General features: G+C 34.5%; 2 protein-coding genes across 4 annotated transcripts; one reads left to right on the top strand and one right to left on the bottom strand.

The window, feature by feature from the left end:
* Positions 1-1,835: 1,835 nt before the first annotated feature.
* Positions 1,836-19,962, bottom strand: LOC149804659 (radial spoke head protein 4 homolog A-like). Its single transcript, XM_089942910.1, has 10 exons — positions 19,707-19,962; positions 17,464-17,653; positions 15,874-16,152; positions 15,439-15,496; positions 11,168-11,278; positions 10,468-10,565; positions 7,367-7,508; positions 6,943-7,052; positions 5,167-5,426; positions 1,836-2,642 (listed from the first exon to the last, which is right to left on the bottom strand). The coding sequence occupies exons 1-10, from the start codon at positions 19,808-19,810 to the stop codon at positions 2,414-2,416; spliced, it is 1,581 nt and encodes a 526-aa protein (XP_089799036.1). The 5' UTR covers positions 19,811-19,962; the 3' UTR covers positions 1,836-2,413.
* A 122-nt stretch (positions 19,963-20,084) lies between these two features.
* Positions 20,085-54,765, top strand: LOC149804658 (uncharacterized). 3 transcript variants are annotated; one of them, XM_089942908.1, is made up of 10 exons: positions 20,097-20,200; positions 21,561-21,629; positions 22,090-22,240; positions 25,129-25,680; positions 29,169-29,357; positions 36,039-36,234; positions 36,991-37,163; positions 42,589-42,650; positions 44,877-45,127; positions 48,634-54,765. In XM_089942908.1, the coding sequence occupies exons 3-10, from the start codon at positions 22,156-22,158 to the stop codon at positions 49,202-49,204; spliced, it is 2,079 nt and encodes a 692-aa protein (XP_089799034.1). In that variant the 5' UTR covers positions 20,097-20,200; positions 21,561-21,629; positions 22,090-22,155; the 3' UTR covers positions 49,205-54,765. The 3 variants fall into 3 exon arrangements, with proteins under 3 accessions (XP_089799035.1, XP_089799033.1, XP_089799034.1); XM_089942909.1 differs by lacking the exon at positions 21,561-21,629 and having other exon boundaries at positions 20,085-20,200; positions 36,042-36,234; XM_089942907.1 differs by lacking the exon at positions 21,561-21,629 and having other exon boundaries at positions 20,085-20,200.
* The last annotated feature ends 2,734 nt before the right edge of the window (positions 54,766-57,499 follow it).

Genomic DNA, 57,499 nt, shown 5'->3' with positions numbered 1-57,499 from the left:
ACAAGGGAAATAACTTTGCAAAGGGAGATAGTCTGGATACTATGATATATTTAAAAGAAAGTGACACAACAATTGCTACATAAAAATAATCTTCATCTATGGCACACATTCAGGAACATTGGTAAATCCCAAATACTGATGTAGTTGAGAAGAATAAATGTTCACAGCAAAGTATAGGAAATAATACCTTTGTTGCTTTCAATAATCATTCAGCCTCTGCCTAAAAGTATGATTTAGAAAATTTCAGCAATTTGTAACAAAAATATCTTGAAGTTTCTGGAACATGCACTTTGGTTACAACTTTCAGTGAAAAGCTGAACATAAGGGACATTATAGTGAGATCCGAATTACTGGATATCAACAAACCTGGCTGCTTTTAAGTATGAATTTAATGGCTAGAAGCTGACTTTCTCATTAATTAACTTTTAAAATTAAACAATATTTTTCATTCAATATATGTGGTGTATAGTTTAAACTGTAAAAAACAACATGTAAGGGACACTGAAAGAAATGTTTGTATCATGGTTGGAATGATATTTTTGTTGACATGATTGTGGATGCAAAATAAAACATCTATCTAAACATTTTGGCATTGACTGTAGTAAAGATCATTTGAAAATGATTGGTATTCAACACAAAATCTGCAGATCAAATGCTGTTTGAAGAATTAATTATTTAGGAAATTTCAAAATATAACCTTAATTATAATCCTGTAAATTGTTATTTTTTTACATTTTTTGTCTCAAACATTGTCTTTTAAGAAAGATTGTGTGGGATCATGGAGATGTCTGTCTGTCTGTCCACCCATCCATCTTTTGAGGCCTCAAGTGGCTGAGTGGTCTAAAGTGCTCACCATTATGAATCACTGCCATCTCACCTCTGTCTGTGTGGGTTTGAATCTTGGGCTCTGCCAATGTGGATACACGAGAAAGCTTACAAGAAGCTTCCCATGAGTTGGTTATTCTTTCTGGGGTTTTCATGGGTTCTTCCTCTACTAGTATAATTGGCTACCATGTATACCCTATCTTGTCCTGAAAATTGGCATTAAACCCCATAACAACAACAACAATAACAACAAGGTATCTATCTATCTAAATCACAATTTGTAATCAAATGGAATTAAAATCATGCAATCTTAGATGACCTTCCTGTTCCATTTCCATGAGAAATCAAAAATAGTCTTTCTGTTTTATAATCCAAGACACTTTTATCAATCTTTACCAGCATTTATATATTATCCATCTATCCCTAATTTATTGGTGACTGTCATAATTTGTAATGCAGGAAAGTAAAGTCATGCAAGAAAAGAGATTTTTCATTTTCATTATCTATAAACACCAATTGATTTTAAACATTGAAAAATTAAATCCTTCACCACATACCAATTGGAATCCCTAGGATTGTACTAGTTGTATAATCCAAGGGAGATAAATCCAGACTTAGCATCTCCTTCCCAACCCTTTGTACATGTATTTATATTTTATACATGTCCATTTTTGCCAGTATCAATGCATGATTCAATTATTCCAATATTTACATCTTTGAGATTGAAATCACCTCGATACAATGGGACAAGACGAAGAAGTTTGTATATTTTGTTACCTAATGTGTACATGTGAGATCAGCCCCTGGAAAGACCTTGAGAAAAATGTCAGGTGGATTTAAAATGGTTGAGAGATTTGAGAAGAAAACAATAAACAAACTGTCAGGCACAGAACAGGATACATGTCCATATCACAGGTTCACATGGCCTTATGGCCAGGTTAAGTACAAGACCAAAAGGCATTTCAGTTACTCAGAACTTTTAAAAATGACAACTTCATAAAACTATTACAAATGTATAAGTTCTTTATTATTTGCAAAATTAATGTAGATAAATATAATACCATATAAACAGTACTTTGTAGCCCTCGAGTTGATAATGACAGAAAATTCAGGATGCTGTCCCCTTGACTGTTAAAATGGAAACACTAAAGAAATAAAATCTTCAGAAAAAAATACCGTAATGATATTGCATTTAAGAAATGAGTAGATGTGTAAAACAAACATTTTGAGACAGAAGACTAAGTGAAGTCTGGCTACCTGAATGTTTTAATTTTTTTTAAATTCTCTAATTTCCTTAATCTTTGAAATGCTAAAGAATAAGTAAAAAAATTAGGTATAAGAAGTTTTTAATGATAAATATTTAAACGCACATGCAACTGTCACTCTTCTCCAACAAGTTAGGAATGTCACTGTTGAACATTCTTTAGATATTCCCAAGAATCATTTGCTTTGATCATCTACCCTCACACAAATTCATGTCTTTACGAATTCATTCACCTATATGATTTGTTTTTTCAGAACAAAGTCCAAATTAATAATTTGTAAAATGCACAGATATGTTGATCTTAAGAAGACCTTGACCTCAAATTTAATCATCCTCATCCTCATCTTCCTCTGCCTCTTCAACTTCTTCTTGTGCTTCGGCAGCCTCCTGTTTAGCAGCACGGAGAGCAGCTTCCTCTTCAGGTGTTGGATCTTCAGCCTCAGTGATTTCAGGGCCACTTGGGAATTCTTCCTGGACTGCAGGAACAGCTGGTGGACTGTAGTTTTCTTGGTTGTACTTGTGCCCATATCCAATGTACACATTCTCAAATTTCCTGTAAAAAATGGCAGAATGTTTTTTAATGCACAAACGTTTATAAAAGAAAAAAATGTATTGTGGTGCTTCCTCCCTGTAACACTGTTTACTTAACCATTACAGTGACCCTTGCAATTTGTAATGTGTTATATTTCCTCAGTTTTAACTTTTGGTTCTATACCCGATATACATATTTTTTAAGTTCTCACCTGGTTAAAGGATAAACCTCCTCTGACAGATGACCTGTTCAAGTACTTGTTCATGCTTTTAGAGGACTTTATGGCAAACCTGTGGCCAACAATCTGTATTTCTTTATGGCTTGAAAGGTTTTTGTGCACATTGTTAAACTTAACAGACATGAGAGGTTACTATCATTTATGTAGATTTCTCATATGAATGGAGGCCTGTAATAAGACACAAGAGGTTATTATCATTTATGTAGATGTCTCAAATGCTTGGAGGCCTGAACTATGACAAAAGAGATTATTGTCATTTATGTAGATGTCTTATTTTATTGGAGGCCTGTAATAAGACATTGGAGGTTATTATTATTTATGAAGCTGTTCGATATGATTGGAAGCCTGTAATACAGCCATTTCTGTAATTGTAATATCTACTGAAATATTTTACAGGGGCTGATTTAGATGCTGACCCACTGGCCCATTGTCATGGGTTTTGAGGAGGACCATTTAATACATACAGGGAAAACTGATTATATGCAGGGCCAGCTGATTTCCATGTAAATTAGTCCTGCAGGCCAATGGAAAAGTTGACCAGTATATTAATTTTTACAATATGTACTTTATAGGTGGCCAAAGGTCTTGTAAATTTGTGCAAGTACCTGATTCAAAATAAGTCTCTGTTTGGTCAGTTTTCTAAACAGTGTTTTCAGGAAAACAGGGATGTATGGGCACAGAGGAAAAAACTGATTGTTACAAGACAGAGCTACCTCATTATAAGTCTATTTATGAAAGCCACTAAAGTAAACCTTGCTATGAATGCTGTCACCTTATACTGAGTGGTGTGTGAAAATATTGCATGCAATATACAAAATAAGGTATTTAAGTTAAACTATTATATTTAGCTCACTGCAGCTAAAAACTAAACTCGGGTTAAACAAACTGCATAGCAATCTAAAAAAACAAATTAGAACAACTAAAAGGTATCCATTATTAACTTTAAGAATGAATGAAAATAGTACACTGAAAGTGTATGGGAAAAATTTACCATAAAGTCATACAGACACAGAAAAAAATAAGACAGAAGTAAAATCAAAATTACAATTTTAGTACACAATTGTGAATATCAAACAATATCTTCCTAATATTCACAATATATTTGAATTTCCTTTATCCAATGATACACAAAATAAGGTTTCTGTGACCAGCCTGAATTACTGAATATAAACATCATTTTGGTTGAGCCACATTATAGGAAAGCAGGATAAGCAGTCCTTTTTGCTGAATGTGGCTTCACTAGTTAGTTAAAGTTGTGGTTCAAGTTCTTTATTTGCATATATTTCCTAAAACCCTTGACAGACTCTTATCACACTGGCAGGAATTATTACGAAGCAAGGACAATTAATTCCATGAGAACATTTTCCCCTTTGACCTTGTATTCAAGGTTATAGTTATAGAAAATTTGCATTTATGGTTTGGTTAAAATCTTTCCATTAGCTTACATTTCCTAAATCTTTTTATGGATTTTTGTGATACATTAGATGAATCATTATGAAATTAAGACATTTAATTCTGCAACAAGCTTGCTAACTCTTTTAGATTTGGGGTAAAGGTCACATTTTATATAGCTATTCTTTGATTATGAACTTGACATGCAGGAGCTTCTTTCCTGCTGGTTTGAAGTAAAGGAAATCACTGCAGCTATTAACACTGTCCAATTTACCACATTTACCAAACAAATCCAGACCTTCATGTGTCAGTGTCAAGCCAAATCATGAAAATGGAAGATGTGTATTATCCCAAGGATCAAGAAAATATAATAATAAACTCTGCTATGGAGATGTAGTGGATCTAAAGTATTTTTGTGGCTTAGGCTTCAAACATCATAAGTGCCACTCCTGCTTGACCTGCCACCAATACATCATGGAATGCCATCTGTAGTTGGGGCCCCAAGTGGCCGAGTGGTCTAAAGTGCTCACTGTTCTGGATCACTGCCATCTCACCTCTGTCTGCATGGGTTCGAGTCCAAGGCTCAGCTAGCGTGGGTACATGGGAAAGCCTGCCAGTAGCTTCTCATGGGTTAGTGGTTCTTCCCTGGGTTTTCCAGGATTCTTCCTCCACCAGTTATACTGGCCGCCATGTATAGCCTATCTTGTGCTGAAAAATGGCGTTAAACCCTAGAACAACAACAACCATTTGTAGTTGGGTACATGGCGTATAAAAGCAAGTACATTGTGAATAAATGGTTTTAGTATCGTATAACTTGCAAGTATATATTCATTCGTGTTATATTAAAGTAGAAAGACAGAACAGTATGATTACACTAGATATGGATACATGTAACAAAAATTCAAAGGGACTTACTTTCCTGAGGCAAAGGCATGAGCACCAGGCCACAGGTTGGAATGCATGATAGCAATAGCATACTGTGGGACAAGACTGGAGGAAAGTTTTGGAGTCCATGGTGCAATGTTTCCAATTTCTGCATCCTCAGACAATGGTGTTAGTAGTGGTGGCCCTTGTTCTGGCTCGGGTTCATCTGGTTCTTCTCGCTCCTCCTCCTCATCTTCATCTTCATAATCATCTTCATTTTTCTGAACAGGGTTCCACCACACACAACGACCCTGTTCAATACAAAGTACATGGAAGGTTTAGAAATGATACTGAGAAATAACTTTCATATTCTATATTATAGATTAGTGGTCTTTAATCCCTTTCTAAATAGACTCCACCAACACAACAACCCTGTTCAATAAAAATACAAGGCAAGTTTAGAAATAATAATAATAATAATAATAATAATAATGAGGACTTTGTATAGCGCCTAATCTTTAGAAGCTCTAAGTGCTTTACAACATTAGACAACACCTATAAGATAAAAAAAACATATAATAATATTATTGCAAAAACAAACACCATGAAATTAGAAAAACATTAAAAAATAAAAAACATGCTGAGAATATTTCAGGTAGTAAACATTATTAGGTCTTTAAGTTTGTTCTTGCAGTCGAAATAAGTGAGTTTTGAGAGCCCTCTTGAATGTGATCACTGTGTCTTTGTGTCTAAGTTCAGTGGGCAATTCATTCCACGTTGCTGGGCCCTGGTATGCAAAAGAACGCTGTCCATATGACTTTGTTTTCATAGTGGGAATAATGAGTATACGATTGTCAGAAGAGGAGCGTAAGTATCTTGCTGGTGTGTACACATGGGTGAGGTCGGACAGGTATGTTGGACTAGAGTCTGACAGTGAAATATAGCACAGAGAACAAATTTTGTGTTTGATCTGGATCGAATGGATAGCCAGTGTAGGGTACAGAGCAGCGGGGAGGTATGCTCTGATCGTGGTACTCTAAGTATGATCCGAGCAGCTGTGTTTTGAACTTTCTGAAGTTTCTGGAGTAGATATTGAGATGAACCAGCCAGAATTGAGTTACAATAGTCCAGTCTTGAAAGTACTAATGAACACACAAGTGTTTTAGTGGCATCAACTGAAAGATATTTGCAAATTGAGCTGATGCGTCTCAGCTCAAGATATGCAGCCTTGCATATGTTCATGACATGTGGGTGCAATGTGAGAGTACTGTCCAGAGTAACACCCAGGTTTCGTACTGATTGTGTGAATTTAATGTTGGCGTTGCTGATATTTATTGTTTGAGGTAAAGGATGTGAATGAGAAAGTCTTTGTGTTGTGATCAGAATGGCCTCAGTTTTATCAGAATGACATCCAGTCATAAAATTTTGTATTCTATATCACAGTTAACTGATCTTTGCATATTCTATATTTTAGTTCACTGGTCTTTGATCTCTTTTAATGCCTCTACAACGAACCAATGAAGTTCACCATCACTGTATCAAATGCAAAGTTGTAAGAGACAGAGCAGCAGACAGACTGACTGGCAGCAGCTTTGTACCTTTGTAAACTACTGGGGATAAAGTGAAACTACTTTGGTTAGTTTATTAGTTTCTTATAATGAATCAGTTCACATATTCACAATTGTTACTGTTATTGTTGTCAGAGTTGTTGTTTCTGATGTTAATGTTCATAAATCAGATTTATTTTTCTTTCTTTTGTTCTAGTATATAACAAGTGTACTCCACTGCTACTCAATCAGCAGTTTTTTGCAGTGTCGTCTCACTTACCTGAGGAAGAATATGCTGAACATGGTGGACCCAGTTAGCAAGCGACGGCTCAACAAGATCCCGGATTGGGATTCCCTCAAAATCCAGATTCTCAACAAAGTTATCACGGGCTGAAAAATAAATTTATCATTCCATGTAGATTGGCTGGTTTATATAGACTGAGACCATACTATCATGCTATATATTTACTATTATTATTACTATGATATTATCATTGCTGTTGTTGATGGTCATAATACCAGTCAGTACTGTCCTTGGAAAGAAGTTAAATTTTCAGTTGTCAGTTCATGAGCATCAAATATTAAGTTTAATTTTTTTAGTTTCTCCTGTCACAAATGCTGCTGGAGTTATTGAAAGAACTATATATTATGACATTTAAAAAAATCTTTATCAATCAAATAATTTTTAACAAATGATATGCTACCTTCAGCATCTTCTTCCTCCTCTTCTTCCTCATCAAACTGGTAGAACCCCAGCGGAGAAATGTGTGTACCAGCACTGATACGTGCTATCTGAGCTCTCAGGTAGTTGGCTTCATTGCCAGGGAAAGGGGGATAACTCACTACCTGCACAAAATAAAAAGCATTTATGAATAGTCTGTTTGATGTATGTTGAAGCCCATAAAACTTAACACATGAAAAGTAAAGGACAAATCCAAAACATTTCCTGCTTACATAAGTTGAATTATAAGGACATAATCAGACATTTACATTTTAAAAATTTTAAGTTAAAAGTTTAACAACAGGGACTTCCCAGTCTTATACAACATTTAATAGTAACCATGTGTCTCCTGTGAGTGAGCTGGTGTGGTGGCTATAGCAAGCAATACAGTCTAATGTGTGTCATTACAGATAGCAATACAATCTAATGTGCATCTTTCCAGATAGTGATAGTCTAATGTGCATCATTACAGATAGGATTACAGTCTAATGTGTGTCATTACAGATAGCAATACAGTCTAATGTGTGTCATTACAGATAGCAATACATTCAAATGTGCATCATTACAGATAGCATTGCAGTCTAATATGTGTCATTACTGATAGCAATACAGTCTAATGTGTGTCATTACTGATAGCAATAAAGTCTAATGTATCATTACTGATAGCAATACAGTCTAATTTGTGTCATTACTGATAGCAATACAGTCTAATGTGTGTCATTACAGATAGCAATACAGTTTAATGTGTCATTACTGATAGCAATAGTCTAATGTGTGTCATTACAGATAGCAATACAGTCTAATGTGTGTCATTACAGATAGCAATAGTCTAATGTGTGCCATTACAGATAGCAATACAGTCTAATGTGTCATTACAGATAGCAATAGTCTAATGTGTGCCATTACAGATAGCAATACAGTCTAATGTATGTCATTACTGATAGCAATACAGTCTAATTTGTGTCATTACAGATAGCAATACAGTCTAATGTGTGCCATTACAGATAGTAATACAGTCTAATGTGTCATTACAGATAGCAATACAGTATAATGTGTGCCATTACAGATAGCAATACAGTCTAATGTGTGCCATTACAGATAAACTTCGGAAAGCAGCCAATCACACCTTGTCATCGTGCTATCAACTCTTCTTATACCTATCTTGTAATTCTTCCAAAGTGCTTGCTTTTAAAACATTTTAATACAAACTTACCTTCATAATCAAATGGGTCCATAATTGTCAAAACGCTCAAATTTGGAGATAAATAATTATATCAGTGATGAACAGTTTACTTTCTACACTGTATTTTGTTTCATTTCATCACCATTACATAATATACATACCCTTCACTTTTTTAAACACAATACCTTTTAAATTTTAAATAATTTTAAATGATACAAAAACTACCCAGAAAGTTTCTTTTTCAAACCAATGGAAACAAAAAACAAAATCATGTTGGAACAGGAACTACTGAATGTTTTATGTGTACTTAAAAGGTGGTGTTGGAACCATCAACACTAAGGTCATGAAACTGATTTGATTACCCTAATTATCAGGTTGATTAAATGAAGGTATTGTCAGTAGGCAGCAATAAAAACAACTGACATGCACCACAAATCATGATCAAGCAGATCCCTAAACAAAGCAAGCATATTACAGGTAATGGTAAAAAGAAAACAACCTTCCGTCTTGAGACTGTTGTATAATTATTAATTAATCACTTTCATAAAAACTTATAAAAGAAAATCAATCGTCACCAGCATTACATCAAGCCTATATGTGATAGCAGGCTTCTTTTATATTTACTGCTGTAACATGTAATACAGAAAGAAAAGGCATTCATGCTCATCAATTTGTATTCTAGTTAAAGTGGAGTAACTTCTTTCTGGATTATCATCTTTGTTTCCCATTTTCCAGTAAACTAAACTGGGTTTATTTATTCCTGGTAGTCTCAGATATATTCAGGAGTATAATTAATAACCTTGTTACCCATGATCAGAGTTCAAACAATGGTACAATGCAATTAAATTCCGGTACAGTTCTAAGTGATTTGGCTCCATTACATATTTAGAGTTCAAACAATGGTACAACACAATTAAATTCCTGTACAGTCTAAGTGATTTGGCTCCATTACATATTTAGAGTTCAAACAATGGTACAACACAATTAAATTCCTGTACAGTCTAAGTGATTTGACTCCATTACATATTTAGAGCAAGACTGCTTTTTTGGGGGCTTTTAGTATCGAGATTGCTTCACGCCTTTTTGGAAGAAAAATAGGCATTATCTTTCACATTTTTGGTGAGATAATAAGAATTGGTAAATATTTTATCAGCAACACATTCTGTTGTCAAAGGCAATCTTTATGTTATGAAACAATATCAATGTGTGAACTGGGTCACATTTGTATACCAAGTTTCACATAGACTTAACTTATCACAGCAGTATATGTAGGGGATTGATGCTGTCATAGTCATGCACAAAAAAGAAAAACAAGCACCATAAATTCTTATTTGTAAAAACAAATTTAAACATTTTCATCCAGCTGTTCTTTTTGGGCAAGCAAGGATATAATGCAATTTGTTTAATTACCAAGACACTGTACTTGTCATCTCATCAATTACATAATTGTGACATTAAATTTATTTCTTTTCCAGACAGTGTTTGGGGGAAATTGATAATTTTCATTAGTACATGTACATGAATTTTTCAAAGAGAAAAGTAATTATTTTCGAAGTATATGGATATTTCGCTCAATGAGAGTAGCTGAATTTAATGGACTCATGGGACAGCAAACACATTATATGCTATTTCATACATCACTGATGAATGATTTACTTCATAAACTTTGTACTTTATTTCAAAACTTTACTTTTCATGTCATCAGATCTATCACCTTGCACAGTTATGCAAGTTTGGAGTTTATTTTTGTTTTTAAAAACGAAATAAAAACAACTAATTTTACATTTCAAAAATCATTAACCAACTGTTCAAACTTACAGATTTAGCAATAAATTTAGAAATATGAATCTTCTAATTTCAAAAAGAAAAGAATTTACAGAAAATTAAATATAAAGTCTTACTGGAGCATCCAGTCTTCCAGTGAGGAATTTCTTGAGTTGTCTTGCCAGCTGGATCTGTGCTGGAGTTACTGTTGGCAGTTTTACCCATGGTTTGCCAGCTGAAATAAATAACCAGCGTTTATGTATGTCAGACATTCATGCTTTTGTCCATTTTTCGTCTTGCCTGGGAAGACAAGAAAAATATTTATCTATACACTTTAGTTAGAGCTTCAAACTAAAAGGTTCTAGTGTTATCAACAACTTGTTTTTAAGTGGACAGGACAAGAAATTTCATGAAAAACTGTCGTGAAAATACCAATCTTTTCTCTTATTATGTAACTCATTTTTTCATTCTTGTAATACAACAGATTTTAACCATGAAACTATTTTAACTTTAAATCTCCAATTTAAAGATTATATTATCCCAAGCACTGAATAAAAAAATAGCTAGCCTTAGAGACAGAAACAAAACAAAACGTTTATCTCACACTTTTGTATTGTTAAAAACAAAAAGTAACATAAAGGTATTTTACGGTACATTACAACATATTAACAAAATTACATTGTTCAGGAATTTTGTAAATTCAGCAAATTAATGACAAATTATGGAAAAAGAATTGCCCTTAGGATGCCAATAAAATTTTCTGAATGCTATGGTCTTGTTAAATGTGAAATTCTGATTTTTGTGAAATTTTTAAAAATATACTGTAAATAAACTTACGATCATTGCATACAAAGTATGTTTTCTTGTTGGTTCCCTGCTTTGGCCCCTCCTTTGGAATGGTAGGTGGAGGTTTAAAGTCTGGCTTAGGTGTATCATCCTCCTCTTGTTCTACAACATCCATCATACAATACATACATTTGAGGAGAATTTCTCAAAAAGATGGCAACAAAATATAATTTACAAGTATACCACTCCCTCAATAACTTGGAAGCAATGGGGTCCATAAATACTGAAAGTAACATAAGCATGAGCACAGAATAACGAGACTTGAATTTTGGCTAATGCTAAGGTATCACTACAAAAGATGGGCCAATCAAATACAGGTAAAACCTGTTATAATGCAATTCGGTATAATGTGATTCTGCTTATAACACGATGGCAACATGGCTCCCATTTTTTAATTTAAGGTGACATCTCTTTTTAACATCCTAAATACGTTCTCTCAGAAAAACTGATTATTTGTATCCCTAGCAGATGATATGATCAAGAGGTTATTTAAAACTGATGACATTGAAATTTCAATGCAAATTTTCTATGGGGAAGTTTTTCAAAAACATTTTTAACACAATCCTGCTTATATCGTGAAGTTATTCTTAGGACCCCGGGCATTGTGTTATAATGGGTTTTACCTGTATTATTGCATCCTACTGTTGTATCTAAGAAAATCATTAATATTTTGTATCTTTTTTTCCCTAGAATTTAGCTAACCAGTAAAGAATGTTATTTGAATTCAATCAAAAGCAACATTAAAGGGTAAACAAAAAATATAATATTTATTGATTTCAGACTCTTGGCTTTTGTGCAGGAGGAAAAAGCAAACAGATGTGATTCAGCCAGTTCTGGCAAGGTCATTTGCAATAGAAATCCTAGTCATCTCATTCAAATGCAATCATTTCCATAAAATGCAACGTAACTTTTGTTGATTTTGCAGGTAAACTGCATAGAAGTTAGTGTCTTACATAAGTAATAATGTCTTGGTGCATCTAAATTTATAACTATGCACTGGATTTCATCCACAGTTTGAAAAATAAATAACAAATATAAGGAACTTAGTGTAGTAATATCTACAACAGTTAGTGCAAGGTTGAGGTTGTCATGTTTGTAACTTTCATTGATACATGGGAATTATAATTTCTTTTATCTTGCACAAAATGTATGTAGTCAAAATTCTATTATTATTAGATTTTATATCTTAAGAAACACATTTAAATTAATAAATACATGATAGACTTTTAATATAAATTAAGCAACATGAAATATTCACAAGTTTGTGCATTGGCTAAGTTTGAGTTGCCTCCCTTTCAGTATCAGAGCACATGTATAAGCCAACACACGAACAAAAGCTTCATAGTTAAAACTGCACACATATACAGCCACAGCCAGCCCATCAATATATTGTACTAGTTAATTCCTCAAGACAGTGATCTTAAATGTCATCATCAGAATTATTTTCATCATAGTACTTCACTTTCTTTGCTGAAAGCACATGACAATGGCTGAGTACAACTCCATGTCATTTATACATTGTACTGTAGTTGAGTTTCACTGTACTAATAAACACCTTGGCACATGACAGTTGACTTGTCCAAGAACACTACATACAGATAATAAATAAATCAACCCACATGTAAGAATAAAGATAAAAAGTATGTATATTTATGAGCACTTGTACATTATTTTTAATGGTACTACTGTACATTTGCTAAAATTGGTGTTATTAATTCTCAGTCTTGCCACTAGATGGCATTTGGAAACATTTTCATTCATCAATATTTTGTCATATATCATATTCTTAACTGCGAAAATATGTTTCTTAGAATGATTTCTTATTAATCATTGTGAATTTTATGACAATTCCAAATTTCTGCACATTAAACACCATTTTGATGATAAAACAAGTGATATATTAAGCTTTCATTGACCAAACTTTGAACATTAATTTTATTCATGTTAAACAAATAGGAGACTATTTTTTAAATCTTTTCTATAAGAAATAAATGTATTGTTTATGAAAAGAATGAAAGTCAGCATAGGTTTCATTAATTTTATCAAATGATCATAATTCAAATGATGCATGCAATGGATGTATGGCCCATGCATCAGATGCCTGGCCTGTGCATCAGATGTCTGGCCCATGTTTAATAATCCTCTATGCAGGCACTAGTAGAGCATGGTTGATTGTGATAATTACTGACCAACTGGTCTCAATAACCTGGACCTTTGGTCAAGGTATAAGATCTTGAACTAAACTTATTATGCAGAAAACATTTTCATATTAGACTCATCATGATCATTACCTTTAACCTTTAGATGCACAGATTTCTTTTTTACACTTAGTGTAAGCCATCCACACAACTACCAGAGAACTTACTCTAGAACAAAAGTTAATCAGCAAAACCCATTTTCCTTTCAGACAGAATGACTCTGACTTTTGATCTGACCCCAAATCATCAGGCCTCTTCCAGAAACCTTTATCTTGGTGAACGGTCATAAACTATGTTTATTATGCAAAAACCATGTTATTTTCTTTTAGTTACAGTGACCTTGACCTTGCATCTTTGACCCCAAAATTAATTAGCTTCTTCCTTACTCAACATGCAAGTCTTCATCAAACTTCAGTACAATACGTGGTTAAAAATTTAATTTTGTGAAGAAACCATTTTTCTTTTCAACCAGTGACTTTGACCTTCAACCTTTTCATTCTGAAACTGATAAGCTTCTTCCTTACCAACAGTGCAAACTATCAACAACATTTGGTAATGTTGAATGTGGACAACTTGAGGTATTGTGCAGAAAAGAAATAGGGAACATATTCACAAACATCATAACACAATGTGCTGCTCCACCTTATTGTTGGAGGTACCTCAGTTTTTGTTACAACTGAATAAGAGACAAGAGAAATTCTTCTTCATCACTGCTATCATCACTCCAATGACTTAAATGAAGGTTTTATTTGATATGAAATTTATGAAAAGAGTGGACTAACATTATATGTCATAAGCTGCATGAAAAGAGTGGACTAACATTATATGCCATAAGCTGCATGAAAAGAGTGGACTAACATTAAATGCCATAAGCTGCATGAAAAGAGTGGACGAACATTATATGCCATAAGCTGCATAAAAAGAGTGGACGAACATCATATGCCATCATGAAAAGAGTAGACTAACATTATATGCCATAAGCTGCATGAAAAGAGTGGACTAACATTATATGCCATAAGCTGCATGAAAAGAGTGGACTAACATTATATACCATAAGCTGCATAAAAAGAGTGGACAAACATTATATGCCATAAGCTGCATGAAAAGAGTGGACTAACATTATATGCCATAAGCTGCATAAAAAGAGTGGACGAACATTAAATGCCATAAGCTGCATAAAAAGAGTGGACTAACATTATATGTCATAAGCTGCATGAAAAGAGTGGACTAACATTATATGCCATAAGCTGCATGAAAAGAGTGGACGAACATTATATGCCATAAGCTGCATGAAAAGAGTGGACTAACATTATATGCCAAAAGCTGCATGAAAAGAGTGGACTAACATTAAATGCCATAAGCTGCATGAAAAGAGTGGACTAACATTATATGCCATAAGCTGCATGAAAAGAGTGGACTAACATTATATACCATAAGCTGCATGTAATTTCATGAAATTAATACTAAACAGAACAAAAATCTGAAGACAGTTGGCAAGATGTGGCCCTACTAAATTCCAGCATGAAAATCCAACAAAAGCCATAGTCTTCAACAATGTTCTAACTGGCTGAAAAATCTATTAATTCATGTTCATTGTTGGGTGTTTTTAGTTTGTGGCCATGTGATTAAAAAAAAATGAAACATAAAAATCTTTGTCACCAATTTGATGATTATGATGATGATGATGATGATGATGACAATGATAATTATAGTATTGGTGGTTGTGGTGATGATAGGTGCATATGTATACTACAGGAATTTAAAAAATACTAACACTAAATAAAGTAATTCTATGGTTCTTGTATGAAAATAATTGGCTTTATTTACCTTTATTATTATTATTATTATTATTATTAGTAGTAGTAGTAGTAGTAGTAGAAGTAGTCCTGTAGTTTTTGTTGTTGATAACCATGACACTGATGATGATGATGATGATGATGATCCATGAATGGAAGCTCAGCTTAAACTTGTCAGTATGTATGATAGTTTTAAATCTAAATTAAAACTGTAAGACACACTTGTGAAATAGGTGCAGAGTGAATAGAAGATTAATATTGTGCTCACCCTCCTCCTCTCCTTCTTCTCCCTCCTTCTCTGTCTCTTCTTCTTGGTGTTCCTCAGCCTATAATAATTAAATATGATAAATTTTGACAGCAGTTTCTGTACATTAAAAAAAATTCATAAACATAAACTGTTCACATTTTTAGAACCAATGCCAATTTGCATTAAGTTATTATAAATATGTTGCATTTATAAAATTTACAATTAAATTGTATCTAATATATTGTAATGTACAAATAATTTAATTCACCCACCACACCTACAAAAAAGATTCAACAAAAATATTATAATTTACAGTAAATTGCACTTTAAAAAAACTATGGGTTCTGACTAGTCTTTATTGCAGAAACTTGTACTGATATATCACTTCTTGATATGTTGTGATTAAGGATGATATTCAAAACTGTATGTTACCATATCCTCTTAGGATTCACTCACCTCTTCATCCTCCTCAGCTTCTTCTTCCTCGTTATCTCTGTACTCTACCTCAGCAACATAGTAGTTCTGATCTGTACCAAATATCTTCCCCCAGAATCTGACATGTTGAAGGGGATGAGTGTCTACGAGGTTCTTGAGTGCCAGCCATATTCGAATAATCTCCTCACGATTTAAGCCTATCCCAGCTTGTTCAAAGAAGAAACACAGTTCCATCAAATTTGGCAGTGGAGTTTCCACATCTTCATCTTGTTCAGGTTCTGCTTCCTCACCTTCACCTTTCTGAATAATTAAGATAAGTAAATTACATTTTTACCACAACAATAAATACTGCTTATATTATAAGTATCAAGGGATTTATTGTACAATAATTGTGTTTAAAATCAAAATGTGTCTGAAACAGTTTTGAGATTTGTCATTTTTCTTCTTTAAAGGACATTTGTGGAGCTTGAACATTTTTGAGTATAAAGAATTTCTGAAACACAATTGATGTCATTAAAGGTATGTTTCTGACATGTATTTACCACATTTGAACTATTAACACTATTTTTGTCAATCCTCATGTAGATTCTTTCATCTGTGTCTATCTCATGCTATCCAATACACCCTTTAAGGGAACTGTTACTCATACAAGCATCTCTACATTCTTTAGAAACAACCTAATAAAAGAACCAAAACAATAAAAATGTATTACATCCCTTTGGTATTGTATTATTCTCAAAATGTTCCAATTCTAAGTCCTCTGTATAACAAAAGCTAATGCATCTTTGACAAACAATGTGGTATACTTGACCAATGTGTCAACAACAGGGAATATCCATGGAATCTGGGAAAGCTATTGCCACAACAATATACAAAAAGTCAGAAAATGTACCCAGCATGTTTTAATTTACAAAAATGTCAGCACATCAAATATATTCTTATTATGTATAAAATAAATGTGTATGATTTTAATATTTTACAGCAATATGAGAAACAAAAGGGATTCTGACAAATAAGTCCAGTCTTTAAAAAAGGATGAACTCTTAAAATTTTATTTCCCTTTTGTAACGATTATATTATCTTTGAAAATGTTTTAGCATTTTAATAATTTACACATGATGGAAGGCTACAAAAAGTGTTTACAAAACAATCTGCATGGTACGGGCCAGCTTAAATTCTATATATATATCTGTGTTTATCACTTTATGAGCTTGAATAAAATTAAGTTATAGTGGCCTATTTTTCTGTAATTCTGTTACATATCAAGTACCTTTAAATGATAATAGTTGGTAATAAAAAAAAGAACAAAACTTAAAAAAAGAAAAAGATCAAGATTTACATTTGTTATCAGCAATAGTTATAATGTCACAAGATTACTATGGAATTACTACTTCAACGCATGCATGAAATGCTAGTATGTAATTTAAGATTTGTATTAAGTATGTTGCAAATTATTTTTGATGTGCTAAAGGGAAAAGTAATAGAACTGGTTTGGTAGAAATTTTACAGCAGACCATAACAAATGCATTAAGTATCAGATTTAATTGTCTGTTAATGTGTTCTATTTTCTTTGCACTTGATATTAGTGAATAGTAATCAATGTTTTCTTACAGAGAACAATTTCTTCTGAACTTGTGCAAGAGCTACTTCTGTGGATTGATCAATCTTATCTTGGACAGTGTCCACTTGTGATGTAAATTTGGATCTCTTTGTGTCCTTGCTGATATCCTCAAATACATCAACAACATTATTTGGCCTTTCGTCCAAGATCTTTGTCAAGACTTTAGACAGATGATCATATCTATAATAAATAAGAGGAATTCAATATTATAAAGCACAGGTTATAGTTCTCAAATTAAAAACTGCACATGATATTTACCATATTTTATGCAATACTTTCATATGACCTTATAAGTGCACATCCATCTTTCTGGTTAAAACTTTTGTAAAAAAATATATCTCTTAAAGACACATATCTCAGTCCCAACACGCCTTGTTGAAAGGAAGTGGCTGCTTAAACCAGCAAAGAATATCACAAATGTCTTGGAACTTTTTACTATGAAGATCTGATGTCTTGCTATACTTTAACTTTGCTGTTCAAATCAGCCTCAAACATGACTCTTACATCAAAACATTGCTTATGACTTCTAGATGCATAATTCTGATGAGGCATATCTTAATAAAATTTACTAAAATAATAATTCTTTCAGCACACACGTCTTATATATCAAAGATCCTCAAATACAAAATTGAATAACCAAAGTCCAAATTTACTGTCCTATCAGCAGTTTTTCAATGGTTATAGCTTTTCTTTATAAGACTTCAAACGCTACTATATTTTAAAAATAAGAATTTTACCAGGGACTATTCAAGAACTGAAAACTTAAAGGGGAAATTCCCTATTCCATTTGAGGAGGTGAGTAACTTTTTCATATAGTGGTAAGGGGGATATGATGAAAAAATAAAGACAAAACTTGAAAATATATGATGCAATTTTTGAACATTTGGTTGAATTTTCTGAATGATTTTGAGGAATTAACTTGAATCAAGCAATCATGTAATCTTGAATATACTTTGTTATACAGCAAAATCTCAAAACCATTTATATGCCCTATTCAAAAAGATTATGAATTCAAGGCTCAAATGAACTTTTAAACACAATATTTTTTGCTAAAGAATTTTATGCCTTTTCTTTTAAATATTTCTGTCACATTTTGGCAAGCTATTATGTACCATTAAATCCATATTTCATTGATGGTTAATTATCTTTAATGCATGCATTTTTTTAATTATGCCAATCTGTACCATGCTTTTTTGCAGCTTCTTCTATGGGATGATTTCTGGTTTACAAATTATTGGAATTAAAGATTCCACAAATGGATTGGGATGTCAGTGTTGTAAGTGATTTTTATTTACTAATAGCCAGTACTGGTTAGCATCCAGTTACCATTTATATTTTAACCAATAAATTACAAATTACTCAGTATACATTATGCGAAGAGTTATCTTTGTCACCAGTTTTTTAGCTCTGTCTTATATTATTTCCTTCACAAAGTTGACATAATCTGCAACATTGACCTATTTTTCTGTATCAGAAATGAAGTAATTCTACTGCTTATTGTATTCTAATAATAACTTTGATTTGTTTTCTTTAATGTATTTATGATTTGTGAGTTTGTTCATTACTTCATTAAAAAGGTTTTCTTAAACAGGTGCATGAAAATGATGAGAAAATAAACATAAATTACATAATTACTATGTAGCAACCATAAGCATACATCGAATGGAAGATCCAACAAAATGTGCACCTAGCTTAATGCAAGGGATACCAAACAATTAGGCTTAATATTCACTGTTATGTGCATGTCAGTGGGTCTTTCAAGCATTGAACATGCCAGAATTTGATTCTGCGAGGAAAAAGATAAATAAGTATACTTAGAATAAAGTAATTACACTCTAAGTTATACAGCAGTGACAGTAGGGACTTCCAAGTTAGTCCTACAATAAAAGACATCGACCCTGATATTTATGTTTTGGTTCGTCCAAAACCATAAATATCAGGGTTGATGTCTTACACTGTCGGACTACTGACAAGTATGTGCAATATTCTTTAAAATGTGGTCTGTAGTTCGTGTATAACTCAGTTCGCAACACCTTACACATCACTACTTGATCTGACGGTAAGACGTCGACCCCCCCCCCCTTTTTTTTTTTTATAATAAAGATCCGGAGTGACAGTTTACTTTTATAGCCATGGGTAGCAGCTAATCAATTATAACACAGTACAAAAAGACGATGATATTTCATAAATGACACCGGCCTAATTATAAGATAACGTTGTTAATTCTACTTACAAATTGATTCCTGTATCCAGGCTAGTAGTCAAAAGATATGATTTTGCATTGGTGAAATCTTGTTCTTTAGGATTGATGTTAATCTCTGGTCCCGGTGAACTCATTTTCAGTTTTCTGTTAACTGCAGCAGACAAATGATGAAATTCCAAATAATTATACTTAGATTTGTTTTAGTTATACCATATGAATAAAATATCCTTAGTATGATGGGATTATTCCATCAAATAGGAGACATAGTCTTATGTTTGTTGCTAGTTAGCACTACAATGCTGCTCGTGAAGTTGCTATGGAAAACATGACCAGCACTATGCGTTAAACATCACTTCCTTTGTAATTACTCATACATTGATGACGTTTCCGCGGTTCATGACCCACCAATCATTTCCTGTATGTCAAAAATCCGGTTTTATTACTCACCTGAGAATCAAACGAGCATCAAAAATGTAAAAAAGACGAAGCTTTAACATAACAGAGGGAGTATTTCAAACCTACAGGTTATATAATAACTGAAGCACCACTCTATCATTACATTAACAGTCTTTATGCTAATAATCTTTCTCTCTCTCTCAAAAAAAAAAAAAAACCACAAAAAAAATCAGGATATCTGACTATTAGGTATCTTTGTTTTTAGACAGGTAGACTGCTTGTATCTTGGGTTAAGTTGGTTTTTGGGGCACAGCAGCAGTTTGAAGGTGACATCGTGCCAAGGCACCGAAAGTGCCATGGCCAAGGACACAGTTGCTGATCTGGTCTGCTTCTGATTGACTAGTTCAACGACTTGTATATTATGAATGGTTTTGATCTTCAAGTCATTGCTGAAAGGAAAATTATATAGTATACTTTACAGTTGGGTTAAAAACTCAGTATATTTTGATGTAAACTTATATCGGTTATGATTTTTAATTTACAGAATAAGTAACTGACAAAGACCCTGGCTATACATGTAAAGATGTCTGTTCAGCAGGTTAACTCATCCATTTGTTTGATTGTACAGTGTTATGTCCAAAGTGATAGGCTTAAATTGGCATGGACTTATGAACATAATAAAATCTCATGTTTATTTCTGATAGTTCTCATGGTATTTGGGCAATCATTAGGTATGTAGTTATTCCTATTTAATGGTGGACTATCTGTGAATCATTTAACATATACCATTGAAAATTACCTTTTTTATCTGGCAGTTGAATGAATCAGATAGGATCAAATGATTATAGTCAAATTTGAAACAACACTAGAGCTTTGATAAATTGAAGATCAGTCACTACCATGTATTCCAGTTTAAACACCTGCTGCTCTAGGGGGTATATAACAAAAAATACCCAAATGAGACAATGATCAGTTCAGCTAGTGCATTAACCAGAACATTTCCCTCTGATGAGCTACAATGATAATGAAACCAGTCATGGATCTGGCATGACCAGACCACCCCAACAGATTGGAGGGAATGCTTCCACTTTCATTAGGCAGATTTTTCTTCAGGCAGATTTTTCTTCCAGTCACAAAAATGACTTGATCAGTGGTATCAAACAACTTTGAAACTTAGCAAAACTTAAAAGAACATTTGCACCTACAGGACATGAACTTATCACACTGTATATCACACTTGCATTGGAATAGGCAAGTCATAATTACATATTTCTACCAAGCCATTTTAAGTCATTTAAACTAAACTAGGAAGTTAATAGCTCATAGTACCAGAAATGAACTATTTATGTTTTAATGCACTGTTATTGTGTGTTTTGACAGGATTTGTAAACATTTGGTTAAAATTGTATTTTTTATATTCATTTTCTGAGATTTGTTACTATTTTATAATTATTTGCAATTGAAAGAATTAAATTTCATATTTTACAGGATTCGTGAAGCTTTAAGACCATTGCATGCTATGCATGAGTTGCCATTCCTTTTCTACATTTGTTTATGGTATGTGTAATTCCATTTTAAGCTTCATGAGCTCATAAATCCTGTAAAATGCTAAGTTCAGTTCCTAATTGAAACCCCTAGTTTGGTATATAAAACAAGAAAATATTTTGGTGATGTCATCATTTTTGTCCAGTATTCTAACTTGAAGTTTTACAAATTGGTCCTTCATTTTTTTTTATCCATTAATATTTTTGTACATTATTAAGCCATAAAAATGAACTTTTTTTTTTTTTCTTCTTGCCCTCTGTACAGAAAACTTTATCTTATTACTATTTGGTAATTAGTTGTTTGTAACTATCATTTGAAGATTATAATCATCAGTCTTTTGTACACACCAAAAAGAATTATTAAATTTAAATATGTACAAAAGTTAAGACAGTCCGCTAGTTTTGGACTTAGTCAAATAAAAGAATGAAATCTTTTTACTCATCAAATTATTTAATGTTCTCTTTATTTACAGTCAGCAGTTGTAGCCAAGATGTTATTGATTGGTTCCATGAAGCTATGTTAAGCAATCCAATTTATCATGTTATCGAAGAAGAAAGATTCTGGTCTTAATGATGGAATTGCTGGAAAGTATGTCAAAAGAGACACACCACCAATTTTGCGGCGTAAGTTATACATGTTTAAAGTGTTTAAGATTTGCTTCATTTATTAGAACTTTACAGTTGATAAGTATGTATGTTTTGATATAACTGATTTTAGTTTTAGGTTTTATAAGGGTCCACAGTGGATTAAAATATTTCAGCAAATTGACTTCTTTTACCAACTAGAAGTAGCTGAAGTTACGGAAAATCAGGAGAAGCAGGGATCGAAATCAGCAGTAGTCTGCCAGCCTGAGGCTTGTAAATTTTGTGTTATAGTTTTCATCATTTCATATTGCTAAACTTTAACACCAAAAAAAACATGGAAACAAAAGAAATAATCAATGAACTTTTGGAAAATTTTTCCATAGTTTGATGCACCTGATTTGTTGTATAACTTTGTTTCTATAGAGGTATGTTGACTGTAGTAATAGGTTCCTATTGAAAATCAGTGTGGAGATACAAGACCTCACTTTCCAACTTTCACGGGATGAAATATGAAGTAAACTTGTTTACCTTTACTAATAATCAGCCTAAAACCTCCATAAAGTAATAAATTTACTATTGGGCTGACCGCTTCGGTGGCCTAGTGGTCAGAGCGTCTGCCTTGGATGCGGGAGGTCGTGGGTTCGATCCCCGGCCGAGTCATACCAGAGACTTAAAAAATGGTACTAACAGCTGCCTCGCTTGGCGTTCAGCATTAAGAGGTTAGTGTTAGGACTGGTCGGCCTGGTGTCAGGATAATGTGACTGGGTGGGACATCATGCTACATGTCTGCGGCATGATGCCCCAGTGCTAGACATCACTATAAACTGCCACATTGCAGACATCGTAGCGATATGACTGAAAAATTGTTAAAGCTACGTTAAAAATAAAAATCACAAATCACATTACTATTGGGCTACATGTGCTTGGAGTTTCACTTGCTTCTTCAAGTTCATATGTGAATGTTCAGAAGAAATCTTGTAAATTGAAACATAACCGCAGACAATCATTAAATTGATAGGTAAATCAAAAGCAAGAAAATACTATGTTAAGACTATTTGATGTTGCTTTTAATAAGTGAAAAAGACATCTAGATATGGTACACTGAATACATTTCCACTAAAAACGGGGTTGATGAAAACATAAACTTGACAAAAAGTAAAGTCTAACTTGTTTTCTCTGCATATTTAGTTGAAATGGCAGGTACAGGGTGACTATTTCACCTAACACCCCCCTCATGTGGCCCCTGCTTTAGCATTGAAAGGAAAGATGTAGATAAATGGGATAGACAGAATTTTTCTTTGTATACCTGACTTAAAAAGTTCAAAGTTTGGTTTGATTTTATGGAGTTTATTGCCATTCCTTAGTACATAATAGGCTATACATGGTGGCTAGAATATTTGGTCATAGAGGAATCATAGACCCGTGGGAAGCTCCAGGCAAGGTTTTTTATGTACTCACATTGGTTGAACCAAGACTTGAACCCATGCAGACAGAGGTAATATAAGTGATCGGTAAAGACAAGTACCTTGAACCACTCTGCCACCCAGTGCCCCCTAAAAAGTTTCAAAAGTTGAAATGTCATTGTCATAGTATTGATGTTTTATTGATTCTGCAGTAGTCCCTCTCTTCAACCAATGATTGTAAATCCACATTAAACATTTTTGTTTTGTTTTATTGCTGGAAATATACACCAATTAAAAGGATCAGATAGAAGTTGCATAATAACTTAAGTTCAAGACCACATACCTTAACCAAACTTTGTAAGGGCATACACTTGAGATTTGGGATATGTCTGTTGATTTAATAGTCAAATGCTCAAGGTTATTGTGTCAAAGAAAAGTTAGTTTTGTAGGATAACTGTTTCGTAGAATAGGTTATTAGACCAAACTTTGCAGATGACTTGCTCTTGGACTAATAAAGAAACCTATAGATTCTTGTGTCTGACGGTCAGAGGAGTGCAGCTGTGGTGAGTGTAATAAGAACATAATGGTTTCCACACATTAAGTTTACTTCAAGACAGCAAAGGTCAAGGTCATCGAAACTCATAGGTAAATACATAGTCGACAAACTCAACAATGCCATATTAGTGCCTACATAAAATACTTTTTAACACAGGGTCGATATATAATGTGTCATTCATGGTACTCTTTTTATATTTGTTAGAGTCTGACTCTATAGTTCGTAAGATCTTTCTTTTGCAATCTATACCCTTTCCAGATTTTCTGCCGTTACGGTTAGTCAAACGATAGTTTATCATTGATTCTAATTAATGGTGTAACATGATAGAATTTTGTGCAATATCATAAAATTTAATTTTTTAATGAACTTGTATGTTGTTAGTATTCTTCACTATTGCTGAGAAGTCTTACCAGTCAATTAAAGATAGATCATGGTTCAATTTTTTAATTTAGCTTGCCTGTGCAGTTATATATATTTTAACTGAAAGTCTGTTGAAAATTGATACTGGTTGAAATTGTAACTTAAGTGTCATCATTGTCACATATGGACCTGTAAATTTAAATTACATCAGTGTTGCGTTGATGCATCACTTTAAAAAAAAGTTTCCATGATGTGCATGATGATGTAGCTGAATAAGTGTGCTTTGTTATGACATTTTTTCAAAATTGTAATTTTCATTATATATAAAAGGACTTTAGAGTTAGAAATCAATAAAAGATGTAAATTGAAGTCTCTTACTATAATAATATTTATTTTGTTCAAACGTGGCATCTGTTAAGTTGTCAAAAATGTTCTTAAGTCTAATGGAGAGTACTAATCTCTCCCTACTAAATTTCTATTCATGGCTTAGAACTGTTTAGATCATTTGTAGTCAGACCTTGGTAAGCTATCTTTTTCATCTTTGTTACATTAAATTAAAATTAAGCTAAAACTTTTGATTTAATATTTACTGGTTTTATCCCTTTCAGCATATCATCAACCAGTTAGGCAGCCCACTGTACAGCGGAAGACAGGAAAAACCCCAGCCTCATATGTTCCTCAGCCAAGTACCAGCAACATTGCCTTTACCAGTCGCCCTCCACCAATAAACCTTGTTCCCTCTGTAACTCAGCATGGTGCCTTGCCTAGCAGGTTGCCAGGGAGTGCATCATCAGAGAGACAAACATTCCCACCCCATTCCCATGCACAGAACACTCTAGCTGTTTCTCATCCCTACCTGTCTCCAAATGATCGTAATTCTTTGTCATACATTTCCCAAGAAATGAAAAATGTAAACTTGGATGGAAGAGGATATTCTGAGAGAGGATATGTGACTCAAACTAATGTTACAAACACATCTACAGAGAGCACCTATATTTCAACTGGATCCACAAGTTCAGTTGGTTCGTATGGAAGTAATCAGAATAGGAATCCGTCCAGTTCTGGGTATCAGAGTAGCAGTGGAAGCCATCTGTCAGTGTACCAACAGGATCATCAGACACAAAGCAACAGACTGAGTAATTATGGTGCTGTCCAAGAGGGTTAGCTTTCAGTTTTGTTTTACCTGTATCTTGTACATATTATATGGTCTTACCTGAGACCACGTGGAGCTTAACATAGGTACTACATTTATGGCAGCATTATTATTGTCTTCATTATTTAGCTTATCTGGTAAAGTTTTGTGTTAAAGATTGTGTGATTTAGATTATGCGGGCAAGAAGTATACATAATGGCATGGATTGCAGATCAGACATCTTTCCAGAGGGCCCTTGTTTCTAAGTGGTATACATCACTTGATCACATTAACATTAGGAATTAAGTTGACTGTATTTTGAATTCAGCCCTCCAGCACATTGTTTAGTGAAATGGGATTTTGATTACAAAATATAAAAGATGGCCCTAAATGAAAATGTTGCTGATCAGACCTCCAATTTGAAGTCTTGAAAATCTTATTATTGCTTCTTCTGAATGAATAGTCATGGTGACATGGGGTTTTCACTAAAAAGCTTATGATACAATGTTGGTCCTAAAATAAAATTTGACAACCAGTATAATCAGTATGTTGGCCATCAGGAAATCCTGTACTACTTCTAAGCAGATGGCAGTAGTTTTGGTTGCATTTGAGAAAGATTTCCTACATAGTTGGTTGTAAATGAATCTGGTGATGATCAGACTTTAAGATCAGTTTGAAAATCTCATTACTGTTTCTACAGATCAGATAGTTGTAGTGACTTGATGTTTTCACTAAAAGACTTCCATTGATACCTAGTTAGTCCTAAATGGAAATGGTGCTGATTAGACCTCCAGTTTGATGTGTATGGTGGCCAGCTTTGAAAATCTTCTTACAGCTACTCTTCAGAATGGATATTTATAACACTACAGTGTTCAGTAAAAGACTTGTATGACATTTAGTTGGTCCTAAATGAATGGTGCAGATAAGATTGCCAAAATGGCTGCCATGATAGTGATCTTGAAAATCTTGTTACAGCTACTTCTTTTCAACAGATGTTCATATAGACATGAGTTTCAGTAAAGACTTCTTGTGATATCTAGTTTGTACTAAATAAAAATTGTGCTGGGCAGGCCTCCAACATAGTGGCTGTCTTGACAATTTTGCTATCATTATTCCTCGTAAGTGACCATTGTATTGGCATGCAGTTTTCACTAAAAGTCTTGTCACTACTTATAGTTGGTCCTAAATGTATATGATGCCAATGCAGTCTGCCAAATTCAGACAGATCTCATAGCAGCTACTTTTTCAGAACATATGGTCATACCAGCATTTAAAGAAAAACAAACACCCATATTGCAGTATACATTTGTTTTTGTATTACAATAATGCTGATCTAGACTGCCAGAAAATGGATGTCATATCAACATGGTTTTTTATTGTCACAGCACTACAGCATTATGTAGCTGGCTCTGAATGAAAATAGTGTAAAACTTACCACCAACATATCTGAACCTTTGTGAAAGAGTTTTGAAAACCAGATCTATTGGTCTTGGGTTGAAGTTAGAGGTCATTGCTTGCATTTTTGTCCTTCATTTAACTTATGAACACAGTGAGCAGTAAATATATAATTTGACCAGACTTTGTATTTTGTTTTATTCCGATGAACAATGACATTGATTGTAAGGTCAGTTGCCCTGCTTCAGGTTTTTAGCTGTACTGTTACATTAACATGATAACACAAACAATTGTGAATGAACTTTTGTCAAACCTTGAATGATACTGCTTCAGTAACTTCATTTTTAGCTCACTAAGTAGTTATGGCCACGCACCCATCATTTGCCATCTGTTGTGAATCATGCATCCTGTATCCATCCATTGAGAAGTAAATGTTACCACTCTGTATTTTTGATGCAGTTTCAGTCAGACTTGGAATATGGGTTTATATCAATTTTGGATGAGATGTTAATGGGCATGATCTATGGATCTTAATGAGTTGATCCTGCATATGATTGGTTAATCTTTTTACTGCTCTGGAGGCCAAATTTAACTGATTTTGATGAAACGTAAAATGTATACTTATATCATTAAGGTTGCAATCAAGTTCAGTAATGAGTGGGATCCATGCAAAATAATTAGGTGATCATGCAGCCAATTTTCTCAGCTTGTTTCCACTCTGAAAACCACATTTCTAATCAGATTTGTGATGAAACTTGAATATATGCTTATATCAATAATATCTCAGATGAATTTGACATTAAGCATGATCTATTCATGACAATTAGGTGATGTTGCATTTGATTTGCTTAGCTTGTTAGGCTTATGGAACCAAATTTCTGATCCGACTTTGATCAGACTTGGAATATGTGCTTATATCGTCAACATCTTGTTTAATTGTGATAATGACCATGATGTGTGCACATTGAGGAATTCATCTGCATTTGATTTACTGAACTTGTTGCCACTCAGGAAGCCATATTTCTGATTCCATTTTAATCAGACTTGAAATACGATGAAGATGTTGGAGAAGTTTGATATTGAGCCAGATGCATGCATATTAATGATGTCACATGATTAGCCAAACTTGTTAATACTCTATAAGCAGTATTCATGATCCAATTTTGATAAAACTTGGAATATATGATTATATCATCTAGATCTTGGACTATCAAAAATGAGCAAGAGGTGTGCGTATTTATAAGGTGATCTTGCTTGTGATTGATCAGGTTTGTTCACACTGTAAAACTATAATTCTGGTCCAACTTGGATAAAAATTGAAATGTGGGCTTATATTGTTAAGGTCAATTTCAAAAAAAGTAATTATTATTATTATATGCTCATTTTTGTCTCTGTTAACTTTGCATTGTCAGAATCGTTCAGTATTTTACGATATTGAACTTGCGTACAATTCATATTGAACTCGTGTGAATAAAAGGACTACTTTCTATTGTAAACAAACAATGGATGCAGACGCCAGCACTTTTGATTTATTTTATTTGTCTGTGGATGAAGTAAACCAACTGAATGAACTAAAATAGATGTTTCATGGACTGCCACATACCAGCTGCTTTGGCACATTCCGCATTAAATTTTTTGATACAGTGTTTCGGATTTAGGCAAGCTATAGACGCCAGACAGGATCCTTACAAATAACATGCATGTGACAAGGCATAAACTGCCTTCTTTAGCTGGTAATAAGAACGGCCAAAAATATACTTAGTTTTACATCCTGCAAATTTAAATTTGATAATGAATAGTTTTTTTACCTTAAATGTTGTGTTATCAGATTTTTGCCACTTGTAATTAAAGTCCCTCACATTTAACCCATTTGTGCAGCAGCGACAGTCTTAATTACTTAGTTTGTAACCTTTATTTTTTCCCTCCTAATAATCTTTGATTTCTTGATAATTTTGATAAACTTTGAGGCAAATATGGTAATATTAATTGTAATAAAAAAATTATACATTTATGTTTTGAAAATTATTAAAAAATTAAAAATTTTTGGAAATGTATTCCTCTGTTAGCTTGATACTGATGCTAACATAAGAAATTTAATGTTCCAGTGATTTTACTTTGCAGATGAAGGTCTTAGTTCTAAGTATATAAACAGTGACTATTTAAACCAGTCTGATGACAATTACCAGATCCAGCAATACCACCAGGAGATCCGCAATCACTATGCCCAGCAAAATACAACGACAGCCTCGAATCAAACCAACCCTCAACCCCCACAACAGGACATTGATGCAGCTGTGACAACTACATCAGGTTATTATGTTTATATCAGAAAATCACTTAAATGTTTGTGTCAGTTATGAAACTTCCTAGATCAGTTCAATATTATATGCCATTTGCTGATTGCAGATGACATTTTACAGCACAACTGTCATGGTTTAAATGTTTTCCAGACATGCTTTGTGCACAATGAGCACAAGATTTTCTTGTCCTATGTTGACTCTATGCACCTCATACTCCCAGCTTGCTTTTATGTTGGAAAAAAAATAATATGCCTCCCACTTTTCTTGAAATTTATCCACACAGTAGGGATATAAACTCTAAGATGGCAATGAATATCTATTTTGAGACTGGAACTGGCAATGAAAACATGAAATGTTTATGGTAGTTGGCAAGGTTGCAATGTAAGGTTTTTGATGGCCTTTAGTGTCATGTGTTTTCAAGGTTAAAGCCACACTTGCAGCAAGGAAGATTTAATTTATTTTCAGGTTGAATTAATGATAAAAGAGAGTAAATTTATGCAAATACACAATTTGTCATTCAATAAATTATTTATTAATTTGAAAAGAAAAGTAATCAAGAAAACATGGGTGTTTAGTATAAAAAAACGAGCAAACACTAAAGTTAAAAGAGAGCAAGATCAGGGATGGAAAATTCCATGGTACAGCTCCTTTCAGGTTAATTACTGGTTAGTGTTGGTCTCCTTCACCTTCCTTTTCTATATATTGTCCTCTGATGTGATCATCTTGGTTTGATTGGGGATGATGGAATGTTCCATATTGCTACAATGTTCAAGATTGATGACTCTACTGATGTGTTCCTTAATCCTGGTTTCTAACACTCTGCCTGTTTCCCTAATGTAATCTTTATCACATTCATTACATTTGATATAGTAAACCACACCATTATAAGTCAAGCAATCAACATTAGTCACTGATGAAAGCAATCTCATATTGCTGAAAATTTTGAACTCTTTAGATATTTAGGCTCTAAACATGGAAAATTACTAATGATCATGAATTATCCAGAGCAAGGATGCATCCTTTTCAGTCGTACAAGGGAAATTGTGGTTTTGTTGTTTTGGGCGTAACATTATTTTTCAGCACATGATAGGCAAACCCTGGTAAGAACCAACAACCCATGGGAAGGTACTGGCAAGCTTTCTCTTATTCCCAAATTGGCCAAGCCCAAGACTCGAACCGATGTGGACAAAGGTGAGATGACAGTGATTGGTAAAGGCAAGTGCTTTAGACTACTCTGCCACCCAGAGCTGCCAAGTGAAATTGGGTTGTTGAACCATGAGATAGCCGTACCCATCAATCATTTGGAAAAAGCAAATTTTCTTTTTATTTTATGCTTAAAAGTGTTGGCTGGCAAAATGTATAACAGTATAACAAACTAAAGTAGCAGATTTATTAGGTATTCCACATGATCATGTCATAATTTTTTATTCATAATTCTCTTTAGTGATTTATTAAATTTATTTTTAGTAGAAAATCCACTATTTCCCAGGCTAGCATAAAATAAAATGGATTAGTGCCACCAGTAATGTCCACACAATAACGTTTATTCGCTCACACCCATTCAATGCTCAGCATGGTGGTAGATCAGAACTTGCAAAACTCTTATACTGCTGTGATCCCCTTACATTTTGCTGTAGATGAAATAGACTACTCAAGGTTGCAGTTGGAGTTTGAATTTGACCATAAAAAAAGATTTCATAAAATCAGTCTGTGTTGCATGTGGCTAGGATTTAATTAGATGAGTATGTTGAATTTTATAGTTTGATCTAAGGGAAACAAAATTTTATGATTGGACATATTTGACAAAAATGGCCTGCATGCTGGACACCACAGAACACATACCAATTTACCAGGCAAATATTAGAGACATAAATAAACTGCCCCCCAAAATCAGACCTTCCCAAGCTTATTTTTAGTAATAAAAGTGTTAAACTTAATCTGCCTGCTTATGTGGGAGTCAGACATGAATGATCTTCCTTCAGAACAATTAGCATTAAATCCAGTCCTGCGGTACTTCAGTTACAATTTCTGTTCATGTTAGGAAGCATGCTTTTTTGGAGACATCAGAAAACATGTGCCGTTTTTATGTTTGGAATGATTCTAAGGAGGTTTCTCAAACAGAGGATTATACACCAGCTATGTTTCTGTAAATTTTGTTCTCTATTCAATCTGAGAGACAGATTTCATACTTTATTGGTCTAACTTCATCTTTCAAGATACATGTTAATGACATCTCTTACAATCAGCCCTACACTCTCAAATACATTAATTCATTTTTGGCACTCAACCTAGTTATGAATTCTTTAAGTAATGGTCTAGTATTGCATACCATAAGGTCATTCATTTAATTTTATTGTCTTCTTTCAACAAGTTTACATGATGCATGCAACTTACATCAGGAGGCAGGAACAGATCAGCTTTACTTTGGTAATTTTCTTCAAAAGTGTCATCACTGACACACCCACATTCAAGTCTGGCACAGTTTGGGCAGACTCAGTATATTAGTTGACTTACTGTCTTAGCAAAACTAGCTAACTCAGACCAAAAGGTTGATCCATCCCTCAGTATTTAGTTCAGTCTGCACCAGCTAGGGTGGACCACTTGTGGATCTATTTGCAATGACATGTTATGCAGAACTACCCACATTTGTCTCTCCAGTCTCAGACCCAGATTTGGGGCATTTGAACTACAATAGTCTGTAGCTTATGCCTCTGACTGCCAAACGTGAGGGAGTCAGGGGTCTGATTGACAAAATTGAGGGAGTCAGGGGTCTGATTGCTTCTCTTAAGCGGGAAATATGGGTAACCAGTCGATAAAATCCTGGAAAAATTGTTGTCTTTCCTCACTTTCTCAGGGGCCCCGAGTGGTCTAAAGTGCTCTCCGTTACGGTTCACTGCCATCTCACCTCTGTCTGCGTGGGTTCGAGTCTCGGATTCAGCCAATGTGGGTAAGTGAGAAAGCTGCCAGTAGCTTCTCATGGGTCAGTGGTTCTTTCCGGGATTTTCCCGGGTTTTTCCTCTACCATTAATACTGGCCGCCATGTATAGCCTATCGTGTGCTGAAAAATGGCGTTAAACCCTACAACATCAACAACAACAACTCACTTTCTCAAGCAGCCACAAATGCAGGTGTTTCATTTGAATTTGGAATTGCTGAATCTTCCTGCCTAGCTCTTATTAAGCAAGACCTCAGTGGAAAACAGTTTGCAGAACTATTTTTAGACAGAATCACTTGGACAAGAAGGCCCACATCTTTGAAAGTTTAAAATGGGAAGTGGAAAATTTTATCGAGGCAGTGTAAGTGGAAATACATCCATTAAAAGCCTTGAAACTAGAGAAAGCTAACTCCTTTAAAGAGAGAAAATTGTTCCAATCATGATTCAAGGCTACCATTCCTGAATTTCTGTAACATTTCATCATCATGGAAGGGGGTATTGACCCAAACAAAGACCCCAAACTTACTGTTCAAGTTCAAGTTGTCTCAGCCAAAGACATTGGCCGTGTGTCCAAATTGGAATTTGCCATTGGTTCTGATATATCTTGACATGGACTCACCTCTCCCATAAAAACAGTTTCCTAGTCATTCTAAGTATAGCATGCAGAATAAGTTAAATTCATGCCTTATCAGTTCATTGGAACTTTCCAGAGTTCGTCACAATGGTTTGATTGTACTCGTGTTGACTCGTGCTTTCATTGTTAAGAACAGGCTCCTATTTATGGAGAATGAGTTTTTTTTGTTGTAGAACCTCTTCTCCTCCTCCTTTAGACCCATCATCCCTAGGATGTCTGCAGGGCCCCATTAGGCTTTAAAGTGATGTCTGAAGCAATTTGAGCTGTTGCAAGGAGGGATATATTGCTTAATTCTACCACTGGTTTCTAAAAACTTTTGGACTAAAATATTTTTCTTTGGCATTTACCCAATCAAAAGACAGGTGCATCTTCCTGGCCTCCCCAGTTACATTTTTAATACTGGCAGAGCATGCATATCTGCTCCAGTAGTACCTGAAGTATGGACAGAATTCAGCACCAGTTCCTGTATCACAGGGTAGATCACTCTTGTCTGACTCTCATCTGAGTTGGCAGATAAATTTGAACCACTTTGATTGCTAAAAATGGGCTTGGGAGGGCTGGTTGTACCCTTAATGTATTATGATCAGATAAGCATTATCAAATTAACATATTGTACTCTAATACTAGGTTTCTTTAAAATCAGTTGAAGAAAAATTACTGGAGCCATAGTTTAAAATTTAATTGCATTAGTGTACCCTCATACATTAGAACAGGTGTAGCATCTCAAGCACAAAACTGAGTTTGACTTTTGACTTTGACAATTTTTATTTCATTATCCACCTACATATACTGCACAGTCAGCTTTAGACCTAGATCTGCCATAATGTAACATGTTGAAAGATTACGGTCTATTTTCTTCATTCTGAATATAATTTCAAGTGAATGTTATTTACCCTGATCTGACAGCACTTAATGCAGTGGATTATCTAGGTTTATTCTGATTGTTGTTGGGTCCACAGGTAAACACGATACTTTACATTTAACAAAGATGTTGCTATTCAAATTTCACGATTTAATTTATTTCTCCCGTTTTATTCACAAAATTCAAATCTTAGACCTGCTCACCCTTGCAACTGTACCATAAAGCTTTCTGGAATGACCTTTATATTGCAGAGTTATGGAACAGTAGCAGAAAATATGAAAATATGATTGTTCAGGCATATTAAGATATTGGCTTGTCCATGTTTGGTCTTAACCCTCGTTTTAGATTCATTGGAGTTTGTCAGCAAACCAGACTAACTTTACAGAGTGTACCCCTCAGATGCCTCAATCCCCTTTGATTGATGTAAATTGAAGCTTCTGCATGATCTGGAAATGTCATCCAGAAAATGAAGGTGATGGGGCAATCGGCCTTTTGGAAAGTAAAATAATTAATTAGCACAGAAGGATAAAAAGTATCTTTAGATACTTGACCATGTTTGGAAGAAATGATGGTGACAGTAACATTTATAGATTTAAGTATTACTGACAGCAGAGATGTTTGCAGTTGCTACATGAATTAAACAAAACCATGAAAATTATGCTACATTGAGAGATCTAACAAGAAGTCATTGACCTCTATAGGGTTTGAAAACTGAACCAGAATACATTCAGGCTTAAGTGAAATTACAAACTTGTTAATTGAACATAATGTTGCCTTTTTGCATCAAACCACACTTATCAACTTTTCAAATGCATGTTTTTCAAGTCAACACCAATACGTGAGATTTCAATACACCTTTATCTTTTCAGTTAGGACTCATCAGATGGTTTTGTAAATCACTGTGGCAGGTTGTGTACACCATTATATACAAAGGCTTAGCTGGTAATCTAGAGAGCATTTCACATTAGCATCTGTAAACCAAGAACATTATCCACCTCATTATATATTCAAATTGCTCTAAACAATATGTAGGGGGAAAATCCACAATGTTTAGATTCAAATCGGATTAAAAGGACATTTTAAAGATGGATACCTTCAAAGAGACACGCCTGTTGCAGGACTCTTGAGTCTAACTGTTCGCTCTGCTTAAAAACATTAAATTCCGATCAAGAATCAGAATCTAGCATGCGTGCAGAATCAGAAATGATTTGGACACTGTCAGCCTTTATCTGGTAAGGATCAATATCGTATGTTTTGATAGCTGATTGACCATTAACCCTTTTCCGAGTAAGGTAGCAACTATCAATTTCCTGCATGATATCATTTGATGATAAAACATACAAACATGTGTTTTAAGATCAGAATCGGTGATCTGGATATATATTAACTGCGTCTTGTACACTCTTTCGTTATAAAAAATAGTTTGAAACTGTAAGTGAACCAGTAGGCCTTATGGGAAATAATGGCGGACTTCGTTAAGACTGGGATGTACCAGTTTATTAGATGTCTATTTTCGTAATTCATTGGGCAGATATTTTCAGAAAAATATACAGATCATTGAAAGCAAAGACAAGGTCTTATTTTATTAAAGATTTAACTTTAAACTGCAAATTATGTAGGTCAGAAACGTATAGAACAATGCTATGTTGTTGACTTCACGAGACGTGCTTTAAGGTCTAAGCTATTTTCCAACTTCACATGTATTTGGGAAAAAACAGCAAATCAGATACTGTTTAACCATTGCCTAAAATTACTACAAGGACGTAGACAAATAAATAAACCATAAATTTGCAATCCTGCCAAAGGACTGCTGTAATGAAGCTATATTAAAGTGAGTGATTACATTACGAAAACCTCTCCATCTAAACATAGATGCACTCACGTCTGTGTTGATTCTGTAGGAAAGAAGGGACTGCAACCTTTGATGGTGGGACTCCTATTTTTACCAAAATGGGAGTCCTGGACTCCTAGTTTTAAAATCATAGCGAGACCTCTGAACTAGTTTTCCAGCCATTTCCCTTGTATAATTTTTTTACAATTCACACATTAGTTCAGCAATTAACATGGTTTAAGGATAAGGCAGAACAACCAGAAACAGAACCATTGAACTTGGTTTCTTAACTGCATGACCTTCAAAAGCGTGTTTGATCTTTTGTACGAAAATTTGTGGAAATACAGATTTTTGTGAAATTTTGAATCTGTGCTCAAGGTGTTTAGTATTTTCTGTAATTAATTTTTAATGGTGATCATTTTATGTTAGTAGGGTCAGGATATGTGGGACAGGAGGAGTTTCCATTGCCCCTAGGGTGGTCAGTGGACTGGACAGTGAGGGGTAGGAAGTACTATATTGACCACAACACTCAGACAACTCACTGGAGTCACCCCCTGGAGAAGGAGAGTCTCCCATCAGGCTGGGAGAGAATTGAGTCCAAAGAGTATGGAGTGTATTATGTCAAGTAGGTCCAGAACCAGTTCTTATTTTCAAAAGAATACTTTTTACAGAACTTTCAATATTGTAAAATTGGTTGGGGTTGGGAGGGGGTTTGAATTTAAAGCCATTTTTCAGCACATATTACGTTTTTCATGCCTGCTGTATATTCAGTGGAGGAAACACCTAGGAAAGCTCATGTGAAGATCCACCGACCCACAGGAAACTTCTGGCAAGCTTTCTTACATACCAAGACTTGAAGCCAAGTAAACTTTGTTACTTTGTTTCTTATATTATTCAGGCAGAAAAGGAAAATGAGCAAATAAAAATGGATATTGTATTTGTAAAAAAAAACATTAATTCATTTTTTTAGAGCTATACTGCACTCCTATCATCATGCAGTATAGCTCAGAAAAATGTATTCATATTTTCCCATGCAAATGCAGTAGCATCAATATATTCTTATGGTACATTTAACCCCTCTTTCCCTGACCCTTTTCAAAATGCATATGAAAATCCAGGAACTTGCAGCTGCTCTTGAATTGAAATATTGTAAATTCAGTTGGCTTTATTTCATTTTTTTATTTGTTTGTCAGACTAACAGCACATGAAACATGGGTGTTGGGCATTGTTTCTTGTTATGTTCAGTATTGTGATAGACTGAAATTTAAATTTCTAATATCAGAGGTTATTTGATTCTGTATTTACTTGTAAGAACATGCAAAATTTGTTCAGAGAATGAAAGTTTTATTTTAGTTTGAATAGCATCTGATTTCAATTTCAGCCACTACACAAAGCAGGCCCAGTACAACCACCCATGTGCCCCTATCATCCCTCAGTTCCAGTTTACTTATGGATACAGACAGCAGGAGAACATGCTGCCTCATCCCACAGGCCAGGATATTCATCAGGGGAGGGGCAGAAACTTAGTCCCTGCCAACCCTTACCTTAACACAGGTAACAATGATTGGTTACCATTTTTTAGGGCCTTGGTCAATTCATCCATTTGTAAAGCTGTCTATCTGTTTATGTTTTACATTTAGGTAAGCATCTTGGGGAGGGGGTGGGGTGGAAGGTGGGGCATTCTTGTTTAAAACATTTCTTGTTCAGATTTGTGATGTTGGGGTTCTAATATTTTTCTTTTTTTTCATGCACATCTTTCATTTCTGCTGTTAATTGTCATCACATCTCTCATTTCTATTGTTAATTCCTGTGCTTTATTTTCACGCACATATCTCATTTCTGTTGTTAATTCCTGTGTTATTTTGTCATGCACATCTCTCATTTCTGTTGTTAATACCTGTGTTATTTGGTCATGCACATCTCTCATTTCTGTTGTTAATTCCTGTGTTTTTTTATGGAGGCATATGTATGAAATTAAACAAAATGATGAAACATTACATGCATCTTACGTTACATTGTCATATTCATCTTAAGTTATATGATATGAGGAAAAAACGATATTATCCATGATTCACACAGCTTATCAATTACTCCATTCATTTTACATACAGCCATACCCACTTATATTGACATCACTTATGTTGACAAGCCACCCATGTTGATGAAAATGCAAAAATGCCTGTGCCCATGGTCTGTTGTTACTACCAAATTTGTCATGCTTATGTCAACATCAAGATAAAAAAAATGTGTATGTCGATAGAAGCCTTGGGTCCCAGTATGAATAAATCCTTTGTTTTCTAGTTACTTATGTCGACAAGCTGCTGGTTCCAATCCATACTTCATTCTACAGTTATTTGATGTTACTGCCACAATAACAAATAGGCATTTGTTTTGTCCTCCAAAGTTGACCTTCATGTTGACTTCAATAACACATCCACCCTTCACCATACTGAGATACCATGGCTCTAGAAGACCAGTTGTATGAAATTAAAAACAGTTTGGCATCTATTATATCCATGTTAAATTTGATTTCATCATTTTTCAGCAATCCTTCTGTAGGGTTAATGCTATGCACCTGTTAGATGAGACTGCCTTATTCACTGTACTTTACATTTGCTTTTAAATTCTGTCATAATGGGAAGGAACATAACCAGCACTCGCATTTGTCCACAAGGGAGAGCTAATTACATTTTCATAGGGATTGAATTGAGTCTTCATACCACCTGGTATGTCTTCTCTAGCACTGAAAATAGACCCAGTTGAGCCTAAATGCACAGTGAGTGTGACAGAACTCCTAAAAATCTCAAATCCTGGGGATGGACTAAAGTTTACCTTTCTAGCCACCGTCAAGGACATTTTTAGGGTGTTGGCTACTTCACAATGTCTTCAGTCCATACTGCTGCCTAAAGAATTAGTAGATCTTGATGAGGAGGAAGAGACAAACTTAATGTGATAGACACCTTCAAAAGTGCTGTCCCGTCACTTGACAAGAGTGAATTAGTTGTTCATATGTACATTCATCTGTTTTATAAGGCGGAAAAATCTGCTCCATCCCATTAGAGCTGGTCTAGGATGTCATTGCAGACACCTGGCAATAGTCACAATTGGGAGGTGACAGCCAGTATTGCCAAGGTCAGTGACCAGAGCTGCTCACCATACCATGGCCAGTACTTTGATGGGTTTGGCCAATATACTTCTGACTGATACATATTATCCACTCCATGTCATGAACATTTTCTCTATTTTTTTTTGCTTACCACAACAGTTTGTCAGTGTACCATTCTTCCCTTTGCACAGCCCATGGGCTTTTATTTGAATTATGGATTGCATCAGCTCCCTTTTTCCGTCATCAATGATGGCAGCAGAAATGGACTTCCTACAGAAACACATGGTAAGTTCTAAAATACTCCAAGGCAGGAACGATCTTCTTTCTCTTTTGGATCATCTTGGCTTTATATTGAACTGGGAAAGTCAGACCTCTGTCGATCCCAGAACTTCATCTATCTGCAAATGAAGTTCTTAACCAACCAGAATCAGGTGCTGCTTCCTTGTGTTTGCATTACCAGAATTGTCTATTTCATTGAGTCCATTTCCAACAAGACTTGGATTTCATTGAGAAAGTTATTGCAACTCCTCAGTTTATTTGATGTGGCAGCAGATTTGATCCAACTTGGCTGTCTTTTTTATTGCGGACCTTTTCAAGACCCATTGATCTACAGTCATGATCATATCCGAGATTTGATTAATCTATTATCAGTGGGGCACCCCATTTTGCCTGACCATGGGAATCCTGCTGGAGAAGCACCAATCAGAAATAATGATAGGTACCAACACTAGTACACACAGTGCGGGTGCCCACGTGTTGCCAACCTTCACTACCATCAGCAACACATGGGAGCCAGGGGAATGGCCTTAGCACTTCAACATCCTAGAAATGAAGGCTGTCATCAATGCCTTTCTCTCCAAAAAAATCGATTCTTTATTGAATAGGGTCCTCGTTAGGTCTGGCAACTCTGTGGTGGTGACCTGTCTCCACCAACAGGGAGGCACCAATTCACCTGACCTGTTTTATTCTGATTTGGCAATATCTGCATTGGTGCAACAATCTCCATATCAACTTACAAATCAGACACATTCCTGGCAGACTCAGTGTCTTGGCCTAGATTCAATCTAGAAGTGGTCATTTCCTTCACATGGAATGGTCTTCATGAGTCAGTCCTCACTTGGATTTGCACACTTCAGGGGTGTCCAGTGATTGACCTCTTGGCAACCAGGTGGAATCACAAGCTACCCACCTTTGTCTCTCCAGTTACAGACCCAAAAGCTTGGGCCATGGATGCATTATCAATCGCTTGGGAAGGGTTATGGGCATTTGGCTCCCCTCTTATGGTGCTGAGTCCAAAAATAATCCAGAAGTTACAGGGTTAGAATGGCAAGATCATTCTGATAGCCCCTCTCAGATGGGACATGTCCTGGGTCACCAGTCTACTTGTTCAAGCAATAGATGTGACCAGGAAGATTCCAGCCAGTCCTACTTTTCTCCAGCATCCAAAGTCACAGGTGGTCCTTCCCTGGCTGGACCGTCCTCTTCTACATGCTCAGTTCTTACCCTACATGCTCAGTTCTTACCAGGACAGCCTTGTGAGACTAAAAATTCAAACCTTATATTGTGGAGAGAATCTCAAGAGAATGAAGACCCTCCACTCTAAAGGCTTATGAGGGAAAGTGGTATGTTTTCAGGAACTGGTGCCCTACCAACAACATTGTCCCTCTGCGTGCCTCAGTCCCTCAGCTGGCTGACTTTTTCTCTTGCTCTTTAAGGAGAAACAGTTGGTTTCCAATCTCTACCAAAGGCTACCACTCCATGTCTTTCAGTCACTATTTTCTAGATATTTTATTTTAATTTGTGTAACTACTAGCCCCTGTTGTTGGCACCAGTTTTACAATCTGCTTCCACTTTAATATTTTTGCTCTCCATTTGCTTTAAATATGTAAAGCCAAGGATTTTGCTCCTGGCATGAATATGTTCATGTCTTGCATTAGATAGGTCATGGAACTAATAGACATAATCTAAAATCATTACACAGAACTGTCAGCAGCATTGAATACTGTTAATATTGTTATGGTTTTAGCGAGTGTTCCATGTCATCAACATGCTCTTCTTTTGAGAAAAATCAGTGCATCACACATCAAGGTGAAGTACATGGTTTGATTAGTGTCAGATACTTGCTCATAAAATAATCTTTTAAGAAGGGATAGATCCAACCACTCATATATCTCAAGAAGTAAATTATTTTGCAAAACCATGCAGTCTTTTTCAATCCAAATAAAGACTGATGTGTAAACTGACATTATTTCTCAAATGAGCAATAATCCTCCAGAATGTAAAAGCACAGCTGACAGACCAATCCACCTGGAATACAATGGAAAAAATATGTGAAACAAAAACTTTATAAAGTTTGTAAAAAAGTCCCTGTCTATTACTGTCATGGCTTCTTGGTATACTCGACTATTTTCCATGAACAGTTCAAAATGGGATTCTTTTAGTCAAATTTTGTAAATAAAAAATTTGCATTTTCAACCCATTGTTAAAATTTTAATTTCAAACAATACATATGACAAAGTATTGAAGCAAGAATATTTATATGTTTTCTTTACATTTATGAGATTTAGTTCTTATGGGAAAACTTCAGTAATACCTCTTCCAGTATGTAGAACATGACAGGCTTGATGACCTTCACATATCCATGTTGTAGCTCATGATGACTAGATTTTCATACAAAAATACCTTCATCAAATCACAACAGAGCAAGTTATGAGATTTGTACATAAATAGACCATTGCTTGTATTTTGAATGATTTTAACAGCAGCTGTACCTGTTTTAGGATGTAATTTATGGCAAGCACTTTCCCTAAAAGGAATAGGTTACAAACTCGTTTTTCAAATATGTGAATGTTTAACGTATAAGAAAACAAAATTTGTGTGCACTAGATTGCCAGTCCACAACACATGTATGTCATGATTGAATTTTGTATGAACTTACTGAACAAAATTTGTTATTCAGAGCATTTTTTTATAGATAAATATCCCCAAAGACATATGCCAGCAATGTCTAGATAAATATCCCCAAAGACATATGCCAGTAATGTATAGATAAATATCCCCGAAGACATATGCCAGCAATGTATAGATAAATATCCCCAAAGACATATGCCAGCAATGTATAGATAAATATCCCCAAAGACATATGCCAGCAATGTATAGATAAATATCCCCAAAGACATATGCCAGCAATGTATAGATAAATATTCCCAAAGACATATGCCAGCAATGTAGGCACAAGGTTGTAGTAGCCTGCCAGAAGAAAATTAGAATCATTCAAGTGCACAAACAGAATCTATGTAGAAGGTGAATACACTGATAAAAGTTTCTGGAAGTTAAACAGGAAAATTCCATGCTGATATTACAGCTAATGGCATCATCCTGAGATATTGAGTTCAGTGTCCAGTCTTCCCCAACTTTGAAACTGGTACCCTGTTCAATGAATAGTGGTCTCTGTACTTTGTTTTTTTTATGTTTAGAGTATATTAAAAAAGAATTATATATCACCAACTTCAAGATTATACACTTCCCTTTCAATTAGGAGCTATCATGACTCATTGGTTAGCATGCCTGACTTGCAGCTGAAAGAGTTTGAGTTCCAATCCTTCCATTGGATCAGTCCTGGTTGACTACCATGGTGTGTCCTTGGGCAATGCACTTTAATCCATCCACCTTCAACAGTACCAAACCAAATCAATTCAGTTCACAATACATTTACTTGATGTTTTAATCAGTCACCCAAATATGAGTCTGAAGACTGGGCCACTGATCTTGTTGTTTACAGCTCTCCACAGTTGTAGTCTGTTTCCTATTTTCCTCATGTTTGACTTACCATTGCATGCATGTTTTTTATACTGTGTATTTCCTTTATTCCAGAAATACCCGAGTGGTTGGGAGTTTATACTAAAGCACCCCCAGAACATGATCATAAATTAAAGGTATAGTGCAGAGAGTTCATTTTAGTACACCCTGTTCAAAACCAATTCCATGGGACTAGAAATATTTGTTTGTCAAAATAGAATTGTTTGAAAACCAAAAAAAGACAAAAATTTAATAATAATTAAGACCTACATCAATTCTTTGCTCATTCAAACACTTTGTAAATCTGAAGTTGTTTTTAAAAAAGTTCCACTACATGTTACATGGCATTTTTTAAAATCCATATGCCTCTTGTAGAAAAGACATGGATTATGTGATCTAATTTGGGGTGGTCTGCACATGTGCACAATGGTTTTAGATTTTAAGTCGGTTCTTGGCAGTGTGAGAGGGTGCACTTTTGTGTACATTTAAAATTACTCTCAAATTATAGCACTAACATGCTTGAAAGTGTGTGTGTGTCTGTGTGTGTGTGTGTGAGAGAGAGAGAGAGAGAGAGAGAGAACTGACATTTGGGTCAATATTGTCCAACAGGGGTTCAAATTAGACCTATGGGTCATGCCCCAAGGCTATATAGTTGTGGCCTCTGGGTCTTGGGTCATTAATAAATACACACAGACACACACACACTGGGCAATGCTAAGTTCAATTCCTTAGCCTGTTCCACCAGGGGCACAGATTTTTTAGGTGGGTGGGACAAAGCAGGGAAGCAAGGATATACGTATATCTTGAATGCTGTTGCTATTTCAATTCTAGTGTTTCCAAGAGAAAGTTTTTTTCCTTTCTTCAAGGTACATATGATAAAATTATGTGCCATGCCACAAGTTTGAAACAGTTAAAAGACTGTTCAGTTTTTCCACATGAAGAAATGTTTTGAGAATGACATTAATTTATGAGGATGATCGTAATGGGGGCAGGTGGTGGAAGCTAATGAGCTGCCTCTGTAGAGATGGGCACTTAAATATGGCATATTTTCACTGAAATGTAGAGATGGTCACTTAAATATGGTGTATTTTCACTGAAATGTAGAGATGGGCACTTAGATATGGCATATTTTCACTGAAATGTAGAGATGGGCACTTAAATATGGCATATTTTTGCTTAAATGTAGAGATGGGCACTTAAATATGGCGTATTTTCACTCAAATGTAGAGATGGGCACTTAAATAAGGCATATTTTCACTGAAATGTAGAGATGGGCACTTAAATATGGCATATTTTCACTGAAATGTATAGGTGGGTACTTAAATATGGCATATTTTCACTGAAATGGTTCAAAATTGTTTGGATGATTTGTGAATATTCACAAAATGCAGGATAGATAATATTATTGGTGGATTATATGAAATGTTGGAGAAAGAAAAAACCATGTGTTTGTTAAGCCTCCTGCATGATGGAGTTGAAATGAAAATTTATAGGGGCAATTTAGAGACTTCCTCTATTATGATTATTTGAATCATTGCATTAGAATGACCCTTCCCAATAATGTTTATCATTTATTTATGTTAATTAGTATTTTTGGGCAATTAGTGAGTAATAACTCAGTGATACAAATCAATGTTAGCAGAGCTGATCGAAACATTGACCTTGCTCATGGGAAATCAAGGCTTGAGTAAAACTAAGACAAACTAATATCACTTGAAGCTGAAACAAAATGTGGAATATTTTTGTGTTATATTTATTTTGCCTAGAAAAGATCTTTCTTTTTTGTTTTCTTGTGACTTTCTAGCACATTAGAAAGTTATGCCAGTAGTCAAACTTACCAAAGAAGTTATATCTAATAGTATATATATATATATATATATATATATATATATATATATATATATATATATATATATATATATATATATATATGAGAAAATAATACCAGCAAAATGTGCTTCATGTCAAAAGAAGTGTGCTTGAACAAGAAGAGAACTTAAACCTTTATACTTAATTTCAGGGTTTATTTTAACTCTTAATTTGTTATCTTTTTCCTACAAGCTTTAACCTTTATCACAGATTCATTCAATCAAAAGGAGTTTAAATTGTTTATGAAACTGCCTCATCCAGTTAGTTTACTTGCAGTGAATATGACGTAGTAATCTAAAACTATGCACTGATACATAAATAAATGATCTGATGAAATTTTCGAAAAGTATTATTTAATCTAATTTTAGAATGCACATATTTTGTTTTGCAAAGTATGTTTAATAAGTGGAATGGGTTGTTTTAAAGTAGTTATCACATTTTGGGAATGATTGGAAGTGGAATGTGTACAATTATATAAATTCTTTACTCTCTAGTGGGAGTTATTCCAAAAAGACCAGTTGGAAACTTTTGACGCCATGCTGATTCGCCTGTATAAGCAGGAACTTGAAAAAATTGTCATGAGTTATGAGGCGTATCGGGCTGCTCTTCTGCGTGAAATTGATCAGAAGAAACAGAAAAAAGCTGAACAGCAATCCAAGCAAGAGCAGAGTCTTTCAGATGGTCAGCAAGTCATGCCTGTCTCAAGCAGCTCAACTGTCTCACAGATACAGTCTGCACAGCAGGGGTATGTGAATTATTATTTACTTTACCTGTACAGTCAGTACTAGAAAGGAATGTGAATTATTATTCACATTTACCTATACATACAGTCTGTACTAAAAGGGTATATGAATTATTATTTACCTATACCTATAAAGGGTATGTGAGTTATTATTTACCTTTACCTATACAGTCTGTCCTAAAGGGTATGTGAGTTATTATTTACCTTTACCTATACAGTCTGTCCTAAAGGGTATGTGAGTTTTTATTTACCTTTACCTAAAAATGTTCTCTTTGACAAGTATTCAATATGTGATCAGTATTTATGGAGCAATCGCTAGAGATTGATGTCAAGAAATATTACAAAAACCACATGGAGTATTCTTTGATCAGATTTACAATAAAAGTGATGAATTAAAAAAAATTGTTGCAAGGAAAAAAATATGACAACAATGTACCTGCAATATACTTATGAAAACAAGACTAGTTTTCATCACAAACCAAAAAATTACATCTTCTTTATAACATGGCTGAATAGCAAATATGCAAAACAATTTTTCTTATGTGTGCATGCACATGAAGGGATTGAAGTTCAGGGACATGGCACTTATTGTTATTTAATGAATGTCTTATACCTGACATTTGAGATAAACATAATTTCTACCAATATTCATCCTCTATTCTGATAAAATACTATCTGCAACTAATATATGTGTACATATATCAATTAATATAAAATTATCACATCAAACCATATGAAATAATTAGTTTTATCAAAGATTTTTGTGTATATTATTGTATGGAGTTCATTAGGGGAATAACTAAAAAAGATTACTTTTGAGTGGAAAAGCTTTTTTTTTATCATTTTAGCGGGCCACAGGTTTCCTGCATAATTTCCATGTTGTTTCCATGGAACACCTTTGTGACAGTAACATTTCTGTATAATGTATCACCCTAGAAGATTTTCATGTTTTATTGCATAAATAGAAAGTACCCTTCTCAGGCATATTTTCTGTGTAGACCATTAAAGTTCCATTGACCTTGCATTGAAAACTTGTGCAAGTGTCAGTTCATTATAGCAGGCAGTGATGATTGTATCCTTCTTGTGAATAGGAGCTGTAGCTTTGTGATCTATTAAAAGTATCTGTCATTGATGCTTTTTAATGATGGGGAGTTCCAGACTTAAGGGGAAAACGGGTTCCACTCATCTGAAGCACGAATTCAGTTTTTCCTAATTATTTAGCTTCCCTTATACAAAGCAAAACATGGACAGATTTTTTAATTCACCTAAGTCAGCTTTTGGTTTGGTCCTGCATGCATCATGCACCATCTGTCATCTGCCATTGAGCAGCAGTTGTTATTTCCAGCTTCTAAAAATAATACCTGGAACAAATCAGTCAGACTTGACAGAGATCATCCTTTGCATGAATGCTTTTTCAGTTTGCACAGACATTACCACATTGCCATCAGTTGTGGCCATTGTTTCTAAAACTTGGAAAAACTTGACTTTTCAAGAAAACTGAATGGAATTGGACTCAATTTGATAAAATCATTTTGGTATGAAGGTCTCTTAAGTGTTCAGATGATGCTGAGCTGCCACAAACATGGCAATTGTTACTAAAAATTGAAAGCCTTTAAACAACTTAGCCCCAAAACCATTAAACAGAATTTGACAGAAATCATTCTGGCATACATGCCTTTTAAGTTATTTTTGCTAAAAATAGACAAAACCTTCAAATGACTTCTCGAAAACTGTTCAGCAATATTGATCAAATTTAACAGAAAGTATCCTGGCATGAAAAACGTTTTTGAAGTTCTGTCGTCAAATATGGCCACCATCACGAAAAATAGAAACACTTCTACATTGATTTGTTTCTCAAAAACTGCACAGCAGAATTTGGCAAAATTTGCATAACTACCTATAAAATTTGTGCAAAATTTTTAGGAGTTCTGATCATTATTTGACAAGCAGACAGAAGTGACAGATTGAAAAATTAACTCTACTGAGGTTTACTACAGGCTTTTTCTGGTGCCAAAGCCAGTAGAAAACTCATTCCAGTCATACACCTCAGCCAGCTCAACAAATACATTGTTGTGCTAAGTTCAAAATGGAAGCCAGAGTCAATCAGACTTTTCATAAAAGGCATGAGCTTGCAATCTGTTTAGACCTAACTACTCAAATTCTCATGCCTCTCGTCATCCTGCTTATCACAATTTCCTTCAGCTTGCCTACCAAGGCAAGTTGTACCAAATTCATGAACTCCCATTTGGTCTCGAGATCAGTCCATGGGTGTTCAGGTTAAATTCATGAACTCCCTTTTGGTCTCAAGATCAGTCCATGGGTGTTCAGGTTAAATTCATGAACTCCCATTTGGTCTCAAGATCTGTCCATGGGTGTTCAGGTTAAATTCATGAACTCCCATTTGGTCTTGAGATCAGTCCATGGGTGTTCAGGTTAAATTCATGAACTCCCATTTGGTCTCAAGATCAGTCCATCGGTGTTCAGGTTAAGAAAAATCACCATCATCCTAAATGTAATCTTTCATGATTTTTGACATGGTTTCAGAATGTCACTGAAGCTGCTATGTTACAAAGCATGTTTTCTGATATCCTAGATGTGGCATGCAGGGTGAGCGAGTTCCATGCTCTTTTGATAGACTCAAATTAGTTTGAGATTTAAATGATTTTAACTTAGTGAACCTGCAAGATTATTTTCATTTTCACCTGAGCTGGGGTAGGAGTCACCGAAGTTTTATTTGTTACTTCCAGTTGAATCCAAGCATGTTTGATTCAGAGATACTTTCATATCAACAGATGTTTGGATATAAAAAGTACATCGGTGAAGTAGCAGACGAATGAAAATTTATACTTTTTTGTTTACTTGACCCTCGTGTTTTGTCTGTAGGTTCTCCTTTTCTCCAAATTCCAAATCAACCAACTTTTTACAAAAGCTCATCTGTCGTCCTTGTTCCAGTTGGACTTTTCTAAGTCTAATGAGCAAAAGTTGAAAATGTGGATGCAAACTATGGTGTTGGAAATAACAATATTTTATCACTAAAAAATTAGGCTTTTTCAGTTGTGTCCAGGTAGAATGTTGATATTATTTGGCTGAAAAACTATGTATTTCCGCTTTTCCCAAATACCATTTGCTTAAGTCAATCATGAATTGTGATATCACAGACCCTAAAACAAGGTTAATACCTCAGAATTCAGGCCTAATAGAGTTAAGTACATTGTTTTATCCAGGATGTATTGAAATGATAGATTGTAAATTAATGTTGAAATAACTTAGATGGTCAGTTTATTCTTCATTCACATCACCCATTGAAGTAAACAGAGCATTGATCAAGGGAAGTAAGGCAGTCACAAATTTTGGGCATTTGGGGGCTAAATAATTGCATTTTGGTGGGAATAAAGTATATATGAAGTCTTTTATTTACACATATTTATCCACATAATATATGAAGAATGTACTTATTGAAGATTTTTTTCCATATTGAACCTTTAGCATTTTTGCAAACATTTTCCCAGATACCAGTCTGAAGCTCAGCAGATGTACCAGTCTCCAGTCACAACAAGTTTACAGCAGCAGCAGATGACACCACATATTATGGCTGCCCAGGATGCTGGTACTATGTATGAGAATGTGCAGCCAGGGATGTTACAGCACTACCAGAGGCAGTTGGCTCAACACGAAGAAATGCTTCATTTGCAGAGGGCCATGCCACAGAAGCTTTACCATCCGCTTCAGAATTATCCAAATTTTATATATTTACAACAGCTGCTACTGCAGCAGCAGTACGAGCAGCTACAGAAGAAGCAGCAAGAGTTACAGATGCACCATCAACAACAGTACCAGCTTTCTCATCCAAATCAATTTCAGCTGCAGCAGCAGCTGCATCAGCAACATCAGCAAATGCAACAGCAGTTTCAATTGCCACAAAATTTACAGCAGAATGTGCACACCAGTTCACAACAGCAAACACAAAAGCAACAGCAACTGCAGTCTTCACAGCCACAACCTGTATCAAATGAGAGTCAGCAGCAAAGTCAAACAACACAAAAGAAAGGACTTGCTCAAAATATAGAGACAAAAGTTTGACATAAAGTGATGCTATTGATTGGAATTTCACAATTATGTGTCTTATAACCATTTATTTAACTCACTGAATTTTTAGAAATGATAAATGGAAATCATTGTTCACAGCCTCAAGTAAACTTTATGTTCTACTGATTTTCAAATCCCCAAAACTTTGAATATGGTGAATTAACCAGTTCTTAACTCACCTGGCCATATGAACTTTATGTTATGGCCATGCATCTGGTATATGTCATCCTTCATCCATTGTGCATCCATTATTGTTTGCTGTTTCTGTCTTGTCAAAACCCACTACACTGATTTCAACCAAATTTCTGGAACATTATGGTTTCAGACTGGGACAGATGATGCCGATTCATCATCAAATATGGCCAGCATTGCTAAAAATAGAAAATCTTGAAATGGCTTCTTCTCAATAACACTGAACAGAATTTGGCTAAATTGAACAGAAAGAACCCTGACCTAAAGAGCTTACCAATTTTTTTAACTCAACTGGTCAAAGAAGAGCTTATTGGATTATCAGTTCTCTGTATTCCATTATCCATTCACTGTCTATTGTCTTATCCATCCATTAGCACAAGTTTGTTATAGTTACTTCTCCTAAACTACTTTGAGGATTGCCATGAAACTTTACACAAACATTCATCCAGTAGTCTAGTTTGTCCCAAATGAAAATGACTCTGCATGACCATCTTGAAAATCATGTTATCACTACTTCTCCAGAATGGATGGTCATATCAGTATGGGGTTTTCCACTAAAAGACTTCTTATGATGTTTGGTTGGTCCTTAAGGAAAATGGGACCAATCTGATGTCCATTATGGCCATCGCAGTGGCAGTCTTGAAAATTCACTGTTCCACCTGAAAAGTCATTGAGTTTCGACTAGAAGACTTCCTGATGAAGTCTGTTTGATTCTAATTGAAAATGGTGCTAATCTCATATCAGATATTCAGTAAGGTCACTGGTAGCAATGTTGCAACTCTTTTAATGACTATTGCTTCATATCAACATGGAGTTTTTACTAAAAGACTTCTTTTGTCCTCAGTGAAAATGGGGCTGATAGAAGGCTAATATGATCACCACAGTGACTTTCATGGAAACCTTGTTGCTTCTCTTTCTGAATAGAAAATCATAGTGACGTATACTTTTCACCAAAAGATTTATCTTATCTTTTTAGTTATAACTAAAAATGGTGCCGATCTGATGGTCAATATGGCTGCCACAGCAATTCATCTTGAAAATGCTATCTCTACTTCTCCTGAAAGGATGGTCATATCAACATAAGGCTTTCACTAAAAGACTTCTTTAATTTGGCCACCACAGTGGCCATCATGAAAATCTAGTTATCATTACTCCTGAACATAAAGTAATACTGTCATGGGCTTTTCACCAGAAGACTTATGATGTCCAGTTGCTCTTAAATGAAAATGGTGCTGATCTGATGTCCATCTTGAAAATTTTGTTGTTGCTAATCCTCCGATATGAAAAGTAATATTGCCCTGGGATTTTCATCAGATGACTTCTTGTGATGTATAGTTGGTCCTAAATTAAACTGGTCTTGATCTGATATCTGATATGGCCACCATAGTTGTCATCTTGAAAACACAATGCTTTGGTTATTGACAAATGCGGCAGAGGTCCCATAGTACTTGTCATAGCATATGACATTTTCTCTCGTAAGCTGACACATTTGGGTACTTAAGCTTGGCATGAATTGTTGTGACAGTAAATGTTATGGTATATTGGGCCCTGGAATAAACATTCTGTCATAGTTTTACTATGCTCTTAGCAGAGAACTTGTACAAATGCTGGTTACAATGCACATAACCTGGACATACCAAAATGGCTAACTCCAAACATGACTCAGTTTCAGATTATGGCATTTTGCCAAATACTTGTTTATGATAGTGATGACGATTACAATTTTTTTGAAGTAGATGAGATTACTGCTACTTGGAAAATTTTACTGGAAATACTAATGAGTCACTTTGAGCCTGAAGAATGATGTTGCATACAAGTTTGATGTACATACTGGCTGGACATAAGCAGAGAGCATGCCAGTCAGCCCCATTTTTATTAATTTAATGTAGAACTGGAGAAAACCAAAGCTGAAGGCTATTGAAGACTTTTTCTTTTATCAACACCATATTGATGGAAAGAACAAAAAAAAAAGAGCAGTGATATATTTCTGAATATTTTAAGCACATGAAGAAATTGACAGGTGACTGTTAGCTCATAAGTGGCCATGAGATAACAGACATATATATCTTTTATTTTAAATTACCTTTCAATTGTGCAGATTTTATCTTGTCATAATTATAAATTTAAGACAATGTGATATTTAAAAAACTTATTGTATTTTTGTTTTATGTTTCCTACTGGTTGCCTGTTTCTTATTGGCATTATACTTTCATCATGATATACATGTCGTCTGGTATGGACCAGCAATTACTTTTTGTGATTTGAATGCATTTTGAACACATTTTTTATTAGCACATTAGTAGTTCAAGTTTTTTAATTAGATTCCATATTTAGACATTCGTTTTTAACTGTACTGGTCATAAACCAGATGAGCTTACGAGATGTTGTCGATTGTCCATATATCCATTAGCACAAGTTTGTTATCACTACTCCTCCTAAGCTACTTGGATGATTGCCATGAAACTTTGCACACACATTCATCCAATGTTGTAGTTTGTTCTAATTGAAAAAGGTGCTGCTCACAGATCCAGTATAGCCAACATGAGAGGCCATCTTGAAAATCTTGTTATTGCTACTCCACCTTAATGGATGGTGGTATCAGCATGTTTTTTCTAAATGTCTTTTTATGATGTCTGCTTAATTCTAAATGAAAATGGTGCTAATCTGATGTCCAATATGACCAGCATGGCAGCCATCTTAAAAATCTTGTTATTGCTTCTACTTCAGAATGGATTGTTATATCGGCCTTCATATGATGTTTAGTCAGTCCCAATTGAAAATGGTGCTGATCTTGGGTCTAATATGGCTGCCACAGCAGTGGACATCTTGAAAATCTTGTCATTGCTACTCCTGAAGAGATGACCATATTAGCCTAGGGTTTTCACTCCAAGATTTCTTACGTATTGTTGATTTTATATTAAAATGGTGATGATCTGGCATCCAATATCTCCATTTTGAATTTCTTGTTTTAGATACTCTTAAAAAGAGAATCATTTTGACACAGGGTTTTCATAAGAAGTTTTTATAATGTCTGCTTGGCACAAGTGAAAATGACTAACCCTTAATATGGCGACCATGGTGACTATCTTGAATATATTATCTCTACTCCCAAATGGATGGCTATATCAACATGGGGTTTTCACCAATAGATACCTAAACAGTTCTAAATGAAAATGGCACCAGCCATACATCCAATATGGCTTCCTTGATGGTTGTCATGAAAATCTTGTCAGTTCCTCTGAATGGATGATAATTATAACAAGGGATTTTTACCTAAGAACTGTTTGCCTAATTAAAAATGGTGCCAATCTGACATCAAGTATATCCACTACAACTACAGATTTGAAAATGTTATTGCTGAGGTATGTCAGAGATGGTTTCAACATTCAGCATTTAAAAAAGAAAAAAATGGTCTTTTATTGAATTCCTGGAAAATCTTTTCACTTTGCAGAACATTTACACTGTAGAGTTAAATGTCATTTAGTGAAGTGACCTACCTTATATACTTAGTAATTAGTAGAACAAGCAACATAGACCCAGATCTGTTGGTGCATTATGCAACAGCAGATCAAGGTTTTGTTGTTTGCAGTTGAGCCATAATAGCAAGTATGTATGGCATTTAATAACTTTAAACTTGATTTTTTATATTTTTGGAAGTTTTTGCCATAATAGGGAATGACTTGAATTTTTGGAATAAAATAAAGATTAGTCAACATGTTTGGACATTTCCATTACATGGAAAATTAAACTTATTGACTTATCATCCCAGTAGTTCAGGAAATTTTCTTGTACTCTTAGATAAAAGATATATATTATATTTTAACTGTCAGATATTTGCTTTCAGCATGCATATTTGTCTTAAAACCATTGATGGCTTCTTTAGATCTTATATAATGCAACCATTTCAATCATCTTGCCAGGTGTTTTGGAAAAATACTTTAAACTGTCCTTAAAGTACTAATGATTTATCTTGGATCGATATAAAGAAGGTGCAGACAAGAATTGACTCACCTATGAATGACAGGACATTACCACTTTTCAGGTGATGATGACAGGATCATCACCCATGAAAATATTCTGTGTTAAAGCGTTGAAAAGTAATATAAGTTATACATTAGTTGTTGTATTCTGCTGAAACTTTGATATTACTGTGTCCTTAAAGTTTTTATCATGTTGTTTTAGGATTTCTGTCTCACCTGCACTAGCAGGAAAGCTATTTCTTAATAGCACTGGCAATTTACAGTCACAGCGTTCCACTTGATGTCAAAATTAACCATTCTGTTGCTTTTAGAATTTTGCTGCACAAACAGCCTTGGGGCACTTTGCATTTTCAGTAGTATGGATGTAATAGTTGTTTTAAAATTAGTACCATCTCCTTCACTGCCACTTGCCAATGTAGTGATCAGCATTTACACACATCTACGTATTGACTGCCACTTGCCAGTGTATTGCCTACCATAGACATTTGATGATGTAGTGACTACCATTGACATTTGCCAGCGTGGTGACTAAAGAAATTCCAAATCATAATAAAGCCCCAAGTTTTGCATGAGAAAAAAAAGAGTTTTATCAAAGAAATTCACCTAAAGGTTAAATGGACTTTATGGTTACTATTAATATTGGCAGTTTTTTTAAACATTTCTTTTTCAAATGTGAAAATTAAGAAACAGTCACAAGATAGAACAAAAACTGTTTTATGTATTATAGAAATTTCTTCTAGCATTGGACTAAAGTTCTCTTATATTGTATCCACATTTAAATGTATTTTTGATGCAATTATCTTTGCAGATTCTAACTTCATGCAGTTTATTAGCATGAATTTATATGTTGTACTGAAGAAAGCTTATTTTGCTCATTTTGTAAGACTAGTCAGAAAATTGTAGATCTCTTTCATCTAGTTTATTTGCTGCTTTGTTTCCTTTTGTTCAACTTTTTTGAGAGGATACAAATTCTTAAAATAACTAACACATTGTAAATGATTGATGTGAACTTTTGCTGTGATCCAGAGACAAATGGGATTTTTTCCAAATTGTAAGATTTATTTTTGAGTTTCAGAAATTAAATATGTCTTTTTTTGGTAATTACTCAAAGCTATGTTTAGAATGCTGTTACGTGATGTTAAATACTGTATATTTATTAACTTTGATTCATAAACTAGACTAATTATACATTTTTGAAAGGTCAAAATGATGGGTCATCTTCCTAGTGAATTACTCCTGATTTATTGTCTGATCCACATAAGCAGATTGTGAGATGTACCTATCACTTTTCTGACACTGTCCTTGTTTGAACCTTAAGTATGATTGCTGGTGAAATGTTTGACTGTTTTATAAAACTTTTTAATAAAGGGATTTCTCTATATAGTTAAGGTTTTTATTTTGGCTTTTTGAGTTTCAGTACCATTTATCAGCTTATCATAGGCTATACATGGTGGCCAGTGTATTTGGTAAAAAAGAACACTGAAAGAACCACAGACCCATGGAAAGCTACTGGCAAGCTTTCTTACATAATCATGTTAGCTGAGCCAAGACTTGAACCCATGCAGACAGAGGTGAAATTTGAGTGATCTGTAAAGACAGGTGCCTAAGACCACTCCTGGGGCCCCCTACAGTTGAGGGTTCACTCTTTCCAAAACCATGAAATGGGGGAAAAAAAGGTTTTGTGAACATTCAAGTGTTCCACTTAATAAAATATCTATTTCCACATGGGATCATTGCATATAAAACGATAGAAAAAAATAATGTCACTAACTCACTACAATGGCTGAAGAGGTATCTGAAAAATAGTACACTTTGGTGATTGCATTTTTTCATTATGACAGTTTTTGAGTCCACATCAGAATTTGTATATAGAAATTCCACAAGGTCCATATTGCAGTCACAAATTTTCTAAATTATCTTTACATTTCATTTTCTTCCAACAGCAGAATTATTGTGATTATTGAAATTATATGAAAACTTTTTATTATCTAGACAGATAATTTAAATGTCATATACAGTAGTGCCTCAGTATAACACTTTCATCTACAGTAGTGCCTGATTATAAGAAATCTCAGTACAGCACTTTAAGATATAGTAGTACCCCAGTACAACAGTTTCATCTACAGTAGTGCATTAGTATAAGACTTTTATCTACTGTAGTGCCTTAGTGTAACACTTTCATCTACAGTAGTGCCTTAGTCTAACACTTTCATCTACAGTAGTGCCTTAGTGTAACACTTTCATCTACAGTAGTGCCTTAGTGTAACACTTTCATCTACAGTAGTGCCTTAGTGTAACACTTTCATCTTCAGTAGTGCCTTAGTGTAACACTTTCATCTACAGTAGTGCCTTAGTGTAACACTTTCATCTTCAGTAGTGCCTCATAATAAAGCAGCTCAGTTAAACATGATAATTATTATACTGTATAGTTGTGAATCCCATTAAATTATATAAAGAATAATACTGCAGTATATACTGACTTGTAAGTCAAATCTAACTGCACACAGATGTGCCACGACATAATTTTGCAGACAGATCTGGGTCTATGCAGTCAGGAGTAATTCATAGAACAAACAACAGAGACCCTGATCTGCCAGCACATTATGCACTGGCAGATCAGGGTCTGTGTTGTTGGACCTAGCTTATTAACAAGTACATACAGTCTAGTGTTTCCCATCTAAGACAAGCTTACCTATAAAAGACAGTACACTTGTATGGCTTGTTTGAATGGCATTATAGTGAGGGAATACTGTATATAAGTAATTTCAGAACACATAATGATGGAATGCTGTATATACTAGTAAGTAAATTCATTCAGAACACATTATAATGGGGAAATACTTTATATACTAAGTAAATTCATTTGGAACACATTATAATGAGGGAATATATACATACATTTATTTAGAGCATTATAATGAGGGAACACTATATACAAAATAAATGCATTTAGAATGTTGTTATGATGGAATACTGTAGACTAAGTAAATTCATTCAGAATATCATTTTAGTAAGGGAAAATACTGTGTGTGTTAAGTAAATTTATTCAGAAAAGCATTATGGTGAGAGAATATTGTGTATACTAGTAAATTCATTCAGATCACATTATAATGAGGGAATAATGTATAGGTAAATGTATTCAGAATAGCAATATAGTGAGTGAATACTATATGTGAAGTAAATTCATTCAGAATAGCATTGTAGTGAGAAAATACTGTGTACTAGTAAATTTATTCAGAATACATTATAATGAGGGAATAATGTACACTAAATTCAGAACAAATTTTAGGAAAGAATAATGTATATACTAAGTAAATTCATTCAGAACACATTATGATGAGGGAATACTTATCCTAAATAAAATTGTTCAGAACACAATATGAGGAATTTATACTAAGTAAATTCATCCAGGATAACATGATAGTGAGGGAATGCTGTGTATAGTAAATAAATTCATTCAGAACATGTTATTCTGAGATGGTTATCTTTTAGCTTTGTAATGTGCTGCAATATCTGTCCATCTAAGGAATATATTTTCTGAACATTATCAACAATGGTTTGCTTGCAGTTTTAAGGAAACCTTCACGTGAATGCATCAAAGCCTTGTAAATTTGTTAAGATCCCTCAACTATCTTGACAGATAACTGCAATACCTTTTTACTAATTTGTATTGAGGTAAAGGGTTTTGTTATGAACTTGATTATTTTTCTTAATTTTTCTTGCATATTGTTAAAATTTCAACATTTTTAGCCAGGCATTCTTGTTACTTATTGTAGTGGTGTTCCAGATATTGGATTTGGTCAAGCTTTGGTCACTTTCATTGATTATTTATGATTTGTCTTGTCAATTTGGCCAAAATTCTTTTTTATGCTATTCCTGCTGTTTCCAAATCAAGCTAATTGAAAACTATTATGGGTTATTAGCTCAACAGCATGTGGACAAAGTAATCAATTAATCAATCACTGATTGGTTAACAGAAACTGCTGGTTGATTAATTATAACATTTTATTCAATTCTCACTGCTAACTGACGAGTCTGTCTAGATGGAAACCTTGGAGATGAAAGCATTTGTTGTCAGAACAGGACTTTCTTACATTGTTCTGTCAGATTACAAATA

Source organism: Sinohyriopsis cumingii, chromosome 2 (assembly GCF_028554795.1).
Source record: "Sinohyriopsis cumingii isolate HCF-2022 chromosome 2, ASM2855479v2, whole genome shotgun sequence".
Lineage (NCBI taxonomy): Eukaryota > Metazoa > Mollusca > Bivalvia > Unionida > Unionidae > Sinohyriopsis > Sinohyriopsis cumingii.
The sequence above is the reverse complement of the archived record's forward strand: the minus strand, read 5'-3'. Positions and strand labels throughout refer to the sequence as shown.

Coding starts and splice junctions, on each gene's coding strand:
- LOC149804659 (XM_089942910.1), bottom strand. CDS start 19,810: ATGAGTTCACCGGGACCAGAGATTAACATCAATCCTAAAGAACAAGAT. Junction 15,497..15,873: donor AAGCTGAGGAGGATGAAGAG/GTGAGTGAATCC, acceptor TAATTATTATAG/GCTGAGGAACACCAAGAAGA. Junction 5,427..6,942: donor TTCAGCATATTCTTCCTCAG/GTAAGTGAGACG, acceptor TGTATTGAACAG/GGTCGTTGTGTGTGGTGGAA.
- LOC149804658 (XM_089942907.1), top strand. CDS start 22,156: ATGTTATCGAAGAAGAAAGATTCTGGTCTTAATGATGGAATTGCTGGA. Junction 29,358..36,038: donor AGCTGTGACAACTACATCAG/GTTATTATGTTT, acceptor ATTTTATGTTAG/TAGGGTCAGGATATGTGGGA. Junction 37,164..42,588: donor CAACCCTTACCTTAACACAG/GTAACAATGATT, acceptor CCTTTATTCCAG/AAATACCCGAGTGGTTGGGA.